General features: G+C 34.4%; 1 pseudogene; it reads left to right on the forward strand.

The window, feature by feature from the left end:
- The first annotated feature begins 24,440 nt into the window (after nucleotides 1–24,440).
- LOC141520035 (ubiquitin-conjugating enzyme E2 G1 pseudogene) lies at nucleotides 24,441–25,184 on the forward strand (annotated as a pseudogene).
- Nucleotides 25,185–72,089: the final 46,905 nt, after the last annotated feature.

Genomic DNA, 72,089 nt, shown 5'->3' on the forward strand with positions numbered 1-72,089 from the left:
TTGGGTTCAAAGACCAGTTCACTCAATAGGTGATCTTAAACAAATCAATAACCCCATCTCAACCTCAATTTCCTCAATTTAAAACAAGAACATGATTTCTAAGGGCTCTTCTAGATCTAAAGCTATTCCCCCTATAAGTGACATGACCATCTCAAAAGTAAAACTGACTTCCTTGGGTGCTTTGAAAAGTTGCAAGCTTTTCAAGGGTTAGAAATATTATCCATTGAGATTTGAGTGAGTTTTTAGTTTCTTCATTTCTTCATTCTCTTCTCACAGGGATCTTTTAGATGTCAAAGTTGGCACAAGTAAAAAATCCCATGAACAGAAAAGATATGATATAACCTTTAGAAATAAAAAAAAATTATAAATAAAAGGAGCTGGAGTTCCCTTTGACTTAGGTCAGAAGTTCAGCTTGGTTCTAATTTTGGCTAAACCATTTGTCCATCCCTCATGAATACCTTTAGCTCCCTAAGTCCCTGCACCATTCTATTTGTGATCAGTTATAGCTTTCTCATTTTTTGATAACATAGGTTTATTATGAAATGTCCTGAACCTGGCACAGAATTTCAAATATGGCTTGTCGCTTCTCTTATATAGTAACTGAACAAATTCACTGGGTTCTTTCTTGTTCAGTCCTTATAGACAGGCTTCCTAGATTTTGTGCTTTATTATTTTACTCTTGCCATCACAAAGACATCTAGGAATTCACACATCATCTATTTATTTATTTGTTTATGACTGTGTGACTATATGTACCCTTTTAAAAAAACCTCCATTACATAAACAGGAAGAAAGGTGTAAACTATAAGGAAGGCATTAGAGGGAAAATGGATATAAAGTAAGAAAATGAATTTTGAGATGTGAATCTTTGGTTTTGCTGTCTGCCAGAATTATTCGACAGCATCAGGGTAAAGACAACAAACACATATCAATAAAAGGACCACTATTTTGATAATGAGTGGAAAGACCCTAAATTCAGGGAGTTAAACTTGAGAAAGCTTAATTGTTCAAATGCGAAATTAGTTTAGGTAGGGTGACTAAGCATGAAGTTAAATGGATAAGCAGAAACACGGAAAGAATGGTTCAAAATAATGAAATGGGTGTCCTTTACCTATGAAAATGTTATGAAATTTAAAATACCTTTTGGTGTGTTTTTCCTTTACAGCTGATAGATTCCAACTGAGACTACTACCCTCTCTTGATCTCTTTTAGCTTCCCCTTTAACTGTGAACACAATTCTTGTTAGCCATTGAACTAACTGGTCTGGAGAGAGCACGTAGATTCTGGTGCCACTGCTATAATGCACTGAACAGAACCCTTTGTTGTCTGAAAAGAAGTAACACACCTCCCTAAGCACCTAACTTACTACTAGGGAGTGAATTGGACACTGGGGAAAATCAAGCTCACTATTTCTTAGGTGTCCTCCATTTAAGCTCAAGAGAATTTTTCCTTGAATAGATCATTTAATCTCTTTGTACCAAAGCATTCTCCCCTGTGAAATGGAGGTCATACTACTAGCATATTTCACAGGGTTATTGGGAAGACTATCTGGTTAGCCATTATAAAGTATTTTACAAATATGAAGTGCTTTATATAGACTAAATAATGCTTGAAAGTATGAAATGTTCTACAGCTAGGAAAGTGTTATTATTATGGCCTTTGTATTTCCCTGGGTATTTATCTTCCCCTCCTTTCTAGAGCTTTCTTTCTCGTAATCCTGTAGAGACATATAGTTCTTCTCCTTTACCAGTGCCTAGAAATCTAAAAACTCTTTCTTCTGCACTAGAGAGAACCACTAGAAAAACCACTAGAAAGCTTACCTTTTATTCAATTGCAAACAGTTTCAAACTATAGCATTTCTTGAGACACTAAAGTAGGTATCAAAATGATTGACAGGAAAGTAGAGGATTGAAGTGAGAAGTGAGATAATAAACCAGTACCAAAAATTACTTTGCAATCTTCACTTCTGGGGCACTTTTGATTATTAGGAGGTCAAAAATGTAACTAGCAATTCTATAATGTATGACAAAAACAGATTTGGATGAGGGAGACATTGTAGAGGACTCTATGACAGAGGAAGGTTAGAGGAGGAAGTATTAGAGACTTCTATCTGACCACAAGTGCAGTGACGCCATCAGGGAGATAGCCCATTTCCCTGAGCATCTATCTAACCCAACAGATCTGTTGAAAGTTAGATGGGGATCCTGGACTCAGAAAAGAGGAGAAAGGGTATAGGACTGTGTACGTTACCATGATCATGCTGGCACATTTCAGATTGTCAGAGAATCACAAAGCACAGGAATTGAGAATGACATATTCCCTGCATTGTTGGAACACTGGGACAGAGGCCCATTGTTTCACCTCAGTTACAGTTCTATGTGAAATAATACTGCAAGAGAATCCTACTGTATTTTCACAGAGTTCATCCTAGTAAAAGGAACTGTTACTAAGCAAAAAGATTGCTGGACTTGTGAATTAGAAGACCCAGATTCTAATCGTGAATTTAACTATTCACTCATGTCCTCTGATTTAGAACAAATCATTTAACTACTCTGGGAACTACAAGGGAAAAATTTAGACTGCGTGATCTCTCAGGCCCCTTTTAGAGCTAAAGTTCTGTTATAATTCAGCCCCATTTCCTCATATCTACAGGTCTGTAATTATTAATCACCCAACCAAAGAGTGACACAAATCAAAAAAAAAGATCAATTCATGTATCTAGCTTTCTATTTTCAGCTAAAGGTCTTACTTACAATGTTGAATTTTAAAATACTTGTACCTATTCAAAAAACATACTTTGAAAAACTTAGACTTATCTAATATTATTAAATTTGAAGACTTTTTTTTGTAATATAAGAATAAAGAGGTACAACTTGGCCAAGTCACCACAGCTAATCTGAATAACAGAAGTAAAACAAAATAAACAAAAAACCAGTTGTAGTGGATAATTAAAGGAAAGTTAGATTTCATGTCCTGAATGATCAGTACTATTATCACTTAAAAGATTTAAAAGTTTATCTTTTTTACAGAAATAAGAAAATTTGCTCCATAAGTAAATGTCACTTATTCCTTAATGCTTTAGTATATTAAGTCTGTGTTATTTAGTACCTTATTTACTTATGGAGACAAGTCTTTAGTTCTTTAAAGTTCCAACATTGCTTCTAAGTCAATCAAAAAATCATTTAACTAAATAAGACCTTTTGCTGTGTTAATTTATGAACGTATTATCTGAGTCTGGGATCCTGCTGAATAAAATTCAAACATAGTTGTAGAAATTAAAATACTTGTACTTTTTCAAGGTCACAAGTATTTTGAAATCAGAACAGTCTGCTTAAAGGGAATGCACAGAGAGACAGAAGTACAACAAAACTCTAACTTGTATATATACAAATTTGCTAACTTTCCCTCTGCTTGGATATTAGTTCTTATATGGTCTATAACCTGTGACCTAGAGGAACTATAGACAATTCTTTTTCTTTAAGAATATCCATTCAGTCCAACTTATAGCACAAGGGGAAAATTGCTACATTTATACAGTCTGATTTTGTTTTCCAAGTCTCTAATTTGAAACTGAGAAATGCAAGACTACATACATCAGGTGTTACTAGTGAAATAGCAGCAGCAGCAGCAGCAGCAAATCATAGACATTTGTCATTCCTTAGAGCTGTCTGACAGTTCTGACAATTCATTAGGCTGGGCTGAAAAGAGATTTAGAAAGCAAAGGAGGGATCACAGGTAGTAGAGTTGCTTTTGCATGATCCAGTAATGGTTGATTTGTATCATTTTTGGTGATGGATATACTGTTCAGATTAAACTCAGCATGATTCTCTACCCCCTACCCCCCTATGTATCCTATCCTACCCCCCCAACTATGTACTCACATATACCTTTATCTTTCCCTTATTATTTTGCTTTCTTGCACTAGTGATCCCAAGGGCATCAAGCATAATCTGTGATGGCACCACAAGAGCATTCCCTAAGGTATATAATCCCAAGATATACATACAAGGGACATTCTCACTTCCAAGAATATCAACTACTGTTGTATAGAGAGCGGTCAGTAAGATTCAAAATGACTGTGATCACAACTGGTTTTACAGTTTTCATGTGGACTATTCAAAGGGAGGGAAGAAGGAAGAAGGAAGGAAGGAAGGAAGGAAGGAAGGAAGGAAGGAAGGAAGGAAGGAAGGAAGGAAGGAAGGAAGGAAAGAAGGGAAGAAGAAGGGAGGGGAAGAAGGAAGGAGGGGAGGGAGGAAGAAGAGAGGAAGGACATAAATAATCATTTATTAAGCATCTTTTATGTAAAAGTCAATGTACTAAGTTTTAAACATATCTCATTTGATCCTCATAGCCCTAAGATATAGGTGTTATTATTCTATTTTTACAGTTGAGGAAACTGAACCAGAAAAAAGATGAAATGATTTGCCCAGGGTCATGCAGCTAGCAAGTATCTAACTTTGGATTTGAATTTGAATCTTTCTGACTCAAGGACCAAGTGCTCTATTCACCATTTAGGTGTCTCTACTTCTACTGTAATAGAAGGAAGAAGGGAGGGAGATAGACTTGTAATCATTAAGCACTCAACCAAATAGTAAACACAAATCAGAAAAAAAAATCAACATTGCCAGAATTCACATTTCTAGCTCTCCATTTTCAACTAAAGGTCTGATTTACAATGTTGCCTTTTAAAATATTTGTATCTATTTGAAAAAGGGAGGGGCAGCTAGGTGGTGTAGGAGCAGGTAGGTGGCGCAGTGGATAGAGCACCGGCCCTGGAGTCAGGAGTCAGGAGTCCCTGAGTTCAAATCCGGCCTCAGACATTTAATAATTACCTAGTTGTGTGGCCTTGGGCAAGCCACTTAACCCCAATTGCCTTGCAAAAACTAAAAAAGAGAGAGAGAGAGAGAGAGAGAGGCAGGAGGGAGAAATGTTCTATATCTTTTTTTTTCTCTTTCCCAATCAATTTAAGCTCCTAGTGAGGAGTAGTTGTTTCATTCTTTGTACATGTACACCTGACATAGGATGCTTAATAAATGTTTATTAATGGAAAGAAGAAAAAAAGAAAGGAAGAGTATAGGATCATATTTATGTCATATCCTAACAACTATCCTGGGTCAACACCCATTATATAAACATATCTCCATATGAGGGAGATAGAGCCATCCTGAAAACAATTCCAGATAGTTGATATTGGTGACCATTAACAATGATAGCTGACAAAAAATAAATTCAATTCAAGCAGGAAAAGATGTCAATAATCATCTATTCTTTATATAATAGAGATGAGGAAACAGACCTAGAAAGATAAGTGACTTTCCCAAAGTTTCACACAAGTAGTAATTTAGCAAAGTCAAGATTCAAACCCAATTTTTTTTTACCTTGATGCTTTTTTTCCTTCACAAAGGGAGAAAAACTGGATTGGAAACTTTAAAACCTGTTCAAGGTACTTGGATAAGAAGAAAGGGAAATGATAGTGCAGAAGAGAAATAGTTTCCTTTGAGGTGCCTATTACAGTCCTGTGGTCAAGGTCACTTAGCAATTCAGAATATGTAGATAATGATGTCAATTTTTTTGCAGTTTCCTTCCTTATTGAATTTTGTGCTTTTGATAGCAGCTAATATAGCTACCTGCCTAACAAAATGGCTGCAGATCTATTTTGCAATAGGAATATAAGCACTTTGACAGCCATTTGAATATTCATTCCTCTATAAAAATATTGAGTTCATTCTAGGCATTTTTCTCCCTCTCATCTTTTGCTTGTGTCTGATTTCTTTTTTTCTGTTGGGACATCTGACAACTATCCTGAGTCAGGGGACATTATGAGAATGCACCTTCAAATGAGGGGAATAAAGTCATCTCAAAAATAATTTCAAATCTTTTATACTTGTGACTATAATAATGGTTAACCACAAACAAATTCAGTTCAAGTATCTATCAATGACAGTGCTCACTTATGGAATACAAGTCAAATGGAGGTCAAAATGCAAAGACATAATAAAGTAGGGATGACATTGTTAGAAAGTACATGATAGTATGATACAAACTGTATATGTGATTCTTGGAGAATAAGGAGGAAGGTATATAACCTAGACAGGATTTTATGTAACAGTCAGTGTGCTGTTTTACATATATCTCATCTGATGCTTATTACCCTATGATGGAGATGCTATTGTTCAATTTTTATAGTTGATGAAACAGAGCCAGACTAAGATTAAGTGACTCACCCAGGGTCATATAGCTAGTAAGTATCTAAGTTTGAAAATGAAAGGGACAATGAAAAGTAAGGGGAAAAATTGGAACTTCTGAATTACAAACATAGTTGCTATCCTTTTCTTTTTTCTTTAGTAACCAGCAATCCTTCATTGAATGTGGCCTTTCATAAACTGAGGAGTTGTGTTCATTCTTTCATTCATTTATATACTTATTTGTTTGTTTTAGTGAGGTGCCTCAGAATCAGACAGTTCACTATATTTTGTTGTGGGGAAAAAAAAAAGAGCTTCCATATATTGTATTTGGGAAAGAATGTGGGAAGAATTTGTTTCAACTCTGCAAACAAATAGAAGAAAGAAAATCAATGAGAGCTGCACTTTGCACCCACCATCCAAGATTGTGCCCCTTTACAGTCAGTTTCAGTGTGAGAAAAGATACCAACTATGGGAACATGTCATCTTGTTACCATCGTAATTGAAGTCATTCTGTCATGTATGACAATTCATCACATATTCTGCCAGTCACTATGTCATGACATTATGTGTAATGAGAGTACTCATAAACCCAAAGGGAAAACCTCCTCATTTTTATGATTTTTTATGTTTCTTTCCCTTGCATTAGTATATAGGAAGTGGGATATTTTTAAAGCAACTCTGCAGGAAATTTTAACCTCCCAATATAAAATCGGCATGCATTTATCCAAGGAGACTTTATTTCTTAAGTAAATATTAACATGTATCCTATTAATTCTCTTTTTAAATTCTCATTGTGATATTATCATTTACACCGGGTTCAATTCATTGAACAAATGAAAAGAACAAAGAGAATTGGAATGAGGAAGTCAAAACTCATCCAATGAGGAAAAAAGGCTAATTAAAAATAAAACTAGAAGTTAAAGCTAAAATATGAAAATATGCAAAAGAGGAAGTCATTTTTGAGTCCTGTATCAGCAATTTTCACAGACGAAAAAACTGTCATATTCTTACTATGTCATTTTTCCCCCTGTGAAAAGTGAAAATTTCAACAATTTTTTTTTCCATTCTTGCCTCAGGCAATTTCCCAGATAGTCATGATCTTGCTCATTGAGATGGTATGTTTTCTCAATATGATCCATCAGGAAAGCAAGAGTTTATCTTCCTGTAAAAATAGGCAAAATTTCACTCAACAAGCCAATTCCTTCCAACAAAAAATATTGGAAAATGTTTTTAAAATAAAGAAATATCAATGTGGTGGGAATTTTTCCTTTACCATCACATACACAAAATATGTTGATATGCTTGTATAAAACAAAGCTTTGTATCTTTTACTTTGAGGGGAAAATACTTTTGTTCTATTTAGCACTTTTTTTTCTTTAATAAAAGCAAATGTCCACTTGAAAGATTATAAATAATTTCATGAATAGTTTATACAAAAAATAACCATTTGCTGATAAAATTATTTTAAATGTACACAAGAGAATTAATCCAGAATGTCTTAGATTTAACATGATCTTTAAATCTACTGAACTTTACTTCCCCTCACTAATTAACCATGCCTCTGCCAAAAAAAAAGTAAAGAAAAAACATATAAAAGTATTTTGATAAAACTTAATTTTTAATATTGAATTATTCAAAACTTGAATAATTGGAATCAAGTTTAAGTTTCATCTCTTCAGAATTGAACATGATTTGAGAATAAAAAAAAAATCCAAATGTATCTGTCTGTTGTTTCTTCTCCAGGATGTCATCAGGCATGTCCATTGGCAAGCTGCATAAGCAATAGTGTCATAGCACAGGACAAACTAGAAGCTGACAGGTATTTCCAGGCACAGCACTGATGAGGTCAAATCTCTCTAAACCTGCCTTGTTTGCTGATCTTTTAATCGGATTCAACTTGACTGTGGCTATAACACAAAGCTTCCTGACAGTATGTGACAGCATGTGACAGCAAAATATTTTGATTTTTCGCCATTTGATGAGATTTCAGATCTACTGTAACTCTGTAAAAATCAGCACTGTTTTTATAGAAAAATGAACATGCACACTATTAATGGTTTTGGTTGTTGGAATTATCTTTCTTGGTTTTCAGCTTGAATTGAAAGCTGGAGAATAGATATTGGGATCCAAGTGTAGCAGGCCATGAAAAACATCAGTGACCCCAGAAGACAGTGCTAAAATATAGTAAAGCCAACTGGGCCAGATAAGGACCCTCAGGATGGTACCTACAGTTGCCAGAGGCACCAAAGGGATATGTGTAATAATATCTTCTGTCTTTGTCTATCTGAATTACTGCTCAGCTTTTTTTTAGTAAAGTAGTTGTAAGGAAAGAAAAAGAAAGAAATAACAAGAAAGCTTATCCACTTTTCCCTAACACAATTTTTTTATATTCTTTCTATATTAGTATCTTCAGAGTATCTTAAGGAATGCTACAAAGAGAAGAGAGAGTTAATAGAGGAATGGAGGAAAACATTGAAGCCATTTTTTAAAAAAGCAAACTATAAGAACCCCTATACTTTTCCACTGAGAGTTCTTTAGTGAGTCATTTATAAGATAAAACCTTAATATCTCCATTAGACTGTGTATTCCACTTAAAAATTAGTTTAAGGCTCCTTTGTTGTTGATATTCAAGTACATTTGGAAACAAAACAGGGTTTTACAGTAGTATTAGCTTTTGTACCAGAATTCATTCTTATTCTAACAGGTAGATACAACTCCTAGATTTATATAGTAAGGTAAATGCTATAGAAAGGTACTATATGAGGTGAAATAATAGCAGTTATTGATGCAGATCTGCCTGTTAAAAGAAGATAGAATAAAATACCCAGGAAGCTATTTGACTCTGTGCTTATTCCCTATGTATCTGCTGTTTTTAGATAGTCATGTCAAGATAGTAAAGAGTAGAGATCTTGTGGATTAGAGATCTTAAATACTAATGTAAAAATTTCCTAAGACACCAAAATATCTCCTTCTTTGGGACATTAGCTTTTTTTGTCCTTCCTGTATAATCCAAAGAGTCTAAGGATAGATTTCAGGGGATCTATAAACTTGGAAGGGAACTCACACATAAAATACACACATACACACACACACACACACACACACACACACACACACACACACACATGCTCATACAAAGACACAGAGTCAGTAACTATAACTTAAATTTAACTTTTTCTTCAATTATAATTTGAAAAGAAGACATTCTGAGAAGTCCATAGACTTCCATAGGAATCCATAAGGAGTCTATCACACACACAAAAAAAAGATTTTAGAACACTTAAAAGAGTGTTCCTTTAAAACTTGGAGTGAGGAAAAGTATGCTTATGATTAAAAATTACAAAGGAATCTAAGTATGCAGAAAATAATGACCCAGTTTTAAGACATTATATTTAAATATATTACAATGATCCCAGTGAAAAGTTTGCTAAGATTTTAATCACCTCAAATATTTTGACCTCAGTTTTATTTTTCACATCCTATGTGGTCTCCTAATTGGCTACTGCCCTATCACCCTGAACACTAAAGGTTTGTGTTTTTTTTCAGGCAAAGTATGTATATAGTTTGCAAAAGGCCGGCATTAAAAGAGTCCCATAAATGTGAAATAATATTGTTGAAATTGGAGGAGAGGAAATAATGGGAAATAGCTTCAAACGCTTTGTATTTGTATAACATAGGGTGCATGCTTGAAGAAGACATCAAGTCTAAAAAAATCACATTTGCAGAGAAGCAGACTATAGGGCACATGAGGGACACAGAAGCAGTTTTGTATTGAATCGAGAGCTATTGTATTAAAGGGGGGAAATGTGAGTTCTGTCCTTGGCTCTGGTGCTAATTTACAGTGTGACTTTGGACAAATAGCTTGTCCTCTTTCTGTCTCCATAGCTTCCTCTATAATATGAGAAGAATAGACCTGGTCTTCTACCTGCCCAAAAGAGATGACGTGAGAATTAATTTGGTGTGAAATGTCTGAGCTGCTTGAAGGAGGTGTTAAGATATGAACATAATGAAAACAAATGTAAAGTTATTGTCCTAATGACTTATCTAGAGAGTCCATGAAGTCCTTATCCATTCAGCCAGTAGGGAGCTATTTTCCCTGTCTTCCTCACTGGTGGGTAGCAGTCTTAAAAAGGCACAATCTATTTTGATGTTGCTGTAACACAGGCAAAAGAGATACAAAGCTCTGACCAATTGTAGAGTTAATTTGATCAGCATAGATAGGCAATCTGGTTTTCTAAGAATATTCCCTGCTCCCCAAAACTCACATAATACTCAATAAAAATTTCCTGACCAAGGGGGGAAAAAGTAGGTGAATATTGCTTATGTTCTAGTCTATCAGAACTCGTTGGACAAACTAAAAAGTTAGTAACTAGTCATATATATATTTAAGACATAACTTCAAGATAGACAATGAACACAACCCAGAATTAAATTTGAAGGGGAAATCAAGTTATTGTCTTTGGCTAATTAGGCAGTGCCTTTAATAACTCTAATCTTTTTCTTAAAATGAAGACTTATCTTTTTAACATATTTTTCTGATTACTGTCTGACTATGAGTCCAGGAATCCATAGTCTTCAGAGAATTAAAGTTCTGTCACTCAAAAGGAAAAGGAAAAGAGGCTTTGTATGACCATGAGTAGACTACTACATATTAACAGTGAATAATAGTCCAGGAAAATTAGCTTAAAGAATGTCATCAGATGGATAAGAACTTGGTATTTTCATAACATCAAGAGAGATCTAAAGGAAAGGCTCCAGTTGTGGAGAGTTTATGAGGGAATATATATACATAAATCACATGAGATAACAAGACATGAATGGATTGTGAAAGGAGTTTCCACATCAATGAAATAAAAGATCCCTCAAGATATGGAAGTATCAATTATATGGACAAATGTCTCAATATTTTACTTCCTTTTAGTAGTATAGCCAATGGAGATAGATACCTAAAATAACCCAGAATATATTTATATTTTATAAATATTTACCTATACCCAAATAGATTGTAACTCCAGTATATGTTTTTGACTTTGCTCATATATGATATAGGATTAATGGAGAAAAAGCATAAGAAAAAAATACACATATATATTTATACTTATAAAACCATTTGCCCTTAAGAATTTAAAACCTAAGAAGCAAGAAGTCCAGTTAAATGTAAAACAAAATTTGTCATCTGCAATATAATAATGTCATAATAAACATTTATTGACTATCTACTATATATACTATATGCTACATACTATAAATGGTAGATATACTACCTATTATATGAATATTTGGATAATGCTAAGAAGAATAAAACATCTCCTGTCCTCAATAGCTTAGTTGGGATAATAACACATAATAAATAATATAAATAAACAAGAAATAATTAGCAGTTTAACAACTCAAATTCCAAATTGTGCCTTTTCATATTTGGATGTGACAATGAGGGAAACAAAACTTTGTGAAGATATTCTCACAGGAGTCTGCAAGGGACCAGGTAAAGGTAAGAACAATGAAGAAGCTCTTGGAATAGTCCAAGCATGAAGCAATAAAATCTTAAATAACAATGATGGCAATAGAAATAAAAAGGAAGAAATAAATGGAAGAAGAATGAATTGTTTCAGAATATGCTGGTTTTCCTACACTAGAGGAGGCATTCATGTGGAGAACATTTGTCCAAGATATTGTAGGGAGTGTTCTTGTTCAGATTGGGTGGGTCAAGATGATTTGATAACTAAAAAGACTAGAAAGAATACTAGGCCTGAAGTCAGAGAATACCTCGTTTTGAGTCCTGTCTCTGAAATATGCTAGCTATGTAACATTGAGTAAAAATTATTTAACAACTCTAAGACTCAATTTCTTCATTTGTAAAATGAAAATAATATTTGTTTTACCTTCCTCATGTTAGGAATATGAGACTTCATGAATCTTAAGAGTTTATGTAGAGCAGAGCACCTGTCCCTGAGTCAGGAGGACCCAAGTTCAAATCTAGCCTCAGAGACCCTGGGCAAGTAAATTAACATCATTTGCCTCAAGAAAAGAGCAGTCTATATACAACTGAGTTATTTTTCCAACTCAGCTTCTGTGAAGTACTAATAGATCTCAATGCCTGAAGGACAAAAGGTAAAAGGTAGGAGATGGAAGACTTAAAAGATAATTGATTGGATGCAAGATTGTTGGGATTGATGACCCATTATATAGCTTCCAGTTTTCATTCTAGGATCTTATAAACAAAGTTAATGGAAGACTAATGATATCTTTACCAGAAATAGAAAAGTTGGAAAGGGGAGATGATTTTGGGGGGAAAATTATGACTGATTTTATCCATGTTGAATTTTAGGTAAAAGCAGGACATGTAAGAAGTACCAGAGAGCAAGTTGGAAGTGTATAGAGATCAAAAGTGATAACAAGCTTGAGAATATACATTTAGTAACAATTCAGATATAAATGCTGAAATAATGAAAATGAATGATATTTTCAAAAGAAAACAGATAAGCAAAAGAAGAAAGAGGTCTAAAATGTGAAACTTGAGTTTAGAAGAGTAAATAAAGAAGAGACTCCATTAAAGGAAAAGCAGAGAGCCAGGAAAACTCAGATGATATGAAATAATGAGAATCAAAGGATGAAAGATACAAAATGGAAGATGGATGGTTGATTGTTGAATACTATTAAAAAGTCATAAAAAATGAGGACTGGAAAAAGATCACTAAATTCAGGAGAACATCAGTGATCTCTGAGAGAGCGGGTTTAGTAGAGTAGAAGCAAATTGTAGGGGAGATATGTTAAAAATAAAAACTAGTGGTGTAAGGTATTTGGGGATGTTGAAAAGCAGATAGTAAGTCAATAATTACAAGTCTATAACAGTGCTCAATGACCCTGTTTTCCTACATCCCCTTCAATATTTATCTTTTGCCTTTTGCCATCTTTCCCAATCTGATAGCTCTAATATGGAAACTCTAATTTGCATTTCTCTAATTAATAGTGATTTGGAACATTACCTCATATTGGTCATAGAAAGACTGAATTTCTTCCTTTAAGAACTTCTTGTTCATTTCTACAATTATTAGGAGGGGACTAATTCTTAACCTTGTAATCTTGAATCAATTCCTTAAATGTCTTAGAAATGAAACTTTTATAAAAGAAAATTGTTGCAAAGATATTTTTTGAGTTTTTTCCCCTTGAATCTTAGTTTTATTTTGATTGAACAAGTTTTTAATTTGATAAAACCAAAATTATCTATATTCTTTTCTATAAGTTTTTGATTATATAATTTCCTGCTATTCACAGATCTGATAGGTTTTTTAATGCTTTTAAAAATTTGTTTAATATATGCCCTTTTATTTTGGATAATTTCATTAAAAGTTTTGAAATGATGCTCTAAATCCAGTTTCTTCCATATTTCAGTCCAATTTTCCCAGGTTTTTGTCAAAGAGTGAATCTTTGTCTCAGGAGCTAAGATCTTTGTGATGATCAAATGCTGTTGTACTAGTTTGCTTCTGTTGTGTTGTTTAGCTAATTTGTTCCTCTAGTTGGTCTTTCTGTTTAAACCATTGCCAAATTATTTTGAGAATCATTTATTCTGCTTTTGTAACTAGATGTTCATACTAGCTTCTACCTGAGGGCTTAGGAAGTACTCTGGGATCAAACCTAACCTTCAATTTAAGCCCTTGTTTTACAAATCCCTTATGAGATTAAGTAATTTAACATCTCTAAGTCTCCTCTTTTGAAAAGTAGAAAATGTTTTGTTGTGCCTATCTACAGGAGTGAAGGGGGCCAAATGATATAATATATGCAAAATACTTAATAAATTTTAAGATATATTGCAAGTGCAACTATTAGTAATATATAACAATGTCTTGTGAAACCCAAACTGGGTTTTATTACTACATTTGCCAGTTTATAGGGGTAGCTGGGTGGCACCATGGATAGAGCATCAGGCTTGGAATCAGGAGGACTGGAGTTCAAATGTGGCCTCAAACACTCAATAATTACCTAGCTGTGTGACCTTGGGCAAGCCACTTAACCCCATTGCCTTGCAAAAACTTAAAAAACTATTTGCCATTGTATAGCATGCTTGTTATTAAGACCCCTACCAAGAAATTGATTCATAGTTTCTAAGACCATTTAGCCAAATTTCTTCTCCCTGTCAGCTCAAAATTTTTATCTGGGTCCCTTGTTCTTTTAATGCTAATTTCTTGGGCTAGAATGCTGGTCCCTCTCTGACTTCCTTGAACACTACTAGTCTCTTATATATATATATGGACTTATTATACAAGCTGGCTCTTATCTATCAGTTGGATATAGGCCCAACATCATTTAGTTAGTTGCTTATTCTTCTATTTAGTCTATCAAGATATTAGTCAAGACCTTTCTTCTTTGCCTTGGCCTCTTATTAAGTATCAATATAAAACATATAAAATATAATGTCAAAGTTAATGAGATGATAAAAATGTAAATGATTATTTGTCACAAATAAATATTTGCTAAAAGTTCTTTAATGGCTAAAATAAGAGAATATGTCTCTTCAGGAATTCAAGAGAAAATGTTAAACTGCTAGAAACTAATAAAAACTCATTCAGATATGCCCCCCTATATTTAATATCCTTATATGCATCTGGTAGTCCCCTAATAGGTCTCCCATCCTCAAGTCTGTCCCCATGTCATTTTATCTTCCAAACAATTGTCAAAGTGATTTTCTTAAAGCTCAGATCTTCTCATGCTATCATGCTTCTCATACTATAGTAGCTTCTTTTGTGGTTGTAAAAAAGTCAAAACTAAAGTAAATGCCATCAACTAGGACCAGCTCAATAAGTTGTGGTATATGAATGTGATGAAATTCTAAGAACCTATAAGAAATGAGGAAATAGATGATTTCAAAGAAAGATGTAAAGAATGATTGGAATTGATGCAAGATGAAGTGGGGAGAACTAAAGTAATTACACTAAATAGCAATAATAAACAAAAAGAACAATTTTGATAATTTTTATAAACTGATAAAGAATGAACTGAGCAGAACCAGGAGAACAATTAATATAAGGACAACACTGCAAAGACAGTTTGGAAAGCTGTACATATTATGATCAACACAAAGGCCAGCTATGATTCCAAAGGATTGATGAGGAAACAAACTATCCTCCTTCTGATAGAGAGATGACAGATTTAGGGTATGGAATGAGACATTTCTATTTTTTTCATATACAGGCAATAAGAAAATTTATTTTACTTAACTATATATTTGTGATAAAGAATTTATTCTTTTTTCTTTTTTTCTCTTCATATTAAAAATGAAATTGGTAACTCAAAGGAGAGAAAAAAGATTTCTAATCCTTAAAAAAAAGTTAAAGCAGAGAGTGGACTATAGGTGTGGAATGTAGCATTCATTTTTATTTGAGGTCACTGTGCTGTTAGATTTACTTAAATTGTTTAATTTAGATACCAAAAAACCTACCAAGGAGTGGGGGTAATCTGTAAATATTTGTAATGTAAAAACAAAGCACACCAATAAAATTTTTAACAGTGAATAAGATGAAGGAGAAATAAAGCAGTTACTAAAGATGTTTCAGACATTTATTTTGGATCTGGTTTATACCTATTAATTTATAACTCTAAATGATCCAGTATAGATGAATATAATCACAAGGAATTTGGATATCACTTTTTTCCATTTATTCCAAACCTTCTTCTAATTTTAGAAAAAAGGCTAACTTGTTTTAAAGAAAGAAAAAAAAAAGAAAGAAAGCAAAAGAAACTAGAAAGGACTGTCCATTAATTTTATGCAAGTTACACAGGATTTTCTGTTGTTGTTATAATTCTGTAAGCATCACACTCCTCTGGTAAAATGATATATGGGGCAATCGTCTTGTAGGGGCTGATGGGATGTAAATGAAACTAATTAAGGAAATGTCAAACATAATTAATAAAACAGGTTTAAGTTGCAAAAGCCCTGTCAGCTGAATGAATGGGGAAGAGCAGTGCTCTCCCATTGTTGGGTATGCATTTTTTTCTCCCCTTTCGTCTCCAGTCTTTATTTAGCACCGTTCAATTAGATCCTGGAAAGCTCCTATAAGAAGCTTGCTTTTCTACCTCACCTCCTCTTAGCCTGATCCCATGGAGAGGGAGGAATATAAATTTGCCTGTCGGCCTGCCGCCTGGAAAAAATTAATTGCCAACTCCTCATCTTTTCCAAGTACTACAGGACATTAACATAACCAATTTGCTTGAACTCCTCACTGGCTGCCTAATAGAGCATCTGACCAGCTGATAAGACCTGGGTGCTGCTGACGCTACCTTGTTATTATTAGCATTTTCATAATATCCAAATATTACAGTAGTGTGATTCACTGGCTCCATTTATTATTGATAAGAACAAAAAAAGGGGGGGTTTGGAAATAACAAAAGGGGTGAGCGACCTATAATTATGGCAAGCAAATTAGGGTATGCACTAGAGTCAGTTACATTTGCCTAGGAGTAATGATGCCCAAGACCTCTTCCCTCCCCTGGGACTAGAAAAATAATGGATTCCCTTGCAGCTGCAGATGGGGTAGGAAAATGCTGTCATGCAGGACAATGTTTACATAAGTTAGGCCGAGCGTGGGGCTGTGAAGCCTGCCTGTAGTGCTGGAGTCAGCTCCAATCATTTCAGGCACTGAAGCATAAGTCCCGCAAAAAGAAAGAGAGTGAGAGAGAGAGAGAGAGAGAATGAGACAGACAGACAGACAGACAGAGAGATATAGACTCAGACAGAGACAGAGTCAGACAGAGACAGACAGTGAGACAGTGAGACAGAGAGACAGACAGACAGACAGAGACAAATGTTAGCTTTAGGGAGTAATAAAGGATGACAGGGATAAGACTTGTTTGAAAGTAACAATTTTTTTCTACAGTTCCAAAACTCTCCAGATCTCAGGCAAGGGTGATGGCCTTGGAAAAAAAAAGAGATTAATCAATTCTTAAATAGAAGATATAAAAATGAAATGGGGCTCCAGTTAACACAAAGGCTTCTTTACTCAACAAAACAGATACACAGGCATTACATTGTCATTCCTACACAATGGCTTAGAGTCAAGTGGTCAAAAAGGGAAGGAAAAAATCCTGATTCCAACTATAAACAAATAAAAAAAGTAGAAAAAGGGTTTACAAGTAGGATTATATCAAGGATGTTACATTAGAAAAACAATTAACATAATTAATCACATAAAATAATAAAAATACTAAATCTCACATAATTATATAAATAGATTTAGACAAAGTAATTCATAAATTGTAGAGATCTTTTGTATTGAGAGTAGCAAAAATCATAGATATAGAAAGGCTCTAGTGTGATAGAAAATATGCTATTAAAGCCAAGAACTAGTATTATTTGTGATAGAAAAACCCTGGAATTTTTCCCATTAAGATCAGGGGTAAAGTAAGGATGCCCTCATTTTCTCATATTAGTTGCCCTCGTACTAGCCTATAAATAAGTCAAGAGAAAAAAAAAGAATAAATATCAGCAAAGAGGAGGCAAAATGATGACTATTTGTAAATGGCATGATGGCTGACTTAGAAAATTCCAGAGAATTATCAAAGAAGTTATTTGATTTGGTAAAGCAGTAGGGTAAAAAATACATCTACAAAATTTTTATACATGAAAGAGAAATTTTGTTCAAAAATAATCATAAAATATCGATATTTGACTTTCTAAAACATGCTTGTTGTTACATATAATAAACTTTATGGAAATAAAGAAATATCCATATAACTTAAATGATATTCAGTGTCCCTGGCTTGGTTATATCAGTAGAACAAAAATTATGCTACTATCTAAGAGATTATTTTATATAACAAATTAATATCAAATCTAATTTGGAGTAGAAAAAGAAAAAAAATTTCAAGGAAATTTTTGAAAAATATCAACATTTAGAATGAGAAGGTTCCCAAGTCTCAGATCTAGACCAGATCTCAAATTGTGTTATAAAGCAGGATTTAAGAAAGATACAGACAGTATACAACAAAATATTTATAGTAGCACTATTTTTTTGTGGTTGCAAAGAATTGGAAACAAAATAGATGCCCATCAATTGAGCAATGGTCAAACAATCTGTGGCACATGAATGTTGTAGGATACTTTTGTGCTATAAGAAATGATGTGTGATGAATTCAGAGGAGCATGGCAAGATCCAAATGAAATGCTGAAGAATGAAGTAAGCAGAAGCAAATAAAAAATATCTACAATAATTACAAGATAAATTTCAAGAACTGCCTGCCAAAAATGTGAATATTACAAAATTACAAAGATCAGACAGGATTCAAATGAAGAGATTTAAGGAGATATCCACAATTCTCTTTTTTTTTTGTGGAGGTGAAAGATACAAAAATTTCATTATTGTAGAGGGGTTTTTTTTATTCTTTTCAATGTATTGAACAGTTGTGTTGATTTTTTTTTCCTCTCTAAAAATAGCACTTAGAAGCATGGAATGAGTTACAGGATCTGATGCTGAGGGAAGGGACCAGAGCCAAGAAAACAATGTATACATTGACAACAACATTATGAGATGATCAGCCTTGATGGAAGCAACTCCTTTCAGCAGTTCAGAGCTAGGACAATCTTATTAGACCAGTTATGGATAATGTTATACCCATCCAGAGGAAGAAAATAAAGCAAACAAAACCCCCCAAAAAACCCTTTAGAATTTGATGAATACCTTATAAAAATTATCTCTTATGTATCTCTTTCCCTTAATCCTAACTCCTCATACCTAAAATGCCTAATCTGTAAACGTTTATCAAAGATAAGTATAGGGGCGACTAGGTGGCACAGTGGATAGAGCATCAGCCCTGGAGTCAGGAGTACTGAGTTCAAATACAGCTTCAGACAATAATTACCTAGCTGTGTGGCCTTGGGCAAGCCACTTAACCCCATTTGCTTTGCAAAAACCTAAAACAAACAAACAAACAAGCACACAAAAAAAGGTAAGTATATACAGTGCTAACTGACTGTTTGCTGCTGAGGGGAGGAGGGTGGAAGGAAATTTTGTAACTTAAAAATATACATGTGCATATGGTTGAAAATAAATAAATAAATTTTTAAAAAATAAAAATAGCATTTGTTGGGAAGGGAAGATGAAGGGATACTTGAGATAATTATGATGATGTAAAAGAATAGATAATTAGTTAAAAAAACAAGGAAAATCAAAACAGCAATCATCAAAAAAGAATCATTGGTGACTAAAAATAGAAAAGTCAATCAATAGAATAGACAAGCAGAAATAAACAAATTCAAGAGCCTAGTGTTCATAGAATCAAGAAAACAACATGCTAGGAGAGAGATTTCCTATTCAACAAAACTACTGGAAAAAAAAATAGAAAGAAAATTGGTTGAAAAGAAGTTTAATCATCTTACAGTACAAGAGAGAAGTGATTTAAAAAGAAGAGACAATTTTGGCTATATGAAATTACCTAGGGAAGATTTAGAAGGTGACTTGCACAGTTTGTGTACATCAGAGGCACAGCTTGAACCCTGGTCTGACAGCAAGGTGAACCCCCAATCCACTACTACTCATTCAGTAGTTCTTCATTAAGATTAAATTTCTGGGTATTATTTAATGTTTTTTTCTCCATCATCCAGGAGTTTGGGGTGATATAAGAAAATGAGAAGGAAAGATCTGACTTTATCCATTAAATGAATTGGTTTTATAAATATCATAAGATCAAGTAATTAAACCAGGAATGACAATTGGATGAAAATGTGCATGTATCTTGTGATACTCTTAACTTTCCTACATAAATGATAGAAGAAAAATATCAGAATGTTGCAGATACATAGTCAAGATGTGTGTACAAACGTCAAGGATTTTTCTTTATTTGCTTTGTTTTGTTTTGATATTAAGATATCACTCAGAGAAGCATCTTTCAATTTTCTAGAACAAGGGAGTGCACCTGCTATAATGATTGCATCTCTGTGGTGGTAAAGAAGCCTCTAATGGGGATTGAGGAAGCTTAGGCTAGCACTAACTGCTTTCTATATTTTGCTGGAAACACCTACCATTTTCCAGTGGAGTTTTATGGGGCTGAATTGCAGTTTAATAAGAGGCTCATTTGAAACTGTCCTCCCCACCTACTGAATCACATCTTCGTTTTAAAAATAGTCTGATTGGAGTCCTGTGGAGGTGTTGTACTTTGTTAGCAACTCACTCTAATGGAAATGAATTGCACCCATTTTGAACCTCTTACCACACATTACTGTGTTAGTGTAAGCTGAATAATACTTCTACCACTTGCTGAAGCTTGTTTAGTCCTTCCAGCTAATGGAAGAATGTCATTTTGCATCCTTGCTTCTTTTCCCAGCTTGCATGTTGCACTGCAAGCTATGAAAAAGAACACAAAACTGAACTTATATCTTACTTCTGGCCTGAAATGACTCTTCTAGTCTTCACAAAATTCAGTTTTGTGTGTGTGTGTGTGTGTATGTGTGTGTGTGTGTGTGTGTGTGTGTGTGTGTTTTAATCAGTAACTTGATACTTGTATGCTAGTGGAATCTTGTATTAATTATATTACAATTAAGAAACAGTTTTTGAAGCATTTTGTTTGCTGGAAATCATTTTCATTTTATTTCAGAACTAGAAGGAGCCTGAGAAGTCATCTGGCTTGACCTCTTTGCTAAATGCATAAAGTCCTTCCATAAAATCCCCAGAGTGGCCATTGAGCCTCTATTTGAACACCTCCAGTAACCAGGTATACTCTTTTATTTTCCTTCCTATTTTTGAATCATTCTAATTATTAAGAATTTCTTCCTTTTACTGAGCCAAAATCTACCTCCCTCTAACTTCTGCTATTCCTAGCTCTTCCCTCTGGACCTTTGTAGAACAAATCCAATACTTCTTGTTCACATCAATCCTTTCAGGACTTGAAAACAGTTATTGTGCCCCAATCCTCTACAAGTGGAACAAATATTCCCAGTTCCACATATGATATGGTTTCAAGTTCCCTATCTTTTTTTGTCCCAGCTCTGGATGCATACCAATTTATCAGTGTCCTTCTAAAAATGTGATTCCCAGAACTGAACACAAGAATTCTCATGTACTCAGGTCAAAGCAGAGAGCACAGTTGAAACTATCAATTCCCTTTTTCTTGGAGGGGGAAGACTGAAAAGGATTTAAGAAACTATCTAATACAACTTCTTCATTTTACAGATGAGGAAAACAAAGCCTGTAAAAGCTAAGTGATTTGCCCAGGGTCAAACAAAAATGAATGTGGGATTGAATTGGCAGGACAATTGGCCTGCTTTGGGATCTTATTATGGGGTAGCCAGAGAGAGAGAGAGAAAGACAGGCAGACACAGACAGAAAACAGAGAGACAGAGATGATGAGAAAAAGAGATAGAGCATTAAAAAAAATGACAGTTTATGCACTGAAACAGGGCTCTCTGCATTTCACATCAGTCCAATCACTCCAAGCTCATACCAGGTAGTTTTAAGTTTAATATATAGCAGCAGAAAAAGTGTCACTCACTGGTCCAAAACAAAGTATCACATGAGACAAACCTAGAGAACACTTTTGGCCTCTCATATCAGATCCCATGTTTCAAGACATGAATATATTCTCTTTAGTTACTGCCAATGCATGTGGCAGAGAAACAAGGGTGACAAGATCATGTAAAATCTAACTTTTTTTTATCACATAATGGCCTCCACTCTAATTAACCTCCTCCCCTATCATTTTTCCCCCCTTTCATTTCTGTCATCTCCATTTCACAGTATCAACAGCCTAGTGAAAGAGGCCCAGACAGATTATTCTACTTAGAAACTCAGTGTCTCACTAGGGGTGACAAGCTTTTTTTTAGGTCATTTATCTAATTGCTCTTTGCAGATAAGAATTAATTAGCCTGATTATTTTTCTTGGTTTTTGGATGGGTTCCCCACCTGAAGAGAAGAAATTCCTTAGTGTCAGTGATTAATTGCTCAGCCAGAAGCTTACAGCCTCACATTTGTAATAAATGCCGACCGTCTCTTTAGGTCACATTAAGATCCAGGTAGGTTGTATTAAAATGCACAGGATAATAAAGCATTTGTATAAATAGGATCAGTAACATTTGATTTTGATTAAATATTTTAATTGCTCAAAGGCTGAAAGAGTTTCAAAATATTGAAAGTGAGGGTACCCATTTGGACAGCTTCTGCCTCTTCATTGGGGGGCTTAGAGCATCTCACAGTCCTGGAGGGCTTTGTCTAAAATCATCTTGTATCTTAATAATCTTTGGTCTTGGTGCTTTCAGTACTTCTGTGAAAGAATACCTAGACATATTGACAAATTCATAGTCAAAATAATGTTTATCTTTTCGGATAGAAGGATGAGTTTTAGTTATGCCTTTACCTCCAATTTAGTAGTTTATTTTTTACATTCTCAAGTAAGCCTACTTAGATAAACAGCATAAAGTCTTGCTAATTTACAATAAATATGCCTTTATTTAATTAATTGAGCATGTATTAGACTCTTCTTAAAGGCACCAAGATGGTATAATGGTAGAATGTTTGAGCTGGAATCTGGAAGATCTCAGTTCAAACCTCAGAGGGTAAGTGTATGCCTCTGGGCAAGTCATTTAACTTCTACTGGCCTAGATTTCCTCAATTGTAAAGTGAAGATAATCATATTACTGTATTCCAGAGCTGTTATGAGGATCAAATGAGATAATATTTTTAAAGTACTTAGCTCAGCACCTAGCAGGGCTAAATAAATGTGTCAATGCAAAGGAACAGTCTACATTACTTTATGATTTCATAAGATCCTATGAGATATGCGAGAGGGAGAGAGACAGACAGAGAGACAAAGAGAAAGAGATGGGGGGATGATAGAATAGAGAGATTAAAATAGGACCTTATATTCAAGGGCTAACAGCCTCCATTAGCGCAGGTACTTAATGCTCTATGTCTGTCTCTTTTTTTTTTCTGTCTGCCTGTCTTTCTGGCCACTAGTAACCTCAAGTCTACTAGGTTGATGAGACATGCTCACAAATAGCTACAGTGGAACTCATAATATTATTAAATACCACAGACGCCAAAGTGCCCAGTGATTCAAAAGAAAGACAGTGATTCAAAAGAAAGAACTTTGAAAAATGAAGACAATGTCTGGAAGGGTTGGGGGCTGGATATAGGAGAAGTCCTTCCATGAATAGAGATGGGAGAGGGCAGGACCAGATCTTTTTAAAATTGAGCCCAATCTGTCTGGAGCCTATCTTGTGCAAAGAAGAGAAACTGTAGAGGAGGACTGAACTCAGGTTGGGACCTTGAATGAAAAGCTGAGGTTTCTTTTTCCGTCAGTAAGCAGTTGGGATTTACTGAAGGTCTTCAAATAGAAAAGAGGTTTGTGATTAGTCCTGTTTTTCAGGATTCATTTGGCAGTGGTGTAAAGAATCAAATGGAATGGAAGCCATTGGAATAGTTCAGAAGGGGGCTGATAAAGACCCGAAAGGAATACTTAAATCGCTCCATGATCTCATTAGCATTTCCTCCAGGGTTTCAGATCAGACTCCATCCAGGCCTGAGCAACCTGTGTCACTCAACCACGGCCTATAACTGTGTCACATGAGAGAATCCCAAAAGATCATGAATCTAGGATTCGGAAGTAACCCCAGAAGGTCATCTAGTCAGCCCCCATTATTCCACAGAGGGGGGAAACTGAGGTCTAAGGAACAAAGGCTCAATGGTTGGATTTGAATCCAGATCCCCGTACTCTAGAAATAACGGTCTTCCTATTGCGTTTGGTAGTTTGGGGTATATCATGGTCAAAGAATTGGTGTTCTAGTGGCCAGCCCACGTGGGCTCAAACCCAAGGTCAGCGCGGGCGTGGGATGAACCGCAAGTCATGGCCCGCCGCAGCCTCCCAGGGCGTGGCGGGGGCCAGGGGGCGTGGCTGGGCTAGGGGGCGTGGCAGGGGCCAGGGGGCGGGGGCCAGGGGGCGTGGCTGGGCTAGGGGGCGTGGCAGGGGCCAGGGGGCGGGCGGGGCTAGGGGGGTGGCGGGGCCAGGGGCGGGGGCGGGGCAGGGGCGGGGCTGGGCTAGGGGGCGTGGCTGGGCCAGGGGGCGTGGCTGGGCTAGGGGGGGGGCGTGGCCAGGGGCGGGGCGGGGCCAGGGGGCGTGGTGCACAGGAGTGAGGCGGGACACTGCAGAGGGGCGGGGCCGAGCGAGAGTAAGGCGGGGTCAGGGTGTGGGATGGGCGGGGCCACTCCAGAGGGGCGGGGCCGAGCGCACAGGGATGGGCGGGGCCTCGCGGCAGTGAGGCGGGGGGCGGGGCCGGGGGCGGGGCGTGCGGCCAGGCGCTCCTCCACGCGGCGCGGCCCGGGGCCTACCCGCCTCCTCGGGCTTTCCTTCCGCCCTGGGCCTCGGGCCTGGCCTCGGCGGCGGGAGGCCCGGTCCCGGCCGGGCGGGAGGATGACGGAGCTGCAGTCGGCGCTGCTCCTGCGGAGGCAGCTGACGGAGCTCCACAAAAACCCGGTGGAAGGCTTCTCGGCGGGCCTCATCGACGGCAATGACCTCTACCGCTGGGAGGTGCTCCTCATCGGCCCCCCGGACACGCTGTACGAGGGCGGCGTCTTCAAAGCGCACTTGACCTTCCCCAAAGACTACCCCCTCCGGCCGCCCGAGATGAGGTTCGTCACGGACATCTGGCACCCGAACGTGGACAAGAACGGGGCCGTGTGCATCTCCATCCTCCACGAGCCCGGCGAGGACAAGTACGGCTACGAGAAGCCGGAGGAGCGCTGGCTGCCGGTGCACACCGTGGAGACCATCCTCATCAGCGTCATCTCCATGCTGGCCGACCCCAACGGGGACAGCCCGGCCAACGTGGACGCGGCCAAGGAGTGGCGGGAAGACCGCCAGGGCGAGTTCCGGAGGAAGGTGGCCCGCTGCGTCCGGAGGAGCCAGGAGGCCGCCTCGGACTGACGGCGGGGGGCTGCGCTTCTCGGGGGGCCCGGCGCCCGGCCCGCACCCCGCCGCCCGGGGACGCGCAGGCGCCGGCTTGCGGGCGATTCCACGTGTGGAGCTCCGGTGAACCGCCTTCACCTTGGGAAGAATTGTAAAAGCATGGGACAACTCGTGGAAACTGTTCCCGGACACATCCCCGAGCCCACAATGTACCAAATGATGTTTGTTGTAAAACTCCGGTACATTCTAAAGATTTTAGCAGGTGTTCCTTCCCTATGCCCATGGTTTATCAGTTTAAAGAGACTTCAAGAATTGTCACATATAAACCAATTAGGTTTAAAGTTGTCCATTTAATTTTCCCTTAAACCACTGAGGCTCCATTAAAATCTTTCATTTACTAGACTTTTGTATTTTCTTTGTTTGGAAACATTCCTCTTTGCTCTTGTATCTCGCTCTGGCAGAAAGCTTAATGATAACTTGAAAGGGAGAGTCATCAACAGGTTTCTTTCATTTTTCTAATCCAAATGCACCGATCTTTTGGATTGTCTGTAGCAAGAGCTCTAGAACCCACGTTTTGCTGCTTCTAAACTCATCTGAATGAAATTAACCCGTTCTTTTTCTCCCTTTGTTGTATTTTGCCTTCCAACACTGAAGAATTGGCAGATGAAGTTGTTGGACAATTGTCAGTGATATTTTAAAGATTATGGAGTACGGAAGAGGTACCATAGCACTGGAAAAGGGAACATAGCCTGATTTTCAAAAAAAAAACAAAAAGGAAAAGAGATGGAATCTCCAAAGTATAGGCCAATGAGCTTGACTTCAATTCCTGGCAAAATTCCAGAATGTGTTATTATTAAAGAAATGGTTGTTGAACATCTCCCAGGATGTGATGCTCACAAAGAATCAGCTTGTCTTCATCAAGAACAGGTTGTGTTAGACGAACCTTATTTCCTTTTCAACAGTGTATAACTGATGTATAAGGGGGAAATGCTATATGTTGTTTAACTATATTTTAGCAAAGCGTTTGATAATGTTTCTTTTATCATGGAAAGAATGATAAGACAGGCTAGCAGACATTTTGAAACTGATTCAATTATGGGAGGAACCATAAAATGGTACAGTCTCAACATGGAAGGAGGGGTCCAGGGAAGTAGGCTTTAACTGGTCCTGAATGTTTTAATATTTTTATCATTGCCTCAAATAAAGGTACAAACTAGGATGGCTGGCTTGCTAGCAGGGAGGAAAATTGAGATGAATTTAATAACATGAAATTTAATAAGGATAAATGTAAAGTTTTACATGCTTGGTTTCAGGAAATTGACTTCATAAGTATAAGATGAGGGAGGCACTGCAAGCAAAAGATTTAGGGATTTTAGTGGGCAGCAACTTTAACATGAGTTCAAAGAGTGATAATATCACTCATAAAAAGCAAATATATTAGGTTACATTAAAAGAGGAATAACTTCTAGAAATAGGGATGTGTTCACTCTGATATATACTGCCCAAACTAGACCACATCTGGAATAACACATAAAATTCTGAACACCACACTTTAAAGAGTATTAAATTGAAGAGTGGTTCCTAAGAATAAAGCAATGGTTAAGTTCTTAAGTCAATAGGACATGAGGATCAGTTAAAAAAATTAGAGATGTTTACCCTAGAGAAGAGAAGGGTCAGGTGGAACATGATAGTTTTCTTTTAATATGTGAAAAGCAGTTAGGTGTAAGAGACTAGAGTTTAGTCCTAGAGGGCAAAACTATTAACAGTGGGTGAAGATAGCAAAGAGAATTATTTAAGGTTGCTGTAAGGAAATAACTCACTGTCAATTAGAGCTCTCCCAGAGATGAATTAACTGACTCAAAAAGTAGTGGTTTCCTCCTCTCACTGAGAGCCTTCAAGTGAAGGTTGGATGACCTAGTTATTGGGAATGTAATAGTGAGAAATTATTTTTTTGGGGGGGGTGAGTTTGGTTGGAATAGATGGTGCTAAGATCCTTCCAACCTGTGATCCTGACCTTACATGCACAAGGTCTATACAATTCAAAGTTTTCAAATAACTTTCTTGTGATTTTTAAAGATATAATTTTCTCCTAATTTCTCTCCTCATTTTTCTTACTTCATCTTTCTTTCCTCCAGTTCTTCTTCTCTGCAGACTTTTCTGATCTAATGGACAAGGAAAATGTGGCATATATTTTAATGCAAATGAATATTAATATATCTTAGGTAACAAATTCTGCAGAGGTAAAAGGCATAGGAACTGATAACTGATTTGATTTGGGGGGGATTGAAGTAAAGGGAAATGTCAAATAATTCAAAATTCAACCAAAGTAAGTGGGAGAACTATTTTAGAAGGGAAAAATGTTTTGAATGTATTGAGTTTAGTGTTAAGATGATGGTTATATGGAGATATCTAGGAAGAAACTGGAAATACAGGACCAGAGGTCAGGGGGGAAAATGGAGATGGAAATAAATATTTGTCAACTATCTGCATAGAAGTGATAAATCCATAGGAACGAGTGAAATTCCTAAGGTAGAGGATGCTGAAAGACAAGGGGACCAAGGACTAGCTTTAAAGAACAGCCTCCCTTAAGGGTAAGAAGCAGATTCTAGGATTATAGGATCATATGATTTATAGTTAGGGAAAAAAACTATTAAATATCATCTAGTCCAACCATTCATTTTACTGCTATGAAAACTGAGGCCAAATCAGTGAATTGATACCAAGTAACATCTTTCAGAAGTAATAGGTGGTTGTAGGAATTCAAGGGAAAAGAAACTTTCAAATAGGAGCGATGGTCAACAGTATTAAGAACTGTGGAAAGATATAGGAGGATATATAGAATAATAGACAATTCAATTAAGAGCTCATTGATGATAGTAATGAAAGTCTTATTAGAGTGGTAGAATTAAACACCAGATTGCTGGAACTTGAGCTGTATTGAGTTGTGAAGAAGTCAAGGCAAGACACAGAGATTATTCTTTCTATAAAAATGTCAGAGGAAAAGAGGAAAGATATAAGATGTTAAACTGAAGGGAAAATTAACGTCAAGGGAATTTTTAAAAATTGGGATAATGACAAATATGAATATAGAAAAAAAATAATTGAAGAGGAGCCGGAGGAGGGACAGATACAAAGGATTATCTTCTCCAAGGTTATTAACAATCTCTCTTAATTGTTAAACCCTGTGACCTTGTTAAAGTCTTCATCTTTCTCAACTTCTGGTAGCTTTTGATGCTGTTGACATTCTATCTCCCAATTGTTTTCATTATAATCACATGTATTCCTTATCTACCCTGTGCCATCTTTACTGTCTCTGTCTCCCTCTCTATCTCCCTAGCTTTGTCAGTCTCCCGCCTTTCCCTCCCCTCCCTCTCTATCTATCTATCTCTCCTCTCTCTCCCTCACTCCCTTCTCCCTTTCCCTTTCCTCCCTTTCTAGGACAACCAGTTAACCAGAGGGCTGTTAACTAATCCTTTTCCTTGGGTTCTAGTGGGTAATCCTAATGGTTATTGTGGTATCTAATAATATTATTCCTGAATTCTCACCAGTGTGTTCATCATCATTAATCAACCTGTTAAAATTGATTTTTACAAAAGAGTAACTGAGAACATATGACAAAGAACAGGACCTTATCAACTTCCATGGGTTTAGATATTATCTCTAGCTATATTTCCAAAGCCAATAATCTCCAATTTATATCTCCTCCAAATTTATCCTATAATGTCAATTGCCAGTTTAAACTTATCTTTCTTTCTTGAACTTGCCCATTCTAGACTTCCTTATTTCAAAGTAAGGTACCACCATTGTTCCAAATACCTTTGTTTCCAATTATAGTCATCTTCAATTATTCACTTTATCCTTTACTTCAGTTATCAATACCCTTTTAGTCAGTTTCTAGATTTTGTTATTTCTGCCTCCATGATATTTCAGCAACGATATCTTCATCTTGCTTCAGACCCTCATCACCTCTGACCTGAATTATATCAATAACTTACAAGTAGCTTCCATATCTTTTTACTCTCCTGTTTTCAATCTATCCTTTCAAACACCTACTCAGGTATCTTTGTATATGAATTTTTGACTCCAGAGTAAATTTCTAACTCCATAGTTTATCCCCTCAAACCCATGCATCTTCTTAATTGCCATTATTTTTATTGAAAATACCACCATCCTTCCAGTGTCCCATATTCACCTCTTTAGTCATAGTCAAATCCTTTCACCCTACATATCCAGGAAGTAAATCTTTTTAGTTCTTGCTCCACAACATTCTCACATTTATGCAGTCACTGCACCATTGCCTTAGTTCAGACCAGTGGTTTACTGGTAAATGTTTAATAGCTGGCTCTCTGGGAAAGCATACACACACACACACACACACACACACACACACACACACACAGACACACACACACACACACACACACACACACACACACACACACACACACACACATATATATAATCACTTATAATTTTAATCTGCATTAAATGTATTCATTATGTATTTCATCAGCATTTTTCCATCAGTTTCTTAAATCTAGACAGTTAAACAATATATTAATAAAGCACTGTTTTTATAGCATTTGCCAGTTTCCCAATTGTAAATGCTCACATTAAAAAATTTAAAAGCTGGGGCAGCTAGGTAATACAGTGGATAGAGCACTGGCCCTGGAGTCAGGAGGACCTGAGTTCAAATACTGCTTCAGACCCTTAATAATTACCCAGCTGAGTGACCCTTGGCAAGTGACTTAACCCCCATTGCCTTACAAAGAAAGAAAGAAAGAAAGAAAGAAAGAAAGAAAGAAAGAAAGAAAGAAAGAAAGAAAGAAAGAAAGAAAGAAAGAAAGGAAGGAAGGAAGGAAGGAAGGAAGGAAGGAAGGAAGGAAGGAAGGAAGGAAGGAAAGAAAGAAAGAAAGAAAGAAAGAAAGAAAGAAAGAAAGAAAGAAAGAAAGAAAGAAAGAAAGAAAGAAGAAGAAAAACTGGAGGATAAGACAGAGGAAAAGAAGAGATTTGGGTTTTTAGGTCTTGGATAGGATTAGTGATGAAGTTAATTGAGATAACTTTAATCTCAATAAATTTCTCTGGTTGGGGGCATCAGTTAAAGTAGATGGAAGAGGGAAGATTGAGGAGCAGGTTTGAAAACAGTCTCCGTAGCTAATGTGATAACAAGTCAGTAAAATGAAAAAAAAAAGTGACAGCCTGGTTTGTGTTAGATAAATTTCTGGTGAATCTACTCAGCATATTTTCTTGTCTTGCTCAACTGAAATATAGAAGGGAGATGAACAGGACAGGAACTTTGAATGATGAAGGAGTTGAAAAATTCAAGGCTGGAGAATTGTAGAACTGAAATTGTTGTTGCTTGTTTTTTTCAGTTGTATTCCACTCTCTCTGACCCCATTTGGAATTTACTTGGCAAAGATATTTACTTGGCAATTGCCATTTTCTTCTCTAACCCATTTTACAGATGAGGAAAATGAAGCAAACTGGGTTAAGTAACTTGTCCAGGGTCACTAAGCTAGTGTCTGAGACCAGATTTGAGGCCATACTCTTCATGAAGATGAGGAGTCTTGCATTTAGGCATGACACTCCAGCCACCAAATAGTTAAACTTAAAATCATCGTTGTGTGGACCTGGCAGGGAAGGCATTGATTAAGGGAACAAGAAGTTATGATGGGGTTTTAGAAGAAGAAATTATGTGAGAGGTTGGTTGAAAGGAGGTTAAAGGTGTGCATGTCAACCTGAGAATCTTAGCAGTTGAATAGTTTTAAAATGATGCTAAAGTCTAGGCTATGACCATCCCAGCAATAGCAGAGAACATCATACAAGTCTAGGTTTAAAATTAGAAATCTGAGTCATTTTTCAGTAAGGGAGTTGTGGCCCAGGATGCTAAATGAAATGTTCAAGGTCATATCTATGTTTAGTAGCAGAATAAAAGCTTGAATTGATACTTTCTGACTTTCAATATAATTTTGAGGAGTTTCAGGAATTTATAGAGCAGGGTATTAGAAGACACATTAACATGAATATGATGGTGCTTAGGATGATGACAATAGAGAGCTATTGAAATAAACAATTTGAGCAGAAAAATGAAATAATCAAATTTGTGCAGAAGAATAACTAGGAGAAATTGAAATTGGGCAAGATGAAATTGGCTAAATATCTATTGGAACAGATTAGAAGAATAGTGAGACTAGAGAGAAGATAGGTAGAATCAAATGGAAATTTTTAGGAAATTATAAGTTCTATGAAGATAAAGATTTATGTTTTATTTATCTTTGCATCCTCTTTGAAATTTGCCAATCATAAATGATCTGTATAAAACTATGCTTTCAATAAATGTTAAACAAAGAATATTTCTCTTAAATTAGCATGATTTTGTAATGCTTTCTTAGAAATAGTATATTTTTAAACAACCTTTCAATAACTTCACATCACTTAGTAATAGTGTTTGTCAGATTCCTGACTTTTAAAAAAAGTTTAATTGATTTTTATCTTTGCATCACAGTTATTTGTACATTTGTGCACCCTCCAGTACAATGCAAAAGAAAAATTAATACAATGACCATGTGCAAAAGTCAAGAAGAATTACTTAGAAACACTAGAAAACAGTTTGTCAAAAATTGGGTTTAAATCAATATTGTATTCCCTATACCAAAATGAACTTTAAATTAGATAGGTGACCAGAACACAAAGGCAACATTGTTTTTAAAAAGTTATATCATATAGTAGATAGAGCACTGACCCTGGAGTCAGGAGGAAATCCTGCCTTAGTCATTTATTAATTGCCTAGCTGTTTGATCTTGGGCAAATCACTCAAACCCCACTGCCTTAAATAATAAATAAAAAAAGTTATATCATAAAATGAAATAAAATTGAAAAGGACAAGTGGGAATATCCTTTATATCTCTTAGTGGGGAAATTTTTTTTTTAATTTTATTTCTACCTTTTATTTTTACATCACCCACATTTCCTATCCTACAGAGCCATGCCATAACCAATACATCCAAAAAAGTCTGATATGTAATATTGTATATCCATATTCCCCATCCCAAATCACTAATTCTGCAAAAAATGGGTATAAGTGCCGCCTTATGTAGCCAAGTTGGATCATTATAATTTTATAGTAGTTTTTGATTGTTTTAACTTTTAAGAAAATTTACTTTGTTGTAATCATTATGCATAGTTTTGTATTATTAAATACTTTTTTACTCCCAAAAAAGATTCTTCTGTGTTTATGCTTTTGTAGTGATTTTGTTTTTTAAAAACATAAATGATGATGTACTTTGTCAACCACTCCCTCTCCCCCTGCATTTATAAATATATTATTTTGCAATTTTGGATGATTTTGTTTTTAATATGATATGCCAGTGTTTTCTAATTTTGAAATATTGCTATATCCTTAGTATAAATCCAATTTGATCAAAATGAATTATTTTTTGGGATATGTTGCCATAGTCTTTTTGGGGGGTTAGTATTTTGTTTAAAATTTTTAAATCAATATTGATTACTGATATTGTTTTTGTTATTATCTCTTTAGTTTATCCTTTTCTAATATAGATATTAAAGACTTTCTCATAGAAAAAAGTTAGGAAATGCTTTTCAATTTATGAGAATATTTTGTGTTACATTAGTATTAATATTTTCAAAAATTTGAAAGAATTCTTCTGTAAATTCATTTGTATCAGATTCATTTCTGCTCCATCTTCATTTGATAGTTCCTGTATGTCTAGTTAGATTTTCTTTTCTGAAGTTTAAATGATAAAAATTGATATTTGGGGTTCTATTAATTTTGACATATTTTAGTTTTGTAGAAAAATCTATTTCATTTGAATTCATAGTTTTGTACTCATATAACTGTACACAATTGGTTTGATTATTATTTTTATTTCTTCTCTTATTTAATTTTTAATTTATTTAATTTGTTCATTTGATTTTTGTTTTTTAAACAGGTTGACCAAAAGATTATCAATTTTGTTACTCATTTCAAAGAAACACTTCCAGTTTTTTAAAGTTCCTAAATTTTTTTATTTCTAATTTCTTTCTCCTCTAATATTTAAGATTTCATTTTTACTCTTATTTTGTATTGATTCACTTTTGAAATACATATTCAAATAATTAATGTTGTTTTTTCCTATTTTAATTTTTTAGGCATTTTTGAAAGAATTTAATTTTCATTCTGAGACCTTTGGCTGAAAATAAAAAATATTGATATTTCTATACTTTGTACTTTGAACAATTCATTTTTCAGGATTTAAAATTAAATTTGAATTTATGACATTGTCTTGTTTTTTGCTCCTTATACTGATTAATTTACTACTGGTTATGTGTAATTTATAAAAGTTGTATTCATTATTGTAAATATTTATTTTTTGTAGTTTTGTATAATTTCTCTTTGCCTGAATGTGTGATCTATTTCTTCATGTGAACCTGGAAAATAATGTATCTATTTTTAAAATCCCCAAAATGAAATGCCATATTATTTGAATTTGTAAACTGTTCAACAGATTATTCAATGATATATTTTCCATTTTTCTTTTAATTAAATTTATCTAGATCTAAAATAACACTATCCTACTATTATTTTTTGTATCTTTGCACCCATTTGCTAACCATTTGATGCATTTTTAATATTTATGTTTACTCATCTCTAATTCTTTTTAGCATAATATAATTTGCTTAGCAATATTGTGAATTTTTATTTTGCTTTTTCTGATAGCATGATTGTAATGGCTCCTTTTGAAAATTCACCTAATAGGTAGCAAATTTTGATTCTGTCTGAGTTTACTTTTTAGATATATTTGTTGTAAACAATTTCAAGGTTTTAGTTTTCTCATTTTCACTTTTTTATTTTGCTGAAATATTTATTCAATTAATATTTCAAAATATGGGAGTTATATGTCTGTTTTCCTCCATTCATTTAAAATAGTTTAAAAATACTTTTCCTCAGGGTGGTTAGGATAGAGCATCAGCCCTGAAGTCAGAAGTACCTGGGTTCAAATGTGGCCTCAGACACCTAATAATTACCTTGCTGTGTGGCCTTGAGCAAGCCACTTAACCCTATTGCCTTGAAAAAAAAATACTTTTCCTCTTTAAGTCAATTCTTTCCTCATGAAATTCATTTTGCTAAAACTACTGCGATACATCTCTGTTCCCACAATGTCTCTGGTTCTCAGTCTCCCATCCCACTTCTATTTACCTTTTACCAAATTTGGAAATTTTGTTTAAAGTATAGATTTATTCAGGGGTGGCTAGGTGGCACAGTGGCTAAAGCACCGGCCCTGGAGTCAGGAGTACCTGGGTTCAAATCTTGTCTCAGACACTTAATAGTTACCTAGCTGTGTGGCCTTGGGCAAGCCACTTAACCCCATTGCCTAGCAAAACAAACAAAAAAGACAAAAAAAAAAGTATAGATTTATTCTTCCACTCTTTTGATTAAGGAGGCAGCTAAGAGACACAATGGATAGAGAATTCGACCTAGAATCAGAACACCTGAATTCAAATCCAGCCCCAGATATGATACTAAATAGCTATATGACCTTGGGCAAGACACTTAACCTTCCTCAACTGTAAAATGGGGATAATAATACATACTTGCCAGAGCTCTTGTGAGGATAATATGAGATACTGTTTATAAAGTGCTCAGCAGTACCTACCACATAGTAGGGTCTTAATAAATACCTGTTTGTCCCTTTTTCCCCTTTCAGATAAGGGATTAGTTCAAAACTCCTCTCTTCTCCTCCCTACTTCTTCTTATGTTTGTTAGTACTCTCTGCCAATTTTAAAGATTAGTACTCTATGCCAGTTTTAAAGATTTTCTTTATTTTGTTCTCTATTAAATTCTCTTCTTTCCAAGTTACTTTGAACTTGTAATATCTGATTTGTGAAATGTATCTTTATTCAATTTTTAAATTTCTCTGTATTCCCCATGGATTTAAAATTTCTTAAGTACTTATCATTCCTTTTTATCTACTCTCCTTATCCTTAGAACTAATGATTTGTGACAAAGATACTGTTGTAGAGAAACAGTGTTATGTAGTAGAAATTACTTTATGTTCCAAATCTTGAGATCTAATTCTAGCTCTTGCTCTTCCCTCGTTCTTTGCCTTTGGTGGCCATACCTTCTTATTTCTGGACCTAAATTCATTGATTTCTCCACTTGCCCTGAGAAGTCACAAAATTCTCTCTTCTGGTCCCAGACGTTGTCCATGGAAATATATTCCTGTTCAGAGAAGGTGTCCTCCCAAGGCCCCAATTCACCAGATTAAACACAGGAGGATGTTCCATCTCTCATATTAGGCGGTTGCCTCTTTCCCTAAAGGAAGACTCTTAATCCCACTTTGTGTTGACGCTCTCTGTGTTCCAAATTTATTCCTCCCTTCTAACATTTCTCCCATTCTACTGCTTACTCCCTTCTTACCAAGAGAATAGAACAGTAGCCATTGTTTTTACATGTTCACCTATGGAGTTTGTTTAGGTGCATGACCCACATTTTTGTGCTCTCCACCTCTCTTCTCCCCATTTCTGTGCTCTAACACTTTTTCATCTGTGGAGTTTGGGTTTCATGGGGTTTCAGTCCTGCTTTCCATTTTACCTGATTCTTTTTTTCTGCACTCCATCCCCCCACCTTCCTCTTCTTCTCTCACTCTCTACCTCTTTCTCCAACTCCCACTCCAGCTCACTCCAGCTCTCTTTCCTTTTCTTCTCCCTCTATCTCCGCTCTCTCCCTTTCTCTCTTTTTTCCTTCTCCTTATCACCTTACTATTATCCTGGCTACTTTTCCAAATTCTATTTGCATTACTAGGCTAGTTGGCAGTTGCCCAGAGGGCAGATGACTCTTACTCCCCTCTTACCCACCTCAGAGTGGGTAATCCTAATGGTTTTCGTGGAGTCCAACTCTATTGTTCATGAGTCCCCTCACCAATATGTTCCTAATCATTAATCAACCAGTTAAGATCAATTAGCTTTTATAAAAGAATTTTTACTGAGAACACAGAAAAAAATAGTAATTATAAATTAATCTCCACAAACTGTAATGCATTCTCTCTTTGGACTCACAATATCCCTAGGAAAATTAAAGCATAAATTAGTGAAGCACACATATAGAAAAATAAGATGTAAAGAAATACCTTTCAATTCATAGCTGGGGATATTATATATTTTTGCCTTGGAAGTCCTCTTGAATTATTCATATGTTGATGTATATAGTCCATAGTCATCCCTTAGTTCTTTAAGGGTTACACTCCCTACCATTATTCCTAGGATTCCAGATTTCCAAATCCTTCTGTAGGTACTACCAAATTAATGATTATTGCCACTCTCTCCTTTGGCTTTCTGCTACTGACTCTGGTTACTAAGCCTCTCATGGATTACCTCAATTCACAAGGTCACTGTCTTTAGAAATTCCACCTTCAGATTCTTATTCAGTAAGATCAAATACAACAGAAGAACAAATACAAAGAAATAGAGATGCCTTGTGATAATAGACCCATGGTGATCACTTGGAGAAAGGCAGTTTTCTGTCACTACTGCTTCCTGAGAGCTCACAAAAATTCTTTTTAACTTGTTACCCGAAAGGAAAAAGACTGAAATATTGGTGGGTTGTCCCTTTTGTATTTAATCTCACTTCTATTTCAGCATCTCCTGAGTCATCAGTCCTAGACTAATTGGCTAATTAGAGGGATTCAGCTTAATATTGTATTACTCCTGAGTCACACAGGCCTAAAATAGGCTCTTTCCAAATTTCCATCTAGTAGTTTGGCCTAGAATCAGCCAGGGCTATCTATCTGTGCAGATTCTAAGACCTGGAACCAAGCAAGAAATACCTATGCATGCTTCATGAGCTGAACCCTTGTTCAGTTTGCCCATTATATTCCAAAATTCTCTAAATATGGACTAATTTATTTCATTACTTATTTTTGCATTGGTAATTATATCTGTTAACTTTTTGTGTTTTTATTTGGGAGTGTCTACAAATTAAATATGCTACTCATCTACTTTTTCTTTTTCTTTTTTTTTTTGGAACATTGTAAATTGCTGTCTTCTGGAATATTCAGTAATATTCATTGATGGTCCAACTAGAGCTTTCAGGGTCTGCCATTTTGAGTTACACCTTCTTTGCTTTTCAGAATATACCTTTTGAAGGTTCTCATGGATATAGGATACAGAAAATCAAATTTTCTTTCCCTTATATTTAAAAGATTAGCTGATTCTAAAGTTTGTTACTTGTTATTGGAATTATTAAATTTAGCCACTATGTGATTTGGAATTTGATTTTTTTTCCAATGAAGTCAATCCATGTTTTCTCTAATTTGGTTTTGTTTTCTGTGTTTAGAAATTTTGGTAATACAATGACATTCAGATCTTTTTATTTGTCATATTCTTTTGGGACAATTATGATCCTGAAATTGTATCCATGTATTCTGTTTGCTAGGTGAATCACTTTGTGTTTTTTTAACCAATTTTTTTTTTGCAAGGCTTTGAATTCTACAATTTTTTTCTCCCTCCTCCCTTTCCTCCCTCCCTGACCCTCAGACAAAAAGCAATCTGATAGAGGCTTCACAATTGTAGCAATGCTAAACATAGATAGAAATTTAACATTGTGAGAGAGAAATCAGATCGAAATGGAAGAAAGAAAACATTAGAGATAACAAAAATTATAAAATACATAATATATTAGACAACTTTAAAAAATTGAAAGTAATAAGCTTTGGTCTTCGTAAACTCCACAGTTCCTTCTCTGGATGTGGATGGCATTTTTCCATTACAAATTTAAAAAATTTTTTTTTACTACTGAAACGAAAAAAAAGTCCATCATGTTGATCATCACCCCATGTTGTTGTAACTTATTATTTTTGTTACTTATTCTGCTTCTGCTCATTTCCAGGTGAATCACTTTGGTTTACATAATTATATAATTTATATAATTATTTATATAATTATAATTATATAATTACATATTATAAATATATAAATATATATTATGTATTATATATTATATATTATAAATAAAATATTATATTATATATTCAGAACTATTTTTTAATTTTTAAATTTTTCTTGAATTTTTATGTCTGTTTTTCTTTTGCAACATGGCTATTATAATTATATATTATATATTATATAATTATTTATATGATTATTTATATAAATATAATTTATATAAATTATATAATTTCATTTCTGCCATATTCTCTTCCACTTCTGTATTTTTGGTTTCTAATTTTGTTAATTCTAAGAGAAATTCCTTAAGTGATGCTCCAATGTGGATTCAGTTTTCCTAATCTGGCCATTTAATATTTAAATGTTGCATTGAGAATTCTAAATTCTGAAGTATATTTTCCTAATTTCTTCTTTTTTTTTAAGAGATTTTATTTAAACATGTTGTTCTTATTGTTGTTCCATTTTTCTTGGCATCCACAATGTTCTTTATTTTATCAGATTTGCCTTCATTAGTTCACTTTCCTTTTCTACATTTAACAATTCAATTTCCTTTTTTTGGTAATATTCGTTAAAGAATTATGCATTCTAGTGCTGCTAGGTGGCCCAGTGGATGGAGTACTGGCCCTGGAGTCAGGAGTACCTGAGTTCAAATCGGGCCTCAGACACTTAATAATTACCTAGCCGTGTGGCCTTGGCCAAGCCACTTAACTCCATTGCCTCGCAAAAACCTAAAAAAAAAAAAAATGAATTATGCATTCTATTCTTTTTAAGGATTTACTAATTCTTCCTCTTCTAGTTTCTTGGTATTCTCTGTTGATTTCTTTGCTTTTACTAGTCTTTTATTGAATTTGTTTTGCCTTTGAAGCCTTTGTGTTTCAATCTTTTGTTACTATTGTTTCTTTGTTGGGAATTTCAGTCTTGCAAGTGGATTGTCAAGCTACCTTTTCCTTCTTTCTGGGAGAAAATATTCATGCCTAATATGATTTGTATTATTACACAAAGTTAGGATTCAAATTCAGGTCTTTTGACCTTCCCCTCCCCTATTACATGTAAAACTAACTTTTAACATTTTAAACATTTAACATTTTAACATTAACTTTTAAGGTTCAAATTCTTTCCTCCCTCCTCTTTCCTCTCCTTGCTAAGGCAATCAATTTGATAGATTATACATATACAGACCTGCAAAATATATTTTCATAATAGCCATGTTTGTTTTTTTTTAGGGTTTTTTTTTTTTTGCAAGGCAAATGGGGTTAAGTGGCTTGCCCAAGGCCACACGGCTAGGTAATTATTAAGTGTTTGAAACCGGATTTGAACCCAGGTACTCCTGACTCCAAGGCCGGTGCTTTATCCACTGTGCCACCTAGCCGCCCCCATAATAGCCATGTTGCAAAAGAAAACAGACCAAAAAAAATTCAAGAAAAATTTAAAAATTAAAAAAAAATAGTTCTGAATTCAAATACAATCAGTTCTTTTTTCTAGAGGTGAATACTTTTTTTAAAATTTATCCTAAGTCCTTTAGAATTGTCTTGGATCATTGTATTAGTGAGAATAGCTAAGTCATTCATCATCATACAATATTGCTGTTACTATGTACAATATTTTCCTGGTTCTACTTAACTTCACTCAGTTCATAGAAGTCTTCCCAGATTTTTCTGAAAGCATCCTCTTCCTCTTTGATCAAAATTAATATATGACAATCACATACTACAATGTGTTCAGCCCTTCTCTAATTGATGATCATCTCTTCAATTTTAAATTATTTGCCACTACAAAGGAGCTTTTTCGGTGTTGTTTTTGAAATTTTTATACCATATTTTGCAATATTTTTGAATATATAGGTTCTTTTCTTTTGATCTTTTTAGGATACAGATCTAGTAATGGTATTGCTAACACAGTGATGTAGTCCTTTGGGCATAGTTCCAAATTCATCTTCAGAATGCTTGGATCAATTCCCAACTCCACCATTAGTGTCCCAATTTTCCCCTATCCCCTCAAACATTTGTTACTTTTCTTTTCTGTATATTAGCCAATCTGATAGGTGTGAGATAGTATCCCAGAGTTGTTTTAATTTTCAATTCTCTAATCAAAAATGATTAGTGCATTTTTTCCCATGATTATATAGATAGCTCTGATTCTCCTTCCTGTTCAAATCCTTTGTCCATTTATCAATCGGGGAAATGACTTGTAGTCTTATAAATGACTTATTAAAGACCTTATAAAAATAAAACAAACTCCAGTTTCCTTCTGAGCTTGATGGCATTGGTTTTGCACAAATAAAACTTCTTAAATTTAATGTGATCAAAATTATGTTTTCTATTCCATGATGCTCTACTTGTTTGATCTTAAATACTTCTCTCATCCATCCATTCCTTCCTTCCTCTCTGGGTTCCACCTCTAACTCTCCATGATATCACATTAGCTTTCTTTCCTTTGAAGTTTACTCCACCCTTATTGATTCCTTTCTCTAATTGGTTGGCTCCTCTTAGAACTTCCATTTTAAGGAAGGTATCCAGACCCTGATCTTATTGAGAAGGTTTCTCACTTCTTTTTCATTACAGATAATGCTTGCTAGTGCTTTGTATAGATACTGCTTATCATTTTAAGGAAAGCTCCAATTATTCCTTTTTTTTCTATTTTTTTAAAAAAAATAGGAATGAGTTATAATTTATCGAAATCATTTGTGTATCTACTGAGATGATTATATGATGATCATATGATTTTTTGTCAGTTTTGTTATAGAAAGGTCAGTAATGCTGAGAATATTCCTAATTTCAAGCACCCCTCCCTTCCTGGTATAAATCTCAATATTCATTAGGGAAATTGGTTTATGGGTTTCTTTCTCTGTTTTTGCTCTTCCTGGTTTAGGTATCAGCACCACATTTGCATCATAAAAAGAATTTGCTCCAAATAGTTTATATATTGCTGTTGTTGAGTCATGGAGTTTTTCTGGCAAAGATATTGGAGTGATTTGCGATTTTCTTCTCTAGTTCATTTTATGGAGAAGAAAACTAAGACAAATAGAGTTAAGTGATTTACCTAGGGTCACAGAACTAGTAAGTATCTATTTAATTGGGATTTAAAATTTGCTCCTTTTTTTAAAAAAAGTTGCTTCCTAAATTCATTAATTTACTCTTTGTTTTATTAATGTTAAGTGTTTAGAGGTATACATTTCCCCTAAGTACTACTTTGGCTGCATCCCATAAATTTTAAAATGCTGTGGGTCTTTGACCCTTAATCCAATGCTTTCTCCATTACACTATGCAGCCTCCAAAAATAGGTTCAAAAAGGCAATTTTTTTTTGACATCAGAAGATGTCATTCCTTTTTTCCTCTCTCTGGGTTCTACCTCTGACTCCCTGTGCTATCTATCACGATAGCCTTCTTTCCTTTGAAGTTCACTCTATCCCCACTGCCTTCTCACCTGCAAGATCATTGACCTTTATTAGGTCTTTCCTCCAACTGGTGGGTTCCTCCCAGAACTTCCACTTTAAGGAAGATACCCAGGCCAGTAATATTTTCTCTTCCATTACTTTCTTGGGTGCAGTCTTAACTACCTGACCTTTTTCTACCATTCCTCCCTATCTTCCACCTCCATCCATTTAACCCCTACTTTTCAGCTTCTTTTTTTTAATTCTCCCATTAGGATGAATTCCTAGATGGCAGGGTCTGTCTCTGTGGGCTTATATTTGTATTCCCAGAGCTTAGCACATAGTAAACACTTAATACCCTTAGTATTTAGTACTACTTAATACACTTAAAACACTTAGTACATAGTAAGCACTTAATAAATGCATTGTTGACTTTATTTGACTTGAAAAGAAAACTAGTTGAGGGAAAAGGAAAAAGTAAGGAATAGGATTACTCTTTACATATTTAATCTATAAAAAAATAGCATTAAGTATATATGCACCAAACTGTATATATAAATCCTAGGCATAATTGTAGGAGACTACTATCAAGATACTAGAAGGAGATACCCTGTTTTTCAGAGCTATGGTCCAGTAAGCAAGCTTTATCCTGAGCTAATCATTACAACAATTCTTTGTACTCACCCCCTGGATGAATACTAATGCAACTAAATCACAGAACCAATAGTCCCTGAGGGACAAGCACCAACAGACCCAGACATGAAGCCCTGCTATGAGTGGACTTTTTGTTAGTAGACAATCTTGCCTCACTGTTGCTGTTAGGCTTCACTACTATTGCTTCACTACATTGTTTGACTCTTTGTCTAACCACAGATATATAAATCAAGGTTTAGCCCCACTGCCTCGAGTCCCCCACTGGGGGTGGAGGGGCAACAAATCTGTCTAGTTTTCCTCTTTGCTTGCAAGCTGTTTCTCTTACTATAGATAATAAACTTCTCTCTTATTCTCTGCTCAGTTGTTCTTGTCTGCTTTGTCTGTTCAACTCTGGCCTCCATAGGCCAAGAGGTTCAGTCCGGTTGACACTGTTTCTCCCTTGGAGCCATATCTATCCAACAGAAAGAAAATGAGAGTGAAAATATAGAGCTAACATGATTGTTGGGAAAAATTAGATTTGAGCAACCCATGGTACTCAAAATAGGAAAAATATTCTCAGTGTCCTATAATACCTTTACAAAAATTAATTATGTTAGGCTATAAACAATCATAAACACATAAAAAACAATGGACACTTAAATAAATTCTTTATAAAATGAGGTATAATAGCAAAGCCTAGAAATATTTTTATATATCTCTAATTGTTACTAGATTTTTCTTTTATTCTATGACTACCAGGACCTATTCCCTAGCTAAAGTTGGTCTAGCCACTCCCTTTCAGGAGTGAATATAAAACTACATTCTTGAGCACTTTGATTATCTTCACTGAGCTCAATTTCCTTATCTTTGAAATGAGGATTTGGAGTAGGTCTGAAGTCCCTCCAACTGTACATATTTTGAAATCTTTTAAGTGGAATTGGGGTGGAATGGGAGAATAAACTATTATTTAGCTAGTACTAAGCATCTTACAGATATCTCATTTTCCTGCAAAGCAGGTGCTGTTATAATCCACATTTTATAGTTGAGAAAACTGAAGCAGATATTAAGTGACTTGTTCAGGGTCCCACAGCTAGTAAGTGGAAGCTAGAGTTGATAGGTCTTGACTCTGCTTAGCCCTTTATACATTTGTACAAGCCCTCTCTCACTTAAATCCACCTAGAATGCCATGGCATCACCTCCATGATGCTATGGTCTTCTTCAAGAAGAAAGGAAAAAACAATCCACTGAGCCACTTAACTGCCCTTTGGAGAATTTTATGCATTGAGTTTCCATTACTAATTGAGTATCAGTTGTCTTTCTTTTCTGGCCACCTATCCAGAATTTCAGTCATGCTTTAGGGTTGAATGTCTTTGTTTGCTTTCATATTTTTTTTAAGCAAAAAAACAAAATTAGCTAAGAAAATGTCTAACATAGATTTTCTGCACTGCATTCCCTTTTACATGAGTAGTTGAAAGGTTGGCAAGGTTAACATCATTTACAATTTATTTCAATACTTTTATAGTTGCCATATCTCTCTTGGAAGAATAACTTGTTCTTCCATGATAAGTCAAAATGGACATTTGTTCCATTGTTTTTTCATTTTGGTTTAATTTGATAATTTATTCATGAAGCAATAATAGTCAGTGACTGAACTGAAAATATAGGCAAATCTAGTTTGTAAGAAAGTAAGAATGATTTGACACTTATAGATTAAAAATAGCAAGGTCCTTTATATATATATATATATATATATATATATATATATATATATATATATATACATATATATATATGTTCAAGTCAGACATGTAACTATTTAAAGCCAAGTACAGCTTTCTTTCTCGGTAAGACTATCAGAAGATTAGATCCTGCATGCACCATAGTAACTTTGAAGCAACCAAGGCATAATGAAGAAAAACACAATATTTAGAAGGCGTGATATTTGGAATATGCAATTTACTGGCTTGTGATGGTAACACAATCTCTCTGGTGCTAAGCCAATCTCAGTTTCCTAGCCTCTAAAATCATGCTACTGGGCTAGATATTGTCTATCATCCCCTTCCACTCAAACTCTATGCTCTTATTTCCTCCCCAAGATGATGAGGGGGTTTTAGAAACCCTTGAGAAATGCAGAACTGTCCAAAGGAAAGAAATATGAATCCAAGAGCAGCACATTATTTAAAGGAGACAGAGAAAAATACTAGTTCTAGTTAAGATCTGCCTTTGCATCTTTCACAAAAAGATAATGCTAAAAGATATTCAACATTTGCTCAAATGCTTCCCAGATACCCGAATTGTTGTTCTGCACTTCAAAATTTAACTTTTCCTTAACCAAGGACCTAGAATAGGAATTGAATATAATTCATCATGACCAATTTGGAAATAAGTGTAACATGATTGTATATGTATAACTATCAGATTGCTTGCTGTCTTGGGGTTAGGGGGGAGAGGAGAGAGGAGAAAAACTTGCGACATGAATGTTGATCTGGAAAGCATTTTGAATTTATGGTAATAAAAATGAATAAAATGTTCACATCTCTGACATAGATATCTCAGTGCTGAGCATATGGATCCCAAAAAGTCAGACACAAAAAGAAAAGTCTCATATATACAAAACTATTCATAGTAGCCCTTTTAATGATAATAGCAAAGTAAGTGACCATTGAGTGGAGAATGGATAAATGAATAGTACTTCATGATAAGACTTATATGACCGGTTACAGGGAGGAAATAAGCTAAATTAGCAAAAAAGAATATACATAATGACTACAAAAATGCAAACAGAAAGATAAGGAAAATAAACATTTATAATTATAATGTCCAAATAACATGAATATGAAAATAATTGAGAAATTGCCCCTCCACCTGATAAATGTCACAGGACCACCTATTTCCTTTTCCTCTATAGAAATGGACAGTGGAGGAATCCTTGAACTCCTCAGGGATAAACTCCTATGTCTATGTCAGTGGCTTCAACATTGGTTGATAAGGGTCTATTGAGAACACTAAAAGTTTCAATCCCAATCTCTCCAGAATTCTATTCTTATCACTAATCAGTGTGGCCTCATCAATGCTAAGTAGTTGAGATGAACCATAGGACTGAGTAAAGGTCCAAATGTAGTTTTAAAGTTCTGCTTGTTGGAAAAATTGTTAAATCCTTAGAAGACATAGTTACACACCAGTGAACCTTCTTTCCACTGGCACTTTCAGACTTCAATCAATGGCATATATGCAAATACTAGCTAAATCTCCAAAGGAGAACAAAAGTACTTATGTAGAAAATAATAGTATATATCAAGAAAATAAATCACAAATTAAGCCCTAATAATGAACAAACACATAGAGAGGGGGGAGTGAAATTAAATAATCTTTCTTCATAGTTCCTGTCCTGCATTTGCAGACTGATCAGAGCTTTAGCCACCTTGGTGAGCTACCATGATTGAGAGATGGAGATATATCTCTATATAGAAATATGGAATATAGAATATGGAATATATTTCAGATAACTACTTCTTCCCTTCTTTGCTCTTGGAAAAAGGAGATCTCAAAGGAAACTGCTTCTTCCAACACATTTGCTTCTATATAGCTCCCAGAGGTTTCCCGGCTATTGATTCTACAACTTTTTCCCATTTTCCCCAACTTTCCTTAGCTTGCCAAATTCCTCGTAGTCCTAGTCTCAAAATTGTCCAGTATTTCCACTGAGATGCTGAATTATATTTCCCAGGCAACTATGAAGTTAGTTCCTCAAGAATTATACCAGCTGCAAATCTTTCTACATTAATTCTATATTAATAATATATTCATAGAATAGTGACTTGACTTTTGATTTCATTGATTCGGAGAACTCCTGGATAAGAAAACTACCAATTCAGGCCAGCAATTTAACTGCAATTTTTAGTCCTTAGGTGCTTAGAGTACTGAGAGTTAAGCAGCTCTCCCAAAGCCTCAAATCAAAACTTCAATCCAGAACTTCCTGGCTCTGATAGACGAATGAGGAAATCCCTAAAATGCTTCCTGAAAAGATGTCTGCATGAGGTCTTGTGCCATTACCATGGATCACCCAATTGAGTTTCAACTTCCAATGGGGCCAGGTTTATCCTTGGCCAAATTCTGATCTACTATCCAGTGAAACTATCCTGTTTATTGACACACTCAAAGAGATTTAATACAATGTCAAATCTCTTAAAGGAAAAGCTAACTCAAATAGAAGTCCACTTGCCCTTGGCCATAAAATGGAAATAATGATAATGTCTGCCCTTCTTTTCTCACAGTGAGAGTTATAAAGATGAAATGATATATTTAATGTGAAGGTGGTTTGTGAACTTCTGAATACTACATGAATATATGATGTGCATTTTGCTGTATATATGATGTGTATTCAGGATTAATAGAAAATAGAATAGAAATAGAAAAATAGAAAATAATAGAAAACAATTTGATAATTTTTGAGGGGAATTGGGCCTCGATCTGTGATTAAAAATCAGTATAGGGACTTCTGCATTAATCAATAAACTAGCATTTTTAACCACCACCAAGTTCCAGAAACAATATCCTACACTGATGAGCAAATTTCATCAATAAAATTAGTCAACTTCCGCAACTTACAGTTTTATAATATTGCAATTTGCTCAGTCACATAGAAAACCAATTTAAGTCAGAGACAAGGACTTGAATACAAGTCTTCCTCTGTGGCATTACTTTTCTATTTATTAAGCTAATTTGCCTTCTTTTTTTGTAGTTACTCATTTTAAATGTTGAATAGTTAAAATAACTGAAGTTTTATATAATTGGTTTGATCTCTTTGCCTTCTGAATTCAAATTAGTGTGTTTTTCTCCCTAATATTGTTGTAAAATGTCCTGAAAAACCAGCTAAGTATAAAGGAAAAAGCTGCTCCTCTTGTATTTTTTTCTTGTCAGTCATTTAAAACCCAATGAAATGTGTTATGAGGATAAGTTAAGAAAATGTGATGATACCTGTAGCTCAGCAATATTTTCTCTGAAGTTTAGAAATGATAATTTTGCCATACAAGCTCAGTTCATGTATTATTTTAATCTTTTCTTTGTCAATGATTCTGCAGTAGGGGATCTTTGAATAGACCACAGCTTCCCTAATGATTATTTTTATTCTGATTTGTAAAATCATTACTTGGGCCTACAAAATCTTCTAAAGTATAATGGTATAGTGCCTCTTGACATATCACTCAGCCCCCTCCTCTTACTATCTATATAATATTTAATAATGCCTGTCTCCCTCTCCCACTTGTAGAAATTTTACGATGAATGATATAAAATATGCAACAGTTCTTTTGACATCACAAGTAGCAAGGAATCAATCATAATGAAAGAATAGGTTATTTTTAAAAATGAAACAGGGAATAGTCCCTAAAGCATATGGAAAGTCAAGCACTATGTGCTCTGCTGCTGGATATATTGAACTTTTCAGAGAAATCAGAGACCCCAAATGACTAGAGTGGCAGAAGAAAGATCTAACCATGGGAAGGCATTAGGACATAGCATAGTCTCTGAAAATTAAGGGAGCAGTGTTGTTAAAAAAGGAAGGAAAAATGTCTATGTTTGAGGACATGAAATTGTTAATTTATAGATTTGAATTTAAGAAGCCATCACTTAAAATTCTGTTCATTTCTTATTATGTGCTTTGAATTTCATTGGAGCATAAGCAGTCACCAAGTGTCTAAGCTAGCAGCTTCTGACCAGCTATGCTTCATTAAGAAGTAATTTAGATTTTTCTAAGTGTAATTAATTTATCTATAAATACAGAATTCTTTATTAAGCTAGTTAAGGACTGGTATTACTTGGATTATCCAGCTGCCTTATTTTACTAAAAACTGAGAACCAAATCAAGCCTTTTCTTCCCTTTGGGTAAGGTAAATGCTGGAGCATCAGATACTTTCTCTTCCTGCTCAGGCTGCAGTAGCAATAGTGCCTCTACTTCTTTGCCTCTATATTTATTCTTTTTTTACTCCTGGGTTAATTATTCCAGGAGAAATAACTGACTAGGGTATGATCATATGAGTTTTGGAAGGTTTATAAGAGTCTCCAGAAGCCCGCTATTTTGTTTCATATTTTACTGACAGCTTAACCCATGAAGAGATCAACCTTATGAGAAGTGAAATCTTATATGAAGTCCATCCCAAGGAGCAATCTTCTTAAAATAATTTATCTGAAGAATCAGGCTCACCAAACCTTAATCTTAATTGGCAATAGGCAGAACCCTTAGAACAAGGCTCTTATATATCTCTCTCTAATGATCTATATGGTTATAGTATTTCTCCTGCAATAATTTCAAATGGTAATATGATATAACCTATTACTTTCCTTCACATCCTTATTGCTCTTTATTTAGTCTTTAAATCTTTAGTTCTTAAGATAATGAGGAATTATTCTATCATTGTATTACTAGAATAATATTGATGCTAAAAAGTTTTTTTAATTCATTGATCTCCTCTTTCTCTGTTTCATTCATATAAAGATTTAGAGATATAAAATTTTCCCTAAAAATTGCTTTGACTGCATCACACAAACTTTGATATGATGTCTCATTGTTGTCATTGTCTTAAATGAAATTATTATTTCTTTGACTTGTTGTTTGATCCACTCATTTATTAAACTTATATTATTTACTTTCTAACTAATCTTTAGTTTATCTTTCTGTCTCTTTATTGAATGTATTTTTTTTGTATCATAATCTGAAAAGGATGCATTTAATATTTCTGCCATTCTGCATTTGATTGAGAAGGAGGAAAAGTATATTTCTTTCTATCCTCATTCTCCAGAGGTTTTCTCCAGAGGTCTATCATATCTAAGCTTTCTTTTTTTAAATTTTATTTTATTTTTGAAAATGTAAAGGTAATTTTTAATATTCATCCAGCTGCAAATTTATGAGCTCTGCATTTTTCTATCTCCCTTTCTTTTCTCCCCCTCCTCATGTGGGGAATAATCTGGTAAAAAGTTGTACATATATATATATACTCATATTTAGCTTATTTCTATATTAATCATGTATTGAAAGAGGAATTGGAATTAAGGGAGAAAAACTCATGAAAAATAAAGAAAAACACCCCATTCACATTTACAGTTATGATTACTCATTCTGTATCTCCCTCCATGTTTTCTTTCCCTGTTTATTCTTTTTTCTTTCCTTTCTCCCTATTCTTCCTCATCAATGTTTTACTCCTGATTGCTGTCTCTTGATCTATTCTTCTTTCTATCAGTACTTTTCTCTTTCCTTCTCCCTTTCTCCTTTTCCTTTTGCCCACCCTTTTACTAGTTTCTTCTTCCCCATTCCTCTTCCCCACCCCCATTTTCCTGTAGGATAGGATCATTTTTTTTAGGTTTTTGCAAGGCAATGGGGTTGTGACTTGCCCAAGGTCACACAGCTAGGTAATTATTAAGTGTCTGAGGCCGAATTTGAACTCAGGGACTCCTGATTCCAGGGCCAGTGCTCTATCCACTGCACCATCTAGTCGCTCCAGATAGGATAAATTTTTAAATCCAATGTATGTTATTCCTTCTTTGCGTCAAATCTATTGAGAGTAAGATTTACACAATGCTTACACTCTCTCCCCTTACCTGTACTTTAATAGGTCTTTGTGCCTCTACATGTGATGTTATTTATCCTCTAATACCTTGTCTTTTCCTAGTATAATCCTTCTTTTTAATTTCTTGATTGTTTTAAAACTGTTTTGTACCTCCCCCCAAAAATATTCTCCTTTTATCTGTCCTGAGAGAAGTACAGTTCTCAAGGACTGATAAACATCATTACATCATAGTGATTTCAAGCCCATAGTCTCTGACCTAATATACTCTTCTCAACCTGCACCATTAGAAATACTATTCTTAAGAGTCAAAAGCTTCATTAAATTACCACACCCCCTTTCCAAGTATGCTCTATAGAAATACAATTCTCATGAGCTAAAGTATCATGTAAAGTAAAATCACTTCCTGGTCTGTTTATGTCCAGACTCTATAAATATACTTCCTCCCTCTGTCCCAATAGAAATTCAATCCTTATAAGCTAAAGTATCATGTAAAGCAGAATCACTTGAACATCACTTTATACCTACACCCTCTAAGTAAACTGCCTCCAACTATATTCAACCCTTATGAGATAACATATCAGCTAAAGCATTATCACTTTCATGATCAATTCATGCCCATATGCTTCCACTAATAATGATTCTTTTAACTGTCTTAGAGAAATAAAAGTCTCAAGAGTTACAGATATTGTCTTCCTAAGTAGGGATGCATGCAATTTAATGTTATTGATTCACTTTATTTTTCCCCTTTCTATCTACCTCTTTACATATTTCTCAAGTCTTGTATTTGAAGGTCAGATTTTCAGTTTGGTTCTAAACTTTTTATCAAATAATTTTGAAATTACTTTATTTCATTGAAAATCCATCTTTTCTGGGGTGGCTATGTGGCGTAGTAGATAAAGCACCAGTCCTGGAGTCAGGAGTAGTACCTGTGTTCTAATCTGGTCTCAGACACTTAATAATTACCTAGCTATGTGGCCTTGGGCAAGCCACTTAACCCCGTTTGCCTTGCAAAAAAAAAAACTAAAAAAAAAAATGAAAATCCATCTTTTCCCCTGAAAGGATATGCTAAAATTTTCAGGGCTTTTGATTCTTGGTTGTAATCCAAGGTCTTTGCCCAATGGAATATTATTTCCAGTCCTTTGATCCTTTAATTTCAAAGATGATAAATTCTCTCTATCCGATCAACCTGATTGTGGTTCCTTGGTATTTATTTGCTTCTTTTTGGCTGATTACAATATTTTCTACTTTAGCTGAGAATACTGAAAGTTGCTTACAATATTACTTGGAGTTTTTATTCTGGGATCTCTTTCTGGATGTTATAAGTGGTTTCTTTCAAGAACAATTTTGATTTATTGATCTAGGATAATGGGACAATTTTCCATGATTTCCAGGCTCTTTTTTTGATTCAGGTAGACCAATAATTCATAAATTATCTCTTCTGGATCTATTTTTCTGGTCAGTCATTTTTTCCCAAGAGCTAATTTATATTTTTATCTATTTTTTTCAGCCTTTTGCTTTTGTTTGATGGAATCTTGGTATCTCAGAGAGTCACTAATTTCCATTTGTCCAATTCTAATCTTTAGGGTTTTATTTTCTTCAGTTAGCTTTTGTGTTTCCTTTTCTAGTTGGTTAGTTGCACTTTTTGATGAATAACATTTCTTTTCTGGTTAGTTGATTTTACTTTTGATGTTACATTCTTTTTCCATTTGGTTATTTTTACTTATAAAGGATTGATTTCTTAGTCAATTTTTCATAATTCCCCTATATGGCTCTTTTCTTTTCTTCATTTTTTTCTTCCTCTCTACTTTGTTTTTAAAATTCATTTTGTACTCTTTCAAGAGTTTTTTTGAATTTGAGGTGAATTCATAAATAATATCTGCATTTTGTCACTGCTTTCCTCTTCTGAGATAGTGTTTTTATCATCCCTTTGAGAATAGTAGCTTTCCATGGTTAGTGAGTTTTTTTTTATATTATTGCTCCTTTTGATAGTTGAGCTCTGCTCAACTGGGGCACAGGGAGTATAGTCCCAATCTTTTTGTGCTGGGGCCAGAATCTGGTCTTTGGCTTATCACTTGCCTATGGCTTTGCCTAGGCAGAGGTTTGATCCTTCCTTTAGGGTAATCCTGATTTTTCATTTGCCTATATTGTTGCCTATGCAGTGGGTTTGATCCCTCTTTTAGGGTAACCAGCTCAGTTTTGTCTATTACATCAGTATTCCCAGGGCTCCAACTTTGTCTTCCAAGTTGGGGTTGGGACCCTTACTGCTGACCTGCTGCATTGTTAACTTGCTGATCCTCAACTTGAGCTGTGCTATGGCCAAGAGCCTCCTGCTGCCTTTCCAGCACTCCCATCTAAGCTGGGCTGTACTCCCCTTTTATAGAGAAGAAACAGACATTTCTTGAAGTTACTCCACTATTTCTTGAATAAAAAAATGCTTCTCACTCTTTTTGTGTGTGAGGAATCTGTAACTATAGGATCTGTATAGAAGCTTCAGTTAAATTTGTTTTCAATCCTAAAAAGTTAAGCCTTTTTTGAGTAAAAAATTTGTCATAATTAAAAGCCCTGGAGTGAGGGGTCAGAATTTTCCTAATGGCACTTGCACAGCACTTGTTCTACATGGTAGATAGAAGGATGGAGTAGAAAAGTATCATTGGATAAGGATAAGACTGGTTATGTTGCAGTCAAACTCCATGATTGGTTATCATAGGGATTGTGAGATAAAATCCATATTATAATCCTCTTCTTGATTGGTTAGATATCCTTTGAGATCATGCCTATAGAGTTTATACTTCAGAGTTCCTTGTTCTGAATCATTTCACTTTAAACTTAATACCTCTCTGCTTGGGAAAGAGATATGAGATATTTTCTGGTCAAAATGTTTGCTGGACTCTTGGTTTCTTTATTATGAGGAATAATTTCTAGTTCTTTATCTTCAGAAATGGTGATGATCTATATCACTGTCTATTCCTTTATCCATTTCCTTTTTTTGTGTTTGTTTCAACAGTATGTTTCAATAGTGTAGACTGGAGTTGCCACAATTTTGCACTATATCTTCATAATTTAATTCTTTCCAATTTTTAGTTTTGCTCAGACAGTATCAATAGTTAAGCTAATGTTTGTGAATAGAATAAAACTTGTGATTCTTTGTATTCTCTATTTCCTGCAACTCTGCTAGTATCAATGATAGTACAGATAGGGCAGCATAGAATTGAGGATCACTTTATACTTTTCTTCATCTCATGCTTCCTATGCCAAATATTTAATATTCAAGTGGTCAACTGACTATCACTGTTCTTTAGAAAGTGGGCACAGTCTATAGCTGGGATGGTAAAAACCTTTCCAGCATGGTAGAGCTCAAAGAGAGCTTGCATGCTGATGATATTACTTTTAAGATCTGCAAGAAGCTCCATGTCACAATGATAAGCTGTATCAAGGTGCAATATCAGAGTAGAATTTCTTGAGTACCTTATTAATTTTGAAAAGTTCCTTAGAGATTTCTTACTACTTACTTTAAGTTTATCAGAAGGATGTCTCAGGCTTGCCCTCATAGTATCACTATCCTCAGCCTCTGTTATCTCAGAAAGTCAAATCATGGTTCCTTTATTCTAACTTAAAAGACCTACCTGCTGAGTGAATTTAGAAATAGAAAATTTCTCCTTTAGTTTTTCGCATATCAAAAAAACAAATATCCCCCAAACTCAACATATCATGGATTTGAAATGTATCGTTTTAGAAAGTACAATTATTACATCAAAGTCATGAACATTACAAAATCTCCCCAAAGATTATTTTAATAATTCAGTATTGCCACACTAAAAAAATGCATGAAAAATACATATTACCAATACAACATGCAGTTGACTAACAGCCCATTCAATTAACTTACCAGGATATATAATTTGGGCAGGCATTGAAGATAAACAATTAGTTGGATTTAATCACAGAGGAGATTTGGCTGAATATAACTTAGGAAACTGAAAAATAATTGTTCTGTGATAATATTCTCACTGCCACAAAATTTCATCAAAAGATTATTAATATTTTCCATGATGCTGCATGACTGCTAGTCATGGAATACCACAGTTTCTAAAACATTAAAGTTACGGATACTCCAAAGAGTAAATGACAGCATGGTGAGTTTAAATAAATATATTCCCATTGGAGAATTATATAGCAAATGCAACATTCAAAATTTTACTCAAAAAGTAAAAAATTAGTAAATAATTGACAGATGGGTTGATCATGCCATGAGAGCAAGAGATACTTGATGAATAGCCAACATTTTCCAGTGGTTTCCTATGCAATATCAAGGCATGAAGAAGGAGAAAATCCCATGAGAAGGATTTAGAGTAGAATATTGACATGATAAAAAGATAATATGTTCTGGACAGGTTGTAGACTGAAAGTGGTATCACAGGAACATAAATGATTCCAAGGATCCAGATAGACATTAAAAGAGAAGTGTCCATTAATAGCAAAGAAAGAATTATCCAGTAAATTAACTTTAAAAAAGCATCACTTTTAGGTTCAAGAAGCTCTCTCTTTGAAGACTATTTTCAGTCTATTAATAGCAAGTCTCAGTTGTTAGGAAAGGTGGAATGATGGACTTGCCAGATTTAATTTTTTTATTTAAAAAAATTATTTTTATTTTTTCAACTACATGCAAAGATAGCTTTCAACATTCATCCTTTTGCAAGCTTTTAAATTCCACATTTTCCTACCACCTCCCTTCCCTCCCACCTTCCCATGGCAGCAAATAATCTGATATAGGTTATATATGTACTATCGTAGTTAACATATCTCCAAAACAGTCATGTTTTAAAAGAAGAATTAGAACTATGGGGGGGGGAGGAACCCATGAGAAAGAAAGAAAAAATATAAAAGATGTTTTAAAAAGTGAATATAATATGCTTTGTTCTGCACTCTGACACAATAGTTTTTCTTCTGGATGTTGATGGCAATTTCCATAACAGAATTCCCAGGATTGTCCTTGATCACTAAACTGCTGAGAGGATCTGTGTCCATTGACTTGTTAGAATTTGTAAGAATTTATGTTAAACAATTTTATCATTTCTTTTAACTTTTTTCCATGTGTTCAATTCAACAAACATTGATTAAGCACCTATACCATACAAGACACTATACTAAGCACTGGTGATACAAAGACAAAAATTAATCAGTCGCAGAAATATTAAACATTTTGATTTATTTTATGTTTTATTATCTATATATTAACATATAATATTTTATATTATTGTCTCAGTTGAAGTCTTGAATAGGTTTCTATAGTATTTTAAGAGTAAAGAAGTATTTCTACAACCAGACCTAATCTAAAATAATTAGAGTCACCCAGATATATACTGTTGATTTTTGGAAGTCTCACCATCTAAACTGAATAATCTGGTAACAGATATTAATAACTTCCTGAGGGATATTAATCCACAATGGCAAGTAGAGATCTCTTTTGTTGACCTAATTTATATCCACAGAATCTACCCACACAGTTTTCCTCACCAGCTGCTTTGAGGCTTTGGGGAGATGGGTATTAATTAATGAAGCATTTATTTGAATTTAAGGACTTTTCTCCCCCAAAGTAGGCACCTGGCAAGGGAATAATACATTCCATTGAAATACTTTGCTCCTTTTAGATTATAATAGGAGGGGATTATTTTTAATGTGAGATTTTTACAATGAAGCAGATGGGGTTGGGGGGAGGGAGGTTTAAGGAGAGGAATGAATGTAGTGGAGATACAGTTGATTATTTTGTAATTTGGTTCTGAGAATTTCTTCACTCTCAGACTAGGAATGGTTATTCCACCAACAGTCTCTAGTTTACATTGTATGTATGACTCTCATAGTATATTCAGCTAATTACTTATACCTTCACAGTTAGGGAAAATTGAGAAGTGTGCATGCAGTAGAAGGGAAATAAAGTGAGGAATTAAGATCTGGAAGTCAGTAACTGAATATTTCACTGACAACTATCCTGAGGAGTGGGTAGTAAACTGCTGACCATTCAACCTAGCAACCCTGATGCAGATTAACATGGAAAGTACAAATCCCAGGTACAAAATCAACAGTGCTTTAGACAAGAGGTGATGCTTAAAAATTAGGGCACCCCCAATCCAATATCAGCAATGTAAGAAGTAGTATTGGTAAACAGTATGAGTGTGTTACATGCAGTGAAAAGGGAGAGAAGACTCAGGAGATTCTGCCTTAACAGTGACTCTAATTGGGATTAAGGGAGTTTATAAATGTACTCTGAGTTGTGGGAATGTTGCTGAATCTCATAATTCTTTCTCTAGATGTGGATGACATTCTTCATCTCAAGTCCAAAAGACATATTTCTGATGTTTCTAGAGAAGAAACTAGCTGAAGGCATAATCAATGCAGATTATTAAGAGAGAAGTTCTCAAGAAAAAGGCTATGTGTTCTCTAAAATATAACAGAATTGCCATAACTCCAGTATGATTTAAGTAGGATCAGAGATGCATTATTAGAAAATATATGGGTGTGTGTGTGTGTGTGTGTGTGTGTGTGTGTGTGTGTATGTGTGTGTATGTGTAAAAGGCAATTTGTCATTTGGGTCCTTTAGTGAAAATAATTATCACTTGTGTGAAGCTTTGCTTAAAACCCTTATCTCTGTATTATTTTATATTAATTATAAACCCTAATTATCTTTTCAAATTATTGCTATATTCTTCTTATCATACATTTCCTCCATTTTTGTCATACCAGTCCCATCTTACAGCTGCTAACAAAAATGTTCTCTCTATTTCTTTGGTCATACCAAAACTTCTGTCTGAGATATGTCCCATATTAGTATATGAATCAGTTCCCAAATCTTGCCATAACATTTGAAAGTAAATCAGCTGAGTATTTTGAACTGCCTGACCTTTTCATCATCTACAATAGTGGCCTTTTCTAATCCAAACCTTTCAAGCACACACATTTGTTCCTTGTATCATTCTTTAAAAGAGTTGTCATTATTCCTTTGGTAAGGTTATCTTATGTAGCCAAAGCAAGGTTTGGACAATTCTTTACCCTCAATACCTTTTCCTTAGTGTTATTAATGATACTTTGAGCCAATACATAACACATGTAGTTCTATCTGTTCCAGAATAAATACATGTTTGCCACAGAAAAATTTCTGGTATTAAATATATGTAGCATTCATAATGAATGAAAAAATTTTGGCTAATCTTTGTCCTTTGCTCTTGAAGAAGACTATGACATCAGGAAGGTGTTGCCATGACAAGCACATGAATAGGATTTGAGTGAAGGGGAAACTGTGCAAAGTCACAAGTTTCACTTTCTCCTCCAGAATCATCTGGGACCAGTAGCCAAATGTGAATCAGGACAACTGAAGATGTCTCTGAATGTGAGACAATCAGCTTAAGTGACTTGGCCAAGGTCATAGTGCTAATAAGTGTCAAGTGTCTGAGGTTGAATTCAAACTTGACCTCCTGACTCCAAGACCAGTGCTCTATCCACTGTGCCAACTAACTGCCCTAAATTTAAAAAAAAAAACACAACTTTGGTTGAATGATTATCATGAGCCAAATATAATGTTAAATCCCTTCCCCAAACAAGTCTGTATTCTGCCCAAATGAGGCTTTACAAATTAGGAAGTGGTGATCCTGGTAATTTAAAAACTTACTGTGATGATCTTCTCTGATGTCCCTAAACTGGGCAGTAAACCCCTGACTAATCTTTTTTTATCTTTACATGAAATATTTAGTTTTACTTTCTTCCCTTTAAAACAATTTAAATATTTATTTAGCACATATATGCCTAATTACTATAGTAAGAATAGAATAAGCATGAAGCAAAAAAGGAGTTCAATCCCTGGCCTCTGAAGTATATGGAAATGTAAATATAATAGGTATGGATTAATTATAGAATGGAATGCACTAGTATCTGGAAAAGGGGAATATTCTCCTGCATAATGTGACTTTTGAGCTGAAACAAATCCAAGAAAATTTGGAGGAATACCATTCTAGGAGTGGAGGACAGCTGATTGAAAGGAAGAAAGATGGCAGATGAAGTGTAGAAATTATAAGGAGATCATTATAACTAAAACATAAAATGTATGAGAAGCAGTAATATTTAAGGAAACCAGAAAGGATGTGAAGAAAGAAAGTGTCACAGATCTTAAATTTTATTACAGAGCAATAATCATCAAAGCAATTTGATACTGAATAAAAAATAGAGTGGTAGATCAATGGAATATATTAGCTAAACAATATACAGAATCAATAACTTCATATTTGGTAAACTCAAAGGAAAAATAGGTATGCTAATTCATTATTGGTAGAACTATGAACTAGCCCAGGCATCTTAGAGAATAAATTTAGAATTATGCCCAAAAGGCATAACCTTTGACTTTGCAATATTGCTACTAGGAATCTTCAAGCTAAGAACTTAATATCTGACAAAAATTACTGGGGAAAAGTGGAAGGTAGTTTGAATGAAATAAGGGACAAACATCATCATATATTAAGATAAGTTCAAAAATAGGTCTATGATTTAGCCATAAAGAATGATATCATAAACAAATTAATGGAGCATTACCTTTCAAATCTATGCATAGGGGGAAGACTTCTTGATCAAGCAAGAATGAAAGAGAAAGAGACAAAGACATAGAGGTTCACAGAGATAAAATGGATAACATTGATTACATAAAATTAAAAGTTTTTGCACAAACAAAACCATTGCAGCCAAAAGTAGAAGGAACTAGGAAAAAGCAAATAATTATAACAAGTTTCTCTGATAAAGGTCTCATTTCTCAATATAAAGAACTGAGTCAAAGTTGTAAAAAATAAGAACCATTCCCCAGATGATAAATGACCAAAAAAGATATAAACAGATGGTTTTTAAAGGAAAGAAATCAAAGCTATAAGAGCTCATATAAAAAAAATACTCTGTCACCAATAATTAGAGAAATGCAAATTAAAATAACCCTCACACTAGATTGTCTAACATGATATAAAAGGAAAATGATAAATGTTAGAGGTAATGTGGGAAAATGGGTACACTGCTGCACTGTTGGTAGAACTGTGAACTAGTCCGATCATCATAGAGAAAAAAATTAGAATTATGTCCAAAGTGCTATAGAACTGCTTAACTTTTGACCTAGCAATACTGCCATATGTGTATATTTCAAGGCAATCACAGAAAAAAGGAAAAAGACTGTTTTTTTATGTACAAAAATAGTTGTGACAGATCTTTAGGTGGTGGCAAATAATTGAAAACTGAAAGGAGACCTATCAATTGAAGAGTAACTGAAAAAGTTATGGGCTTGTGAATGTGATGGATTACTGTAGTACTATAAGAAATGATGAAGGGAATGGTTTAAAAAAAAAACCTGGATAGACTTATATGAACTGATGCAAAGTGAAGTGAGAAGAATCAGATCAATTTACAGAGAAACATCAATAATATAAAAAATAATAGTAAAAGACTTAGTAAGTCTGATAAATACAGTGATCAGACACCATTACTCCAAAGAATTCCTGATTTTAAATGCTTTCCACCTCCAGATTAAAACTGATGGACTCAGACTGCAGGTTGAAACATTTTTTTCCCTTTATTTTTCTTGTTTCCCATTTGCACTCCAGGCCCCAAGAATGTGACTAATTTGAAATGTGATTTAAAAATAAAAGAAAATACAAAAAATAAAGGAAAAAGAAAAAGACTGACTAGATGAAAACCAGGTTGTGAAGAGCTCTAAATGCTACATGAAGAAATTATGATTGATCTCAACAATAATAAGAGATCATAAGAATTTATCAATAGGGGAAAGATGACCTGTGTTTAGGAAAATCATTTTGGCAGACTATAAAAGACATACTGGAGTGGAGGATACTTGAGACAGGGAGAACAATTAAATGACTGCTACAATAGTCTTGGAGTCTAGTCAAGAAGAGATGATAACTATAGTCATAGGTTAGTGAGGAGGTCACATATATGAAAGATATTATGGGGAAAGAGAATCTATTTATCAACACTTCAATTCAAGGAATATTAATTAAGCACCTACTATGAACAACTATGCAGGGTACCAGAGAGATATGAAAAATTATAAAGTTCTTATTGACAAAGTACTTTAAATCTCTTCAGAATAAGAGGCTGAGGAAAGAAGAAAAATATACATGAATAAGTATGATTGAATACAAAATGTGATCATTGTGAAAGAAAGGACTCTTAAAATATTATCACAATGTAAAAGAGTCTCAGAGTTAGAAAGTCATCTTAGTCTAACCTGTATATTAATCTTTTCTATTATCAATTTCCCACTATCACTTAGTATTTCTCACCTCTTGCTCTGTTGTCCACTATTATATTTTTATCCCTTGCACTATTCTCATTAGTAAAGGAAACATTTTATCAAAAGAATTTTAAATATGTAGTGTACAACATTTTTAATTTTATTATTAGTTTAATCTAATTATCATTAGTTTGCAGAAAATATATTTAGCATTCTTTAATCATTTAAAGTCATAATTTCTTTTTAACTTTATCTTTTTTATTACACAGCACATGCCTTAGGAAAACAATGATGCAAAAATGAGTCCAGTTTAAATTTTATACACTTAGCATGTTTTTCCAATAAATGATACTAATTAATCTCCAATGACAGTTATATCAAAAGAAATCTTTTGATCCATTCAGGCAATGCTGTGATGCTTTTATTTTTTTAAGTGGCAAGATAATGCAACATCCTTTCATAGTTCCTCTTCTGCATAGTGGTTCAGACTTGAGGTTTAATTCAAAACTACATTAATGCAGAGCAATAAGTTATACTGAAATAAATGTGTTGTACTATAATATAACCTGTCTTGCTTATATCTATCTGTACCCCCAATGTACTAGTTTTCCTTCAGTCATTCTAACAAATTAGATATACAACATGTAAAAACAAAAGAACACAAAAACATGGTGTTTAATAATCAAAAAATTCCAGTTACCTCAATGTTGCTGTAATTTTCATTCCTCTATTTGTGATTTACAGCATCTTTTTGATATGGTTGCTGATAGCCTAAATTCCTTTCTTTGAAAATTGTCTGTTTCATATCCTTGGCCATTTATCTTTGGGGTAATTATTCTTGATTTTATAAATTTCAAACAATTTCTTCTGTATCTTGGATATGGATTTTTATCAGAGAGCATTGCATCAAAGGTTTTTTTAAACTATTTGTTTTCTTTTTATTTGATTTGTTTGTTCAAATGAAAAATTAATTTTTTTATATAATTAACAGTGTATATTAAATTTATCCTGTGTGTTTCTTTTTTATTATTTATTTAGTAAGAATCTCTTCCCTTATACATAGATCTGAAAGGTAATTTCTTCTTTGATACTCTTGTTTTTATGATGTGACATTTTAGATCTAATTTAAAGCTTATCTTATTGAATGGAAGGAAATATTCATCTAAACTAATTTCTGCTAGATAGATGTTTAGTTTTTCAAGCAGTATTTGTCAAATAATTAATCTGTTCCCAGTAACATGTTGTGTCTCTAATTTGTTTCACTTATCAAATTCTCTTTTTGTTCAATAGTACCAATCATTTAAATGATTATTGCTTTGTAATATAATTTGAGATGAGAGTACTTATAGATGCCCACTTCTCCCCTTCTTTTCATTATCACTCTTTAGATTCTTGATCTTTTGTTCTCCTGTATGAATGCTGTCAACTTTTCTAGGTCTAATAATATTCTTTTGGGGAGTTTGATTGGTACAACACTGAATAAGGAAATTAATTTGTAGTATATCATCATTTTTATTATATTGATTCTACCTATCCATGAACTAATTGTAATTCTATAATTATTTAGATTTTATTTCTGCAAAACATTTTTTTTAATTAGACATTAATTCTGGATAAAATCTTAGCAAATACCTTCTCAAATATTTGAATAATTCTAAAATTAATTTGAATGTAATATCTCTTTCTTATTCTTCTTGCTGTGTTTTGTTGATAACATACAAAAATATTGATGATTTATATGGATTAATTTTTAACCTTAAACATTTGTGAAGTTATTAATCATTTCAATTGCTTTTGGTTAACTGTTAGGTTCACTAAATGCATCATCATCTGATTCACAAAAACATGATTTGTTTTCTATCTCTGCCTTCAGTTATTCCCTTTGTTCTTATTTTCTTGTAGCTTTGTCTAATAGCTCAAGTACAATCTTTCATGCTAGTGATAATAGAAATCTTTGTTTTACTTCTTATCTTATTGAAAAATTTTCTAACTTTCCTCTATTTTATAATATGTTGTTTGATTTAGATAGTCATTATTCACCATACTAAGAAAAGATCCACTTATTCCTATGATTTCTGGAGGTTTTTAATGCAAACACATTTTGAAATTTAGCTAAAAGCCTGTTTTGTATGATCGTGTTTTTATTGTTAAAATTAATATGGCTTAATATATTTAGAATCTGAGATAAATTCAACCTAATCATATTATATAATCTTTCTTATAGTTGTCATAGCTTACTTGTTAATATTTTGTTCAAAATTTTTCCTCTCAGTTTATTTAGGGTTTGAGGCTCCTAGCGCAGCACAATGCCATTTCCCACCCATTTATACAATTTCTTTAAAAATATGTCCTTTAAAAATATGTAACTATATCCTCAGCAAATTGCTTGCAAATGAAATCAATTGAGACTGACTATATCTTCTTTTGAAAGCAGATTCTCTCCATTTACAATAACAGCCAGTTATCATTATGATTTGGATCTTTACTATCATATCTTTGTTTACATTCGCACATATAATCCAATAAATAGAACTCAGATTTTCTCTGAACTATGTGAGTTTATCTTTAATTCTGTAGGTCTCTAGAAACAAAAAGCATCTTGACAAGTTAAAGTATTTGATTAAATTTAATTAGATGTAACTTAATAGAAATAGATTTATAGTGCTAAATTCAAGTTCAAATGACAACTTCAAAAGTACAAGATGAACAAACCATAAAGTAATTCAACTGAAAAAAAAAATTCTGGGGGATTTGATTGACATGAACAAGTTGTCTGAATTTAGTTTAATTCGATTTAAGTCAACAAATATTTATTGATTGTTCACTATATACCAGATCTTCCTTTTCATTATTTGATTGGCTTAATGTTTTTATTCTGCTCTTTATAGTTCATATAAACATGTCCATGTCAGTGTCTCTATTGCCACTTATAAATTTATTCTGGGCAAGGGGTAAGACCTTGCAAATATCTTTCTATGATACCCATATCTGGCAATGAGTTTGTTTAGACAGCCACAAAATATTAGACCCATTATAGCTTTTTACTTATTTTACTTTCCCTAGAATTTATCAAATGATTGGTAAATAGAAGAATCAAGACATATTTCTTCATTTCCTACACTACTGGAACCCTAAATAGATTATGGAGAATCAGTGAGGTTTTTGGTTAGGCTATGTTTACCTATATGAGTACTAGCTTTTTCAAAATGTCTCACAAAATACTCTCTAACTCTGGATGAAAGTAACAAGAACATTTAAATTTCACTCTGGCAATTGGGAAAAAAGATTGGAACTGTGAAAGCTTCAATTAGTATTTTATTTTTTTTTTATATTCTGCCTTCATATGACATCAGGTATGTTTTTTGATTGCTACAAGAATATTTTCCATAATACCAATCATCTCTGTTTCTGTTCAATAATGGTATTTCTTAGAATAATCAAAGTAATCCTTTCACAGAGAGTATTTATTTTGCTTTTTAGCACAAAACCAAAACTGATTTTTGCACCAAATTTTAAAAAATTGAAGTGGAAAAATTAAAATTAAAAGCAATTACTCTAAAGATATGCATTTTATTTGTGTCAAATATATAGACAATAAGTAGATGTTTGTGTTAAAATCTAGAGTTACTTTACAATTTTTAATCTATATCAAAGTACAACTAACAAATAAACTATCATTTGCTTTTTCCCCCTGGCTAGGAACTTTTCATTTCCTTTCTATGGAAGCACATATATAAGTGAGGGTGAGTTTGAGGGTAGAGGTGGGAAAGTACAAGTAGTGTGTAGGGGCACCTTTTGGCAGAAGTGATGGGTGAGATTAAGGATTGGGGGAGGCTAGATACTTTCTGTTGAAACAGAGCAGTAAGAACTTTGTCAAAGAATGAACTCTCACTGTAACCCGCACCTCATTTGTCACCCTGATGGGCTGAGGAAAAGTGACATTTACAAACTGAGAATGAGAGCACATCTATTTCACCAGTCTGACACCCTGATATAATAACTATTTACCTTGAGAAAGAGGGACTGAGATTTCCGATTCTTGTGAATCTTCTCACTTTGGCACTTATTTTCTCACTCTGTCAAACAGCCCCAGATTAATGGAACAATTTGTTCAACAAATCATATTAGTAGAATGCGCACAGGGTAAAGAGAGGGAGGCGGGGGAGCAGAAAATTTTTACTCATTCATAGCAGTGGTATCTCTGCAAATAAAAATGTAGTTATGCCTGACATTTACAGAGGTACAATGTGAAAGGGAAAAAGTGTAATGACTTTGGGCAGTTGAGAGATCACTTTGCAAGAACAGTAGTGCTCAAAGGGGAATAAAATAAAGTTACACACAACATCTAGATTGAGCTTCTTTCTAGAACATATTTGTCAAACACAGCAGGATCCGTCTGTGTTTAAAAAAGAGTTTTCCATTAAAATTAAGCACCTTATGCTTTCTCACTATAAAGATATGTTCCTTTTCAGCCTAAAATTTGGAAATGTTGAAAAATTCCAGGAATCCACATCTCATATGGCAAATTACATGAATTTTCTTGTCAGAACAGATCATATTTAAGTAGGATGAGATATAAGCATGTGATTAGGATTACATTTGTTAATTAAAATGAGCATTTTATTCACACATGAAAAGCAAAAAAAAAATCTGCACATTCACTCAATTTCATATGTTCTATTTCTTTGTGCCTGAATTTTGAATGAATGTTTAAAGTAATACAAAATAGTATCAGCTACAAAGAATCATGCTTGTTTAAATACAGACTGACTGTTGTCTCTATAAAAAAAAGTATAACATAATACAGTAGCATTTTCTCTCAACTTTCAAAGGGCACTCCAAGTTTGTCATGATGTTCATTTATTTTTGTTAGTTTGGCACCACTGCTATTTTACCAGACATCCACAATAGAAATTGACACTTGTCCTCTATTTTTTTATCCTGGTGTCCTTGATGTCAAAAGGAAAATATTGCTTTGCATCTTTGTGTTCCTTGGGTTCTAACTCTCTGTTTATATATTTATATATTTATGCATTTGGTATACTTTCATCTTCCTATGCTACAGGGACAGAGATACTAACAGCTGGCAACAATGTTGGCACTTTTACACCGGCAGGAAGTTTTTCCTTTCATTGAGCTAAAAGTTTCAAGTAACCAGTGCTTTTCCTGACACCTAACTACATGACATTATTTCCATCCTCATGGGGCTCCTGTTTGGAGCATTAAAGACCATAGATATCTCAAAGCAAGCATTTCCTGAGATGATCCCATGGGAGGAAATTCTATGGGACCTACCCACGTAATATTTGGCTCCAAAGAAAATAGGGACCTTAGGTTTAGTTGAGATTTATACAAAGGTGGAAAATATCTGAAGATTTTAGAAAAGATCCATAAACCTTTTCATATATACATATATATATATATATATATATCCCTTAATTGATTAAAAATAGGGAAATATTTATTTATGTATTTATTAAGCATCTACAGTGTGCTAGACCCATGTTGCTCTTGTGTGATTTCTGATCTAATTGAAGAAAAAAAAGTACTAAATGCATTAAACAATTTATATATATATATATATATGTATATAGATATATATACATTTTATTTTAGATAATTATTTAGATATATTTATTTTGTGTTTTCAGGATTATTAGGAAGATTAAAACCCTTCTGGTACATACTGAGGAAGTATTGAAACCTTCTATACTTTTCTGAATCAAACCTATTCAATTACTAGTACTATTCCATAGTTACATTTGAATAGGTAAATCCTGTTGATTTCTCCATCAAAAGTAAGGTATATACATGTTTAATTTAAATAGAAAGAATCTTTACTAATTCTTACAGGGAACAGAAATCATCCCTTAAATTCACACTGTTAGAAAAGTTTGGGGACTATCTGTGGCATCATCATGGTAGTCTAGAAAAACAGAAGACATTGTGTTAAGTGTCTGAAGGGGCAAAATATTTCATAGTTCAATGAAATGGGTTTCCAACTGGAATTCAGAAGATCTGGGTCTTAGTCCAGGCTCTTCCACTCTTTGAATGACCTTACACAAACTACATCATTTCCTGATGTCTCAATTCCTGCATCTATAAAATGAGAGGATTGAACTAAATTATATCTAAGATCCCTTTTGGTTCTTTGATTCTAGGCTAATTTATGATTTGTAGATTTTAGGAACATGATTATAAATAACTTGGAATACTCTCTGAAATTTTTTTACTCCCTTTTTGTTGTCTTGGGACTTTGCCCAGTTCACAATGGTGTAGAGAATACAGTTCTAGAATAGAGAGATAGATATTGCATTTGGTATTGTTAAATAGCTTTCTGCCACTGGGTTTTATTCAATGTTGAAGGATTTGATTAAGTTAAGGATTCTAACAGTTTATAAAGATATTAGTTTTATGATTTTAAGAGGCTCATACTTTATATATTATGGTAGAATATCTGTAGAGAGAGGCAGCTCTGAAGCAGTGTATAGAGATCTGGCCTTGTAGTCAAGAAAGGTTAACTTGATTCAAATACTACTTCAGATGCTTATTGGCTTTGAGACCTTAAGGATATCATGGAACCTCTGTGCCTGGGCTTTTTATAAAATGAGAGAGTCAGATTGTAATGACCTCTAAGATCCCTTCCACCTCCAAATACTTAATGATATGATCCTTCCTAGATTAAATTTATACAAATGTAGCTACTGATTCCTATGAATATAATACCCTTCTCAGGATTCTCTTGCCTAATATACATGAGTACTAACAGGTTGGGGTTAGGTCTCAAGGAATGACTGACTGCAACTATTACAGCTTCCACTTAATCAACCAGCAGACTCAGTTCTTTAATAAAGGCATTTATCAAATGACATACAAACAGTAGAACTAACAAAATATTTCCCTAATACCAGAGAGAGAGAGAGAGAGAAAGAGAATGAGTCCAAGGTGGGGACAAATAAGCATGAACTTAAAACGTAATGGTAATGAGCCACATATATGGCAAACTCACGTGGCCAAAACAACTCACAACTTTGGAGAGTCCTCATGTCATTTGGCTTCCTTTACTGGTTGGGGTGGGGGTGGGGAATAATTTGAGAATAAATGAGCTATTCTGATGTGCTGGAGAAGTAAGTATATTATCTCCAAGAGATTAGTAATTCATCTGTTTGTTTCTCTTGGGTTTGATATGTCCACTGAATGGGCCAGTATGCTGCTGAACAAATCTAAAAAACCTGATTGCTTTCCACCAGGTTAACTTCTGTTTCTTTTAGGTAGACACAGATAGAAAAGCCTGGTATTGGTAAGCTATGTTACTAATAATCACTCTGACATTGGAAAACTTAAATGAGTGGACTAGAGTTGATTGACTGCTGGGTTCTTCTCATGAAATAGTGCTTCTGCTATATGGGCTAACCCCTTGGACTTTCTTGGCTTCTTTAATTTATCATTAAATTGTCATTTTCATCTTTGATACCAATATGATGAGGTAGAATTGAGCTTTCTTTAGCTAATTTTTTACTCTATTTATTTTACCTGGAGTGCCATAGTATTCTTTTAACTATGGCTGGACTTATACATAAGAGTCAGCTGAAACTTCTCTAGTCATTGAACCCTCATCTTTGGGGATATTTGTTGAGGATATCAATAAAGCAGAAAAATGTTGAGAAATATATTCTATGATCTGTACCCTCTGCACAGATCATATAACAGTGGCCACTCCCACCTCCCAATCCTATATTGAGAGGAGGTCAATGAACTTTTTAATAAGTACCTTGTGGGTCCCAGACTAAGACTCAATAAATCCCTGCCCCAGGCAAAAGACAAGCCCCTATCAACACAACTTTGGATCTCTCCCTAGCCTGAAAGGATTAAGACTGAGCTACTACTATTCCTCTTCTACATATATCTAATTACCTCATCTCTGCTCTCAGATTTACAGCTCCCATCAACATATTCCTAATTACCTCATCTTCCTACCCCTTTAAACATTCACTCATCTTTCCCTTTGGAAAGCTAGTCCACTCTTGGGGAAACATCATCGTGCTCCTACACGTCTCTTTATGTAGTTTATTCCCCTACTTCTGCTGCTAATACCCTCAGGACTTCAAATAGTCTACACTCTTTCTTTCTCTTATCTTCTATTAATAATAGCAATACTTAAATTCTTCTGGGTCAGAGTTGAACTTCTAAGTGAATTCTTTCAAGTTTGCTCAAACCCCTGAAATCTTTAGCCCAGTCACCTAAGCTCACAACCCAGTTTTCATCCTTTCATCCTTTTTCATCCTCACTCTCTCACTCTCCCATATCTATTCTAGTAATTAACTTGTCATTTTCAACTGTCCCTTCTCTCCTTACACTACCACCACCTCGGACAGGTCCTATCACTTCACACCAAAACAACTGCAATGGCTTACTAGTTGGTTTCCCAGTCTAATGTCAATGCCCTCTCAAATTATTTATTCTACACTCAACTATCAAATTGACCTTCCTAAATGTAGTTTCTAACCATAATATTCTCCTAAATAAGCGCCAATTAATCTGTGTGACATTTGTTTGATACTTCTTTATTGACAAAATGTTGATTGAGTTCCTGTAGATATTGCCTATGAAATGTATATTTATTTCACTCTTGAATCTTAGCTATTCCATTGCCTTGGTCTAGCTATAAACTACTTTCAATTACATGACTAATTCAGTCACATATACCTGTTTTCAGTTATTGCTATTGCTTTGAGGAATAATATCTGTGTGTTTCAAAATATTTTGGTTAAATTTTAACTTGCTTATCATGTTCTCTGAAAACATTTGCCAATTATCTCCCTCGTCCCTCATTTTTATTTTTTAAATGAGGTTTTGTTTGGTCACATTTTAGATACATAGAAAACTTATAATACACAGGTTTTAACTGCTTCAAATATGTCATTCCATTAATCCTTGACATCAAGATGCCAGTCAGCCTCTTAACATGCACAACCTCAGCCTTTTCCTCAATAGCTTAATGCTCAATATATTTTGCCTGGAGAAAAACCAATATATTTATAATTCAAATTTAAATGTTAAAATAATTTAAATAATTTAAAACCAAGATATTTCATTTATTGACTCAATTTGGCATCTGGATTCAAGTCTTTAGTTATTGTTCTCCCTGGTAATGCATTAAAAATTTTGCCTATATCATATTTAAATGACATTTCGAAATCATTAAAGTAAGATTCCGTGAGAAAAAGTAACTCTTTTATGGTTTTTCAATAGAGCCACATTTCTTGATGTTATTTATTTATGCCTAGAAATTATTACTATATCTATATAGATATAGATAGATAGATAGATAGATGTATGTATATGTATATATTAGTACAAAGTCTTCTTTGACTTGAAAACTATTTAGGAATTAAAGTAATGGGGTTCCAGCCTAGATTAGACCATAGCTAGATTAGATCATAGAAGTCTTAAAAATATTTCCCTGGGGGGCAGCTAGGTGGTGCAGTGGAGTCAGGAGTACCTGAGTTCAAATGTGGCCTCAGACACTTAATAATTACCTAGTTGTGTGGCCTTGGGCAAGCTACTTAACCCCATTTGCCTTGCAAAAAAGAAAATATTTCCCTGGAAGATATCACAGTTTACTTCAAGTGCTCTTTTTTTTTCTTCCATTTTTGCAAGACTATGGAGTTATGTGACTTTTCCAAGGTCAAACGGCTAGGTAATTATTAAGCATCTGAGTCTGGATTTGAACGCAAGTCCTCCTGACTACAGAGCCAGTGCTCTATCTACTGTGCCACCTAGCTGCCCTTATTTCAATTACTCTTTATATTATGATATTGATGGCATGCTTTAAATAAAGAAATGTTGTAGTTATCACATAGCCTAGCATTCTCACTATATTTGGGATCTACTTTCTACATTTACATATATAACTAAGCCATGAGTGTGGAAGTGATCAAAAGGCTTTGTGATAAACAGTTTTAGCCCAATAAATATTGGATGACTTTAGGACACTTTGTTCAATAATCAACATATTGATTTATGTGATATCTCTTGAGCTTTCTATTATATCACTATTGCTTTTTGACCAATATTTAATTTCCTTATAAATTTTGGGGGGTAGGGGGCGGCTAGGTGGTGTAGTGGATAAAGCACCAGCCTTGGAGTCAGGAGGACCTGGGTTCAAATCCGGTCTCATAAACTTAATAATTACCTAGCTGTGTGGCCTTGGGCAAGCCACTTAACCCCATTTGCCTTGCAAAAACCTAAAAAAAAACCCAATATATTTTGGGGGTTTTTCAGTGGGGGAGGGGTTGAGGAGTTGTGGTGATGATGATTCAGTATAAAATGTAAATAATATTTTTAAAAAAGAAAAACATAATTGGACTGTGTTATAAAGATAATAGTATCATAATCTTTTGTAATGGTTCTATGATTCCTTATGTTAAGAAACATGGAATCAAACCTATAATTAGGAAGGAAGTTTTTAGTATGGGGTAGTAGTGATGGAACTTTAGGAGTGATTTATTCACTACTTTGAAACATTTCCACCAATAATTATGTATCTTATTTGGACCTGCTGCTATTCTGTTATTCATTATGAGATTTTTTTTTATTTTGCTTTTGATCCATCTTATGCTTTTTATTAAGTTGGAATTCTGAAGACATATAGACAAAAAGAAATCTTCCATATCCTTCTTCTTTGAGGATTCTCTCTCTTTTAACTTCTTTTCTCAGGTCTTTTTAACTTAATTTTTTGGATGATGGTGAATTATGTATTTTGTTCTTTGTACTACTTTGACTTCCTGTATCACTTTAACGTTTTGTTTTTTCCTTTAAATTGTTGATTAAGGTTTTCAATATTTCCAAATATAAAAGCTCTTCTAGATTCTATTATTCATATTTTGTGTTTTTTGACTATGAGTAATGACTAGATATGTATTTAATCTCCAAATGTCTTTCCACAAGTCTTAGTAGTTACTTCAAGTCTTTGAGTCCATGAAGGTATTGATTCTCATTCTTAGGAGGATTCTTAGACATTTCTACCTTTTCTCCCATGCTACTTTCCATGGCAATAGCCATAGGCTATATTGCTGAGTGCAGGTCCTGAAGTATTTTTAAACTGTTGTATTTTGTGGGAGAAACTGTTCTTTTATGATAGCTATACTTGATACCAGCTTTCATAAATTATTCTCTTGTCCTCATTTTAGGGGATATTAACAATATATTGATTCTCCCACAAATAACCCAACCAACTCATCTTCCATGAGATACTCTTCCACCCAACTTCAACCATACACAAAGATAGTCATACCCCTGATCCTACTAACACCCTTAAATGTATAACCTCTATGTTTAAGAATTCTGAATTCCTCCTCTCTGTGTATTATTTGTTCTCTTTTTACTTCTCCCTCTGCATTCCCTTACAAAATTCTATTCTCCATCTATACCAGGACCTCCAATCCCTTGACCTTTCAATTTCCCTCCCATTTCTTTTATATTAGCCACCAAGGGAAAACCCTCAACTCCCAATCTCTTCTTCTTGGGGAACCAATTCAACTCTACACTGTTCTGTTTTCTTGAATCCTTAGGCCTCTTTTCTTATCACTGATTATGCCTAGTCAAGTCTCAACCCTGGATTACTCCCATCATTTGTCCCCTTTACTTCTACACACATGCTGCTGAATTATAGTGAAAAAAATCACACAACTTTTCTGCCTTGGTCAGATATAACTTCAACTGGTCCCTCCCTGTAGCTCCCTTATCAATTCATTATTCCACCATCTAAAACAGCTAGTTTCTTTTTTTAAAAAAATAAATTTATTTATTTATTTTTCCAAACACATGCAAAAATAATTTTCAACATTCATTTTTTTCCTAAAGTTTTGAGTTCTACATTTTCCCTCCCTCCCTTTCCTCTCCTCCCTCTCCTTGACAACAAACAATCTAATATAGTTTACATATGTTTAACTACATGTAATACATATTTTCATATTTCATATTAATTCATTATGAAAGAAGCAGAATAAAAGGGGGAAAACAAACTATTAAGCAAAATTTAAAAAAATTTTTCTTCCCCTCTCAGACCTTCCATGGTTCCTTTTCTCCCCATTCTCTCAGCTGAAAATCTTGCTTCATGTTTCATAGAAAAATATTTGAGCCCATTCTTTATAAACTCTTCTCTTCCTCATTTTTTAAACACTCAGATGCCTTCTGCTATTTTCTCTTCCTTCACCCAATTTCACCTAATGAATTGGCCTTACACC

Source organism: Macrotis lagotis, chromosome 4, assembly GCF_037893015.1.
Source record: "Macrotis lagotis isolate mMagLag1 chromosome 4, bilby.v1.9.chrom.fasta, whole genome shotgun sequence".
Lineage (NCBI taxonomy): Eukaryota > Metazoa > Chordata > Mammalia > Peramelemorphia > Peramelidae > Macrotis > Macrotis lagotis.